Below are 62,690 nucleotides of genomic sequence, written 5' to 3'. Positions count from 1 at the left end.
GTGGGAAACGAGGAAGTGGCGGGGGCTGTGGGAGGCAGCCGGGGCAGGTTTTGAGGGACACTTGCTCTGCTGGCAGGCGCGCAGCCGGGGAAGCTCTCTCTCGTGTTCCTTTGGGGGGCAGTGGCGTAGCGTGGGGGGTGCAGGGGGGGCCGGGCGCAACATCTGGGGGTTAGGGTTAGGGGGCGCAAATCCACGGGTTAGGGGGCGCAAATTACTTGCCTTGCCCCCGGTGCTGACAACCCACGCTACGCCACTGTTGGGGGGGGGGTTGGAATCTGGTATGTTGCACGCCCTCCCAACATTTCTCTGGTGAAAATAGGGATGTCCTATTCCATCATCATCATCATCGTTCTTGTTATGGTTTTTTTTATACCCCCCCCCTATCTGACCAGGTTGGTCTTCTAGACTCTAGACCAGGGGTCAGCAAACTTTTTCAGCAGGGGGCCTGTCCCAATGTCCCTCAGACCTTGTGGGGGAGCCTAACTTTTTTTTGGGGGGGATGAACAAATTCCTATGCTCCACAAATAACCCAGAGATGCATTTTAAATAAAAGGAGACATGAAAACACGCTGATTCCCGGACCAGTCCAGTATTTCCGGACATACACAGTATATTTGATTTAATGACGTATTGGGTATATATATATGCTTTCGTAGATTTTCACGGGTACAGGAATGCAGGTTTTGGTGTCTTCGGGTGTCTTCCCGTGTAAGAGTCGGGGTGTCTGTGCGACGTTTCGACGAGGTCTCACTCGTCATCTTCAGACTGGTGCTTTCGGCTTCTTGTTACTGGAACAGAGCTCATTATTTGGACTCTGTTCCAGTAACAAGAAGCCGAAAGCACTCAGCCTGAAGATGACGAGTGAGACCTCGTCGAAACGTCGCCCAGACACCCCGACTCTTACACGGGAAGACACCCGAAGACACCAAAACCTGCATATATATATATATATATAGGTAAAGGTGCCCCTGCCCGTACGGGCCAGTCATGTCCGACTCTAGGGTTGTGTGCCCATCTTGCTTAAGAGGCCGGGGGCCAGCACTGTCTGGAGACACTTCCGGGTCACGTGGCCAGCGTGATGAAGCTGCTCTGGTGAGCCGGCACCAGCACAGCACACGGAAACGCCATTTACCTTCCCGCTATAAAGCGGTACCTATTTATCTACTTGCACTTAGGGGTGCTTTCGAACTGCTAGGTGGGCAGGAGCTGGGACCGAAAGACGGGAGCTCACCCCGCCGCGGGGATTCGAACTGCCAACCATGCGATCGGCAAGGCCTAGGCACTGAGGTTATACCCACAGCGCCACCTGCGTCCCATATGTGTGTGTGTGTGTGTGTGTGTGTGTGTGTGTATATATTTGCTTTCGTAGATTTTCACGGGTACAGGAATGCAGGTTTTGGTGTCTTCGGGTGTCTTCCCGTGTAAGAGTCGGGGTGTCTGTGCGACGTTTCGACGAGGTCTCACTCGTCATCTTCAGGCTGGTGCTTTCGGCTTCTTGTTACTGGAACAGAGCAGAGTCTGGTGTTTGAGTTCCTATAAATACTGTTGAGGGGTGTGGTGTATAGCCTCCAACGTTCTGGGCAGAGAGGAAGTTCCTAGATTAGTGTGCCTTTTCTTCTTTTGTTCCTTAATTACTTGAGGGATATCTTGGGTGATTTCATGAGTGATATTCTGAATACCACTGGGTGGGTCATTAAGTGTAGATTAGTTGCGAAAGCTTTCGTGTCTTGACCTCTTGAGCTTGTGAAGAGTTTTTCTGAGAAGATGGCTGTGCTGCATTTAGTTGTGCTCTGGCTTGGCTTCGTGTATAGGGGCGAGCTGTGGTTTTGTGCCTTGTGCCAGTCAGATCTGTGTAGGGATTGCAGGGGGGTGCAGCATCCGGAGGTGCCACTATAGTTTGGCTACTGGATGGAGTCTGTAATATGTCTGTGGAGAGGGTCTGGGTTTGGGTCTGGTGTGGTTGATTGGTGACGGCGTTCTGTGTGCCTCTGGTTCTGGTGTCGGTTTTTGTGGGGAGGGCTAATTTCCAGATGTCTGGCAGGCGGGACGTGTCGTCACGCTTGTTCATGTTGTGAGGGTGTTTCTCTATCTCGATGGCTTCCATGATTATTCTCTTGTGGTGATGTTCCATGTTAAAGAGCAATTTGGAATCTGCAAAATTAATTTCGTGTCCTGTTTCTTTCATGTGTTGGAAAAGAGAGGAAGTTTTTTCTTCTTTTTTGACGGCATTCTTGTGTTCTGCGATACGTGCATTTATTCGTCTGTTTGTTTGACCAATGTACGTGGCTGGGCAGACTTTGCAGGGTATTTCATAGACCCCTTGGTTTTCCAGCTGGATTTTGTCTTTTGGGTTTCTGAGGATATTGGCTATTTTTTGGTTGGTGCAGAAGGCTGTTTTGATATTGTGTTTATGGAGGATTTTGCTGATTTTGTCTGTAGTGCCCTTGATATAAGGAAGGAGGGCCATGCCATTGTTTTCTTCTGTGTCTTGGTTTTTGGGGGGTGTTTCTTTTTGGATTAGCTTCGTAACCCTGTTTTTCTGGTATCCATTGGCGATTAACACATTTGAGAGATTCTGTAACTCAGTTGTCAAGTGGTCTTTGTCAGCCAGGCGTTTGGTTCTGGAGATGAGAGTCTTGGCTACGGAGTTTATTTGTGCAGGGTGGTGGTGTGATTGTGCATGTAAGTAGCGGTTGGTGTGTGTTTTTTTCCGGTAGATAGTGTGTCCTAGGGAGCCATCAGGTTTTTTGTAGATTAGGACGTCAAGAAAGGGGAGTTGGTTGTTGTCTTCTATTTCCATAGTGAATTGTATTTTGGGGTGTAGGCTGTTGAGATGTGTGAGGAAGCTATCTAGTTTTTCTTTCCCGTGTGGCCAAATTACAAAGGTGTCGTCAACATATCTGAGCCAAATTTTGGGTTTGTGTTCTGACTTGTCTAAAGCATTGGTTTCAAAGTGTTCCATGTACAAATTTGCGATGACCGGTGAGAGGGGTGATCCCATAGGTGCTCCTTCTATCTGTTTGTATCTTTGTCCATTGTGGATGAAGTACGTGTTGGTTAGGCAGTGGTTGGTCAGGTCCAGGATGTATTTGGGGGGGTTGTATTTGTTTTGAATGGCTGTCAAGGCTTCATTAATGGGCACTTGAGTGAAGAGAGATATATATATATATATATATATATATATATATATATATATATATATGCAGGTTTTGGTGTCTTCGGGTGTCTTCCCGTGTAAGAGTCGGGGTGTCTGGGCGACGTTTCGACGAGGTCTCACTCGTCATCTTCAGGCTGGTGCTTTCGGCTTCTTGTTACTGGAACAGAGCAGAATCTGGTGTTTGAGTTCCTATAAATACTGTTGAGGGGTGTGGTGTATAGCCTCCAACGTTCTGGGCAGAGAGGAAGTTCCTAGATTAGTGTGCCTTTTCTTCTTTTGTTCCTTAATTACTTGAGGGATATCTTGAGTGATTTCATGAGTGATATTCAGAATACCACTGGGTGGGTCATTAAGTGTAGATTAGTTGCTAAAGCTTTCGTGTCTTGACCTCTTGAGCTTGTGAAGAGTTTTTCTGAGAAGATGGCTGTGCTGCATTTAGTTGTGCTCTGGCTTGGCTTCGTGTATAGGGGCGAGCTGTGATTTTGTGCCTTGTATATACTGTATATACTGTATATACTGCTTTCGTAGATTTTCACGGGTACAGGAATGCAGGTTTTGGTGTCTTCGGGTGTCTTCCCGTGTAAGAGTCGGGGTGTCTGTGCGACGTTTCGACGAGGTCTCACTCGTCATCTTCAGGCTGGTGCTTTCGGCTTCTTGTTACTGGAACAGTATACTGTATATACTGTATATACTTGTATATACTGTATATACTGTGTGTGTGTGTGTGTGTGTATATATATATACTGTGTGTGTGTGTGTGTGTATATATATATATATCTACGAAAGCATATATATATATATATATATATATATATATATATAATTAAAAATATTTTAAAACCCAATACAACATCATTAAATATACTGTATAGAAACAAAAAATAGTTTAAAAAATGGTAAAAACAAAAAATAGTAAAAATTATATATATAGTAAAAATAGTAAAAAAAATAGTAAAAAAATAGTAAAAATAGTAAAAAATAGTAAAAATAGTAAAAATTATATATATACATTGTGTGTGTGTGTACACACAGAGAGAGAGTAAAAACCCAACACAACATCATTAAATCATGAATGTTTAATGCTTTATTATGTTTTTATATATGTCAGAAGCCACGCAGAGTGGCTGGTATAAACAGTAAAAACTTCCCTATAAAGGGCTGCGTTCCGATGGTTCAGGGATCCAATAGTAACTCCCTACCCTCCAACATTTCTCCGATGAAAATAGGGACATCCTAAGGAAACGGGGGGCATTCTGGGATCAAATCAGAAACTGGGACAGCTTCTGTAAATCTGGAACTGTGCCTGGAAAACAGGGACGCTTAGAGGATATGCATTCTGTTCACAGAATCACAGAATTGTAGAGCTGGAAGGGACCCTGAGGATCCAACCCCCTGTAGTGCAGGAATATACAGCTACAGGGTTTGAACCTGCAACCTTAGCATTATCAGCACCACACTCTAACCAACTGAACTATGATAGGCCATTCAGTAAATTACTTTGGTTATAGAAATATCCATCATCCTGCCTAGCTTGGGAATCTGAAGCACCTATGTTTTCAAGCCAGATCACTTTGGAGATTCTTTAATATGGTTGGTATCTGGACTGGTTGTTCTGCTTCTGCAGTTGCTTGAAGACTTGTAATAAATTGGCAAAAGTTGTAGGATGATGGAGATTCTGTAGCTGTAAGTTTGGTTGCATTCCTAGTTACCTTTGGAATGCCACAGAGAAAGAAAACAGAACCAGCATTATAAAAAGGTAAAGGACCCCTGGATGGTTAAGTCCAGTCAAAGGTGACTATGGAGTTGTGGCACCGGGAGCCGGTGTTTGTCCACAGACAGCTTTCCAGGTCATGTGGCCAGCATGACTAAATGCTTCTGGCACAATGGGACACTGTGACGAAAGCCAGAGCGTATGGAAACACTGTTTACTTTCCTGCCACAGCGGTACCTATTTATCTACTTGCACTGGTCTGCTTTCAAACTGCTAGGTTGGCAGGAGCTGGGACAGAGCAATGGGAGCTCACTCCGTCGCGGGGATTCGAACCGCCAACCTTCCGATCGGCAAAACCAAGGGGCTCAGTGGTTTAGACCACAGTGCTACCCATGTCCCTACCTGCATTATAAGAAAATATGGAACTAAGCAGTAGTGAGAAGATCCGAACTTCCAGTAATTCCTGGGATTATTTTTTAAAAATACCTGTGTACGTTCTCAGAATGGGGGGGGAGTAGCGGAGGGTGCGGGTGGAGTAATCTAAGATTGCGTGAAAGGCTACTGGAAGAACAAATAAAAAATAATTAGAATTTATGAATGCCCTTTCTGAAAAAGCAAATGCTATCTGTTGAAGTACCACCTTTTGCTTGGGGGGATATGGCTGAGGATCAGGAAATTGACTTAAGAAAAATCTGAGAAGGTGCCAGGAATGTTGCTCCTCCTTGCTTCTGTTCTTCTCCTCCTCTGGGTGTAGCTGGGCAATGAAACTGTGTAGATGAGTCTAGCAATTTACATAGAAAGAGTGGAAATACAAGACCAGGCAGTATCAAAATAACTTCCATAGGAGTGGTGAAATCGAAACACAAAAGGCAGAACAAAATTCAAACCAGTGTCATGAGGAAGCAAGTAGTATTTAAAATCTTACATGGGCTACACCATCCAAGCATCAAAGCCGTTTGCAAGAAACCCTTCATTTAAAGAACAAAACAAATGAAGCCACGGCAAGGAAAAGCAGTCAGTGATCATGATAAAATCAAACAACAACAAAAACAGCTGCCATAGATCATCTATGAAAAACCTTGGAGAAATAAAAAGTCTTAATTTGCCATTTAAATGATAAAAGAGTTGGCCCTTTCTGAACCTGCCTGGGGAGGGTATTCCATAACTGGGTCCACCACTGAAAAGGCTCTCATCCCAGTCATTACCCATCTCGCTTTTGTAAGCCGGAGCAGCCAGAGGAGAACTTCCACATGAGATCTTAGGTTTGGGACAGGTTGTGTATCTTTGAGAAGTTGTTGAATACTTTTTCATTTAGACTTAATCTGGCTGTGTCATAAATTTAAGCCGGTAAAAGATAGCATTCCAGTCATATAGCATTAACTGGTCTGGGTTTGGAAGTTTTAAAGTGTCTTTATTATTTGCTCCCAAGTTTTCATACGATAGAACTTGCAGACTGCATTCTACTCCCAGAGACCCTCTTCCTAACACTCTGAAGTTGTGATCCTGTGCATGCATATTTCTTGGGAGTAAATCCCATTAAAGTCAGAGGGCCTCACTTGTGAACATTATGGTCATCAAACGTCTGAGCAGGGATGGGCGAATCTGTCAAATTCAATTTCTCTCAGTTATTTCGTTTCCTAAAACAACCATTTTAAGTTTCATAATAGCCACCTTAACTTTTTTTAAAGCTACTTCAGTATCTCCCTCATCGCATTTCCCCCTCAGTCTTTCTGCTGGTCACAGCCATGCTCTCCACTCTCAATTGTCATCCCTCAACAGACACTCTTGACATTCTTTTCCACCCACTTACTGTCAATCATAACCCACACACCTGCTTTCAAACAACTGTCTGAATTTCATGGCCATGCCCATGACAGCAGGGGGCGATTTTACTGCAAACCTGAACACTGCAGTTATGACTTCCATAAACACACTAGCAGGGTTTAATATATGAACACCCAATTTACCAGTCATGGGGATGGGCAGAACAGGAGAGCAGATCTTAAGATATTGGTAGGATAGTATGGGTGCAGATGGTTAGATAAAGAGTTTGGGTCCACACACTGCTCAGGTCTCCTGTATGGAGCTGGGGCCTGCCCAGAAGCTCATGGAGGACTGGCCTTAGTCCTCCTTCTTTCCAGCATACCTTTCTTATACTTATAACAGTATTGTTTAGGATGGGGGTGGGGGTTGGTTTGGATGATGCTCATGGATCTAACCAAACATGTAATTTGGTATCTGCAAGATTTGTAATAGAGGGAACCTGTTGAACTGGTTGAGTCAGTTTCTTTGTTAGGCAAATTTATCAAATTTTCAGATGACACCAAACTGGGAGGGGTAGCCTATGCCGCAGAATACAGAATTGGGAGTCAATGTGACCTTAATGGATTGGAGAGCAGGGCCTAAACCAGGGGTGCCCAAACGTTTTTCAAAGAGGGCCAGATTTGATGAAGTGAACATGCATGAGGGCCGACCAAAGTTGTTGAGCTGCCACAGGGACTGGATTGAACCAGCCGGCAGGCCAGATTAGACCCACAAAACGGACTTTGGACATGCCTGGCCTAAACGAACAAAATGAATTTAAATAGGGACAAATGTCAGGTTCTATACTTATGCAAGAATAACTAGCTGCACCAGTATAAGATGGGGCACACCTGCTCTTGAGGGTAGGACTCAAGGCAGTGGCTCCAAGTTACAAGAAAGGAGATTCCGACTAAACATTTGGGGGGAAAACTTTCTGACAGTAAGAACTGTTCAGCAGTGGAACAGACTCCCACGAGAGATGGTGGACTCTCCTTCCTTGGAGGTTTTTAAGCAGAGGTTGGATGGTCATCTGTCATGGATGCTTTAGCTGAGATTCCTGCATTGCAGGAGCTTGGACTAGATGACTCCGGGGTCCCCTCCAACTCTATAATTCTATGATGCTAGTCCATGTTAAGTTGCACCATTGACAGGAACAACTCAGGTTGTGGCCCGAATGTGGAATATGGTATGTGTCCCCCTGTGCTGTCCCTATCCCACTCATGAAACTATCTGATTTTAGCCATTTTGGCATATTTTCACTGGCACGAGCATTGTGCCCATGGGAGGAGTCCATTGACATATCCCAGAAATTATGCAACATATCAGGTGTTGCAGCAGCACAGGGGGCGCTTTTGCTGCATCAGCTCATGCATGGCTCCCTAGCTTTGGAATATGTCGCCTACAAGTGCTTCTAATACAGAAAATAAGGCAGTTTTGGTATTGAATTCAGCCTACAAAGGCAGGAAATGCACAAAAGCAATCTGTGCATAAGGTATGTTGGAAAGGTGACTGAGAAATGGATAAACAAATAAAACACATGTCCCTAGTTAAATAAGCTTGAGTGTCTTGGGGGATAATGAAAGCCAGCCCCTGCAGTGCTGTTGCATAATACAGCTTATAATTTTAATTTTTTGTAAGTTATCTCCTCTTGTCCCCTACAGTAAGATAATAAGAACACATACGTTGCATGCTAACTAGATTTGAAAACCTAAATCTAAAGCCATAGTCATAAATGAAGGCTAGAGCTGTATGCATCTTGACGGCTGGTTTTTAATAAATTATTGCAGTCAGCTACCAGTCACATGCAAAATCTGGAACACACTTTTATAATAACTCTCCTAAAGTCAGAAGAGACGGTCTCATAATCATAGGATTTCATTCCAACATTTCTTTATTTTTTTCTGGTCTTAAATCTTCTGATTTATGCAATGGTTTGCTGGTTTCCATAACTCTATATCATTTCATAGAAAACCCCTATCATTATATTATAATGTTGTATTCACATATAAATGTATGCAAATATAGAGCAGTATTTTCTTTGATGTTGCCAGGTATGTGTTAGGGTTGTTATAATTATGGTTACCTTGTGGTGGTTATTATTATTACAGTGGAAACAGCACTTATGTCAAGATTTAACACTTTGAGGAAAATCTACACCTGTGAGATTTTATTTATTTATTTTTAATTTGCTTTTCACATAAGATTAAAAATGAATAAACGTTTGTTGGTTAATGAAAAATGGCTGCAGGTGATAACAGCAGATGGTATTTATAATAATTTGTTTTTTAATTAAACAAATATAGGATCCTGGAAAATACCACGGGGAGGGAAATCTAACACAGAACAGATTTCTTTTCTTACATACATAGATAGTTCTCACATAGGACTTGATATACTCCCACCAAGGCATCATTGCTAAAACTTGATGTAATAAAGCACCAAAAATTAATAATGTGAGTAGTCTCTTATGCTATAGTCAAAGCAAACTGCTAATGTGTTTGAAGTCAAGTATATGCTTAAGGGCTTTTCCAAATCAGTTTGCATTATGCTTCGCAGGAGAAACATTTGCTCTGATTTTTCATTTTTCAGTTATGCTTTAATTCTTTAGTAATGGATCTCTGAGTAGTATGCTCAAATAACATGCAAAGGTTTCTTTTTTTCAAGGAATAAAACTTCCTGAGGGCCAAACAAAAGTTAAATGAGAGATTCACAACAGAGACTGCAATGTTATACACCACTTACTTGGGAGTAAGCCCACTGAGGTCAATGGAAATTACTTTCAAATAAAAATGTAAACAATCTGACTGCAGATCTCCTAAAAGCAATCATGGAGGGAAATGATTTGGATTGCCCCCCCCCCCAAGTGATTCCCCAAAGGAAATTTCCTCAACCCTACGGAGCTCCTATTAGCAATGGTGGAGAAAACATAGAGGCACTAGTCTCCTTGTTTGGGAGACCCCCATCCCCTTGCTCCCTCAATTTGCACTTGTTTTAATTTTGATGTTTTTGTAACCCACCCTAAGACCATTGGGTGAAAGATGGGCAGTAAGTGCAAAAGAAAGATCAGCCGATGCATAAGAATTTAGTCCACTTAAGCAGCAAAATCTCATGCGATCAGAAGCCATACAGGCATATGTGTGGGACGATTTTTTATTTTATTTTTTTTATTTTTTATTAGCTCAGAGCACACTTTGGGGAATTGGAGGGGGAAGATTACAATGATATAAAAAAAATTGTCACTAATTCAGGTTGTCACAAATTAAAGTTGTCACAAATTAAAGCGACTGTTGTTCAATACAGTGGAACCTCAGGTTAAGTACTTAATTCGTTCTGGAGGTCCGTACTTAACCTGAAACTGTTCTTAACCTGAAGCACCACTTTAGCTAATGGGGCCTCCCGCTGCTGCTGCGCTGCCAGAGCACAATTTCTGTTCTCATCCTGAAGCAAAGTTCTTAACCTGAGGTAATATTTCTGGGTTAGCGGAGTCTGTAACCTGAAGCGTATGTAACCTGAAGAGTATGTAACCTGAAGAGTATGTAACCCGAGGTACCACTGTAACTCATAAGCACTTCCCAAGGGCATCAATCACTGGAATCCACTGGTAGAACTATAAATACAAATAAATGGAGGCTGGTCCATTAGGATGAATGGGACATTGGCCCACCAACATCATCCTGCCCTCCATCAGCCATTTGCCCACCTTCCTGCTTGCAACCAGTTCATCTGTCACTGCCTGCCAGCTTTCTCCTCCTTTGTCTCAGTGTTGCCCTTGTAGAACTCAGCAGGGAAGAGGATGGGGACAAAACTAGCATCAGTTTTCTCTGGTTCCACCTACTGTTCAGCTCCCCGTCTTCTGCTCTATCAGTCCCAAGGGCACCAGCCACCACTGCACAAACTTTTCCACTGGGCTCAAGATGGTCTTTTTCTTCTTCTCTTCAGCGCTGCTACGCTACAACCCAACTCTTATTCCCCAGTAGCATGATGCTCCTCAAAATAGCCACGTCCACCAACTAACCTTTCTAAACATTCAATAAATATTTTGTTCAGTGGGAATTCCATCCACAATGCTGCCCTCCCCTTTCTCTTTCCCTTATGTCTCAGGACTGCAATACCTCTAGGACTGCTTCTCCCCATATAAACCGTCCCAGACTCTGCGTTCTGAGGCCCTTCTTTGTGTGCATCCTCTGTGTGAGATCCATAGCTGTCAACTTACAGATTTGTAGCCTTGAAAATAAGGGATCAGCAAAATAAGGGATTTTAGTCAACCAGCAGCCAAACGAAGCCTCAAGTGGTGGTTCCCATAGCGCAGCAACCCGGCAAAGGGGATGCAGCAAGGAAAACCACCGTCACCTCTCCGCTGGGAAGGACTGAGCAAAGGCGAGTCCCCAGGCAACGCGGCGGATTTGATCGGCACAAGGCATGCAAGCTCCACCCTCCAGTCGTTCTTAGACTGCTTATTGGGTGAGCAACACAGCCAAGCAACACAGTTGGAGCCTCCCTCCTCCCTGGCCGGCAGGGAGAGGAGCTGCTTCCTTTGAAACCCGGGAAATTTAAGGGACATCATCAATAAGGGACAGCAGCGGGACATGGCACTGGGATAAGGGACTGTCCCGCCAAATAAGGGACGCTTGACAGCTATTGTGAGATCAAAAGGGTGACAACACAAGAACGGGATATTTTCTGTAGTGGCTCCCAGTTTGTGGAATGCTCTCGCCAGGGAGGATTGCCTGGTGCCTTCATTATATACTTTTAGGTACCAGGCAAAAGCGTTCCTTTTCAACCAGGCCTTTGGCTGATTATTATCCTGTTGTTGGTTAGTTGTCTCCGACTCTTCGTGACCTCATGGACCACAGCACACCAGGCACTCCTGTCTTCCACTGCCTCCCGCAGTTTGGTCAGACTCATGTTCGTAGCTTTGAGAACACTGTCCAACCATCTCGTCCTCTGTCGTCCCCTTCTCCTTGTGCGCGCCATCTTTCCCAACATCAGGGGCCTTTTCCAGGGAGTCTTCTCTTCTCATGAGGTGGCCAAAGTATTGGAGCCTCAGCTTCACAATCTGTCTTTCCAGTGAGCACTCAGGGCTGATTTCCTTAAGAATGGATAGGTTTGATCTTCTTGCAGTCTGTGGGACTCTCAAGAGTCTCCTCCAGCACCATAATTCAAAAGCATCAATTCTTCTGCGTTCAGCCTTCTTTATGGTCCAGCTCTCACTTCCATACATCACTACTGGGAAAACCATGGCTTTAACTATACAGACCTTTGTCGGCAATGTGATGTCTCTGCTTTTTAAGATGCTAGGTTTGTCATCGCTTTTCTCCCAAGAAGCAGGCGTCTTTTAATTTCATGACTGCTGTCATCATCTGCAGTGATCATGGAGCCCAAGAAAGTAAAATCTCTCGCTGCCTCCATTTCTTGTTTATTATCCTACAGCCTTTTAAATGTGTCTGTGGGAAAGGGGGGTATTGTTTTGCTGTTTTGTTTTACTTATTTACTTGTTTTTATTTTGTATTATATTCTGCGAACCACCCAGAGATCTTGCGATGAAGGGTCGTATATAAATCCAATAAACAGATAAATAAGAGGAACATCCTGCTCCCCAATATTTCAGCGCACGTTTCAACTTTGCATTTTGAAAGGTGTCTGTACACTGTGGTTTGCCAGCCACAAAGAGATATGGAAAACGAGAAAAAGTGTGAGCAGATCTCAGTGTGCGCGGCTGGCTGTGTGTTATTTCATCCGGCAGCCGGGAGAGATTTCTCTCTGCTTGGCACAAAAGGGCTCTGAACCAATCCAGAAGCACTTCCCTGTGGCCAATCGAAAGCCGCCTTACACAAAGGTCTTAGAAAAAGGAAGCTGAATAGAGTACACAAGCTTTCTTTCTCTTTGCCTGCCAGCCTGCCTCTAGCAGACTGACTCTCCTAGGCAGGGTGCCACTGCGTTCAGTGTGAAAGGTTGGAAAAGATCTACGCACCACCACGGAAAGAAAGAGCCATAGGCAAAGAGGCTTTCTTTCCCCACACACACCCCGTTTTCTCCTCCTTTGCTACTACTAGCTTGAAGGCTTCTTTGCCCATGTAATGCACTCGCTCACCCAGGAAATCAAATCTTTCTCCAGGACTAATCTGAAGAAACAATGCACCAGAGTGACTACTCTGAGTGGGAAGAGAATCATAGAGACCTGGAAGGATGCTCGGATGCACGTGGTGGAAGTAGCGGATGGTAACGATGGGGATGGCTGTGGTTATGTGCAAGATCTGAATCTGGATCTTCAAGTTGGTGTTGTGAAGCCCTGGCTGTTGCTTGGTACGTATGTGGAGCCAAGAAACGGATGCATATGGGTATTATTAGGAAACCTGTATTTATATATTGATCTGCCTGCTTTAATAGACTTGCAAGACATTTAAGGGTTTCATCTTTCCTAGCTCTTGTAAAATGTTATGGCCTCTGCCACTCACCTTTTAGTGTTATTTGAAACAAGCCCGTGGCTTCATCCGAAATAGGCTGGATGGTCTTGCGCTCTGTTTCTTACTCCTTGCCCAGGTTACCGAATAAAATGTTGTTCTCTCCTCACAGGGTCACAAGATGCTGCCCATGACCTGGAGACAATGCAAAAATACAGGGTAATGAAGCTGTGTGGGTTTTAAAAACATAATCACCATTATTAAAAAGCTGTCTCGTGTTAAAGAGATCGAACTTTTCAAAGGAGCATCGCCAGCTATGTCGTACTCGGAGTAGAGCCCTTGGAATAAATGGACTTAAGTGACTTACACCCATTGATTTCAATGGCCTTCTGGGGGGGGTGAATGTTGGATATCTGGCAGTAGGGTGTTGTTGTTTTTAGTTTCTTTGAAACTTACGTTGCTCAGCATTTGAAGGAATTGCAAAATGTAAGACTATATACAAGACAGAAGATAACTGAAATGGATCCTACGCACACTTAGATGGCAGTAAGTTCTACTCAAATGTTAAACTGCAATCCTATGTATAGTTAACTCAAAAGTAGGCAGTACTGAACTCACTGGGATTTAGTTCTGATGCTTTAATTGCCCCTATAGTTTTCAACTAATATGTTTAGGATTCAGGTGACTGTGTCTGCATTGGATTAAGTGCGGGTTAAAATGGGCTGCTCTTAGTCTTACATTATTCTTCAGCTCCATTAGGTCACATTCATTAAGCTTTGTAGGGCCTGGTTTAATATTTGTGTATAGCAAAACATTTAATTTCATCGCAGTTTCGAACTTGGGTTCAAGAAATAAAATGGAAGCAAGTTAGCCTTTGTGAAAGATTGCTCAGCTGTTGTTGACTGAGGTCCTCAGCCATGCCAGAATGTAGAGGTTGCAAAGCTGCCTCTGTCTTGATTTCTCTTTTGTATTTTAGGTTACCCACGTTCTCAACGTAGCCTATGGAGTTGCGAATGCCTTCCCCAATGACTACATATATAAGACCATTCCTATTCTTGACCTGCCAGAGACTGACATTGCCTCCTATTTCCCTGAATGTTTTGAATTCATTGAGCAAGTCAAATTAAAGGTAACTTGTTGCTGTGTGTCATTTATGAGTGCTTGGAGGCGGGGTGTGTGTGAGCAAATGTACATATTTTACACTGCACGTATTCTTGAGATAAATTAAAATTCTTTAAGCTTCCACTCTTAAATACTCATATAGAAACATCAAATAGTACTTCATACAAGCTTGCTCCAGATCCCTTTAAGGACTTGTTAATCACTAAATGAATACTGTAATTAACAAAACAGGGTATTTTAAATTTACGTTGCAAAATGTTTTGGATTCTCCAAATGGAACTAGCTGGATGGAACTCCAAAAGGAACTAGATGGAACTAGCTGTTCCATCAAAATGAAGTGATGATGCCGTTACAGAACTTTGAGGATGGAAGGCTCAGAAAGCCTTCAGTCGCTGAAGCTAAGTGATACTGTCCTCCAGGTTGAAATCCAGCATGTAAATCCAGAAGTTTCCCCTTTTTGCTGATGTTGTTGGATCTGCTGACATCTCCATGGCATTTATTGACAAATCTGACCACACTGTGTTGGACATAACAAGCATTACTAGAGATGCCAACACCTGTGAGGTAGTTCCGTTAGCACAAAGACTTCTGGCCATACAGCAGAAATCCCCTTCTTTCTCATCTCCCTGTCCACCACCGCAACTCCCCATAATCTGTCTTAAGTTTTTTCACAACCCTTTGAAGCAGATTTGGAGAGGGCAGGTGGAGAGAGGAGAGGGAGAGGAAGTTTTGGTGTGCAAACAGAAATATAATTTCCCCCACATACTTTTTGATAAGGAAAGGTAGAATTCTATACAGTGGTACCTCAGGTTACAGACGCTTCAGGTTACAGACACTTCAGGTTACAGAATCCACTAACCCAGAAATAGTACCTTGGTTAAGAACTTTGCTTCAAGATGAGAACAGAAATTATGCAGCGGTGGCGCAGCGGCACTGAGAAGGCCCCATTAGCTACCTCAAGTTAAGAACAGTTTCAGGTTAAGAATGGACCTCCAGAACGAATTAAGTTCTTAACCCTAGGTGCCACTGTATTAGAACAATTATTTCTGAAAGGCACTTCTTGTACATAACCACTTGTTCAAGGAAAACAAAGCTTGATCCATTTCCCATAATCAGCATGTTTGATGCTAAAAGCTGACAATATCTTGGCTTTTCAAATCGAACTCCAGGTGATTCCGTGAGATTTTCATTATTTACATAGTCTGGAATTGAGGAAGATAATACTGCTCCATCAAGCTTTGTGTTATTTTAGAAGGAAGGAACACAGCATATTGTTTACAAGTTACCTGAAACGTGTGTTCATTTCATGCCCTCCTTGAGGTTTCAAGTTACGGTTTCCACTTCCCTTCTAAATTAGATTTGCCATTCAAAGTAGCTTAGTGTCACTGTTCTACCTTGGAGGTTTAATTGTTTGATTAGTCCTTTATACTCAAGAATACCCATATAATCTTTTCTAACTATACTAATGCTTCATAATACAAGAAGCTTTTGTTACCGTAGGAAAAATAACATAATTTATTCACTTCTGATTAAAACTCTCCACCAAATAAAGCAGGACAAATTAATAAAGCATTAGATTGTGAACAACTCCACTCTGGTCTCAGAGACAGGCTCTCCCTTCTCATCTGAGGAAGAGACCAGAAGAAGTTGGTTAAAACCAACTGCAGTTTTGTGGATACTTTCCAAAAGGGCAAACTGTGGTTAGTTTAAACTATGATTTATTGATACAGAAACCATGCTTTCTGGTCTTGATTTGTTCCAATGAATCACAGTTGAAACTAACCACAGTTTCCAGTTTGGACATAATGACAAACGGTAGTTAGTTTAAACTTGGAAGTGGGTACTTAATTTAACACAGATGACAGAACGGGAAATTATCCTGTTAGTTTCTATACAATCAGCAAAAGCTGATTAGATATCAGGCACCTATTTGGGAGATAGGATGACTGGAATTGATCCTCCCTTTAACCAACTTCACCCAGCGAGTGATCAGTACAGGCAAGACTGATAGTACTCACTTATCTGTTCAGTGGAAGGATCTTTGAGTGCATGCCGCTTACTAGAAATTCAAGATCAGTATATGAAACAGAAGGCAAATGTGTGTAATATTGTAAGATCTACATTTGATGATGATGATGATATATATATATATATATATATATATATATATATATATATGGGTGGAACAACTTGTTCTTGGATTGGCGCTTAGAATTCTTTGCCAGTAGAGAAAACGGCATGATATCAGTTGTTATTGATAATGGTTTTCTAAATGTGCTCTCTCACTCTCTTTCTCTCTTTGTTTCTCTTGGAGGATGGTGTGGTACTAGTTCACTGTAATGCAGGAGTCTCTCGCGCAGCAGCTATCATCATAGGCTTCCTAATGCACTCAGAAGGACTCAATTTTTCCAGGGCCTTTACTTTGGTGAAAAATGCAAGACCTGCTATCTGTCCAAATCCTGGCTTCATGGAGCAACTCCACAAATACCATCAGTGCAATAATAAAAGCATGGAAACCTAAAACAATATATAATTATGAAAGAGGAAAAAAAATAGCCTTTGTGCTTGCACTGTACTGAGAGAAGCTGTTGGTTTTTCTTTTTTTACTGCGTTGTAATGAGATGCCCTGAATCACACCTCTAAAACTGTTGTTATAAAGTTAGCTTCACTCTATTTGTTGTATAATTTTAAGTTCACAACACCTCAAAATAAATATTCTGTGGTTTTTTTTAATTTTCAAAAAAGGGGATAGAACAATAAAGAATCAAAATGGATTTGCAAAGCCTCATTGGTTTGGTGGTTGTTTCATCCCTTTTTAAAAAGTATTTGTTTAATTAGAACCACGGAAATCTACAAGTAATATAGAACAGTAACAAAAGCACCAGCAAGGTTACATCACTTGTAATGTTTTTCTACTGATAAAAGTTTGCTTAGGATAACAGAATTAAAGCTGTCACATTAGTATTTGTATTATAATGTTCAATAGCTGACCAGCAATAATTATTTTTTGGGCAGGCTATTAGCAAAACAATGCAAAAATCATTTAAAACAATAAAAGAAAAAAGCCTATGTTTAAAACCCAATTAAAAGCTTGGGTGAGTAAACAGGCCTTCACCTGGTGCCATAGAGGAGATACCAAGAGAGACCCTCTGGAAGGCTACTCCACTGCCAATGTGCCACTACCAAAAAGGCCTTCTCTTTCATAGCCACCAGCCTCACTTCACTTTTCTGGGAGCACCTGGATTAAGGCCTCCAAAAAGACTCTTACAGCTCAGGTAGGCAAAGATAGGAGGAGTCAATTTTTCGTGTGACCTGTTCCCAGGCCATTTCACCTTTATTACCTGTTTATAAAATAATTCAGCCTCCTTAGTAAGGCATTCTGTTCAGGACCAGTTTTATCTCAAGAGCCGATTCTTATCAGAATGTGGGTGTGTTAGAACTCAGTGGGATCAGGCAGTAGATTGTTGGGCTCCAGAACCCAAGGTGAGTCTGGCAGTCAGTCAGAGTAAGGTAGAGATGGACCTGTGGTTCAAGAGGCAGGAACCAGATTCCACAGCAGGCAAATAAGGATTTGCGGGACCAGCAGCAAATGCATAGTCAAAAGCAGGGGCCTCAGTGGGAGAGGTAGGAATCAGGGCTTATTTTGTTAGCTTTGCTGGAGGCCAAGCTCCATCAGGCACATCCTGCCCATAAGCTGTATCAGCTGGTCATTATAGGCACAACTGTTTAGAAAGGGATGACTGAATTTTGATTTTGCTCCTCCCTCCCTATTGCTTTTCCCTTGCGCATCATTTTATTTTACAGTCGTACCTCGGAAGTCGAACAGAATCCGTTCCGGAAGTCCATTCGACTTCCAAAACCAAATCACGGCTTCTGATTGGCTGCAGAAAGCTCCTTCAGCCAATCAGAAGCCGCGGAAGCCTCATCAGACATTCAGGTTCCAAAAGAATCTTCAGAAACCGGAACAATCACTTCCGGGTTTGCGGCGTTCAGGAGCCAAAACATCCGAGTTCCAGGGCGTTTGGGATCCAAGATTCGACTATATTGTAAGTGTACAGGTAGGGACTGTCCTGTTTTGATTGTAAGCCGGTCAAGGAGCCTTTTTGGCTGAAGAGCAGGGTCCAATAGCTCTAAAAAAAGAAATACCACTTGTTTTTCAGTATTGTTGCTTTAGCTGCATGGGTATAACTCAGCACATAGGTTTGCTATTAGTACATCTTAAAATGACGACAATCCAGTGAATGATGTATCCGCATCATGATTTGTCCTGCTTAGCATCTTTCCTTGGCCTTCCACAGAACCTCTCTCAGGGCTGCCCACTTGAATAAAATATGGGGCAGGAGGGAGGTAACTGATCACATGACATGACACGCTCACATAGTCGATCTCATGATATGACATGACACCCCCCCCCATTTGAATGGCAATGCCCATCAACTTTGGGCGGGGCCTGGCTCTGTCAAATATTTTATGGGAGAGGGCGAAGGGACCTTGGCCCCTATGACCTCTGTTGTTCATGTTCTATTATACACTAGCTAACCCCTAGTGCAGCTAACAGCAGATCCCCACACAATCAGCAGTCAGATTTGACCAGATTCAACAAAATGATCTTTATTTTTAAACATCCACATCACAGGATTTGTTCAGTGAATTCGTGGGTTGCCCTGGCAACCTGGCCTTTGCTTCTATGTAAGCTAGAAAGAAGACATGAGGGATGTTCTAGAGACAAACTGTTCGATAAGACATTACGAGTGAGACTTGTAACAAAATGCTGCAATGTGCTTCCATTCTACATAAATGCTCTGGTTCAAGCCAGCTTCGAAGTGGAGTTGCATTCAGGTCTTTCGGGAAAAGGCTGGGGAGGAAAAGTGCTAGAAGACTCAGGTCTGGAGCTGGATGCCAGTCTGAAACCTATGCATTTTATTTCCTTCTGGCTGTGAAGAATGGGAATCCAAAAGTGTCATTTCCCTCTTTTTGAATGGTCTCTCCACTGGTTGTTTTACAAACAAACCTATCTAACCTTTGCACCTTTGCATACAAGAACTGCTCCATCTCCTCAATCATTTTGGTTGCCTTTTTAGAGCTGAGGCCACTGGAACACATCATTCCGAACGCAGTCAGACCATTGATTTGTATAACGACACGATGTTGGAAGTTTTATTTTCAGTTCCTTCACCAATGACCCCTAGCATTGAATCTGTCTTTTTCACACACACACACTGAAATCTTGATTGAGCCGTCCACTTGGACCCCAAACCAAGGTCTTGTCCCTGGTCAGTCACCGCCAGTTCAGGCACCTTTACTTGTGAGTAATGCTCCTGTTTCTCAGCATCAGTCTTCCTTTCCTCAACCCGACTCATATTGCATTTGCAATAGGAGGGCGACAACAATTTAATTGCACCATCATTAGCGCAGGAAGCATTCAAGAACTTAAACTGAACATGTTTAAAGACCTGAGTTTGAAAGAACATGGCAAGGCAATTTAGCAAATGTCTAAAGCAGTGTTGGTTTTCCAGCTGCTTTTAGACTACAATTCCCATCATCCCTGTCCACTGATCTTGCCAGCTAGGGATATTTGGAGTTGTGGTCCAAAAACAGCTGGCGACCCAAGCTTGGGAAACACTGGCCCAAATGTTGGTTTCAGTAAGGCTTCCTTCCAAGTGAGGGAGTGCAGAGCTGCATCCTGAGTTCTCTTTTCTTCCTCTTGTGGGGCAGAAGAACACACACAAATCGCAGCCTCGTTAAAAAAAATCAATCTTGTCCCCCTATTAGCACCCCCTTGCTATGCCTTAAAATGTTAAGTGTTTTGACATCGCAGTGAGAATGTGTGTTTCGGAGAGAGAGAGAGGGGGGGGGGTGAACGGACCATAGAGAAGAAATGCGTAGAAAAGACCGCGTCGCTCTCCTCTCTATGGCGGAAGTGAAGACGCTCGCTCGGTCTCGGAAGGGAAGTGACGTTTTCCCAACCACGGCGCTGCGCTTGCGCTGCATTTGAAAGCGGCAAGCTGAGGGCAGGAGTCGGGTGTGTGTAGTGGGTCGCGCGGCTGCTTTCGCCATGGAGCTGTCTCTGCCTTCCTCCTCTTCCGTGGGTGAGTTTACCCTCTGGGCCGAGCCTTGAGGGTGTCTCTCTCGGCGGGTTCGCTTTCCGGCTCCTGCCGCTCCTCTCCCCGCCTGAGAAGTTTGTGACCGTTTAACGGCCGCCCTGAAGCCGTGGCGTGGGAGGGGGCGTGGCTCAGTTCTGCCTCGGGTGGGGAGGGGAGGGGCCTCTTCCTGGCGACCGGTGGCTGTGACGTCACTTTGGCGTCGGAACGCGGGATTCCTTGACTGCTTTGGGGCGAGTGGGGGGCGGGGGGAGATAAGCGCCCTGGTTCTCCAGCCCATCGCCGGGAGCCATGAAACCCCAAGATGTCTTCATGCGTGTTCAGACGACCACCTCGGCCCCTGGTCGGGAAGTTACGTTGACCTTTAGGCCTGTTGGCTCAGGTGCGTCCTGCAGGGGAAGTAATATTTGGACCCTGTGGATTTTTATCTTGTGAACTGCCCTGAGATCTGTAGTTAAAGGGTGGGATACAAATTTAATAATAATAATAATTACTGTTTCCTTGTGAAGCATATGAGTGATGTTGTTTGAAGGGATTCCCCCATTTACACGTGTTCAATTCACGTGTAACCGTGCATATGAGCGGCCCTGGAAATCAATAAGTGTGTGGGGGGAGAGAGGCTTGATGAGCCTCAGCAAAGCCCTGCTGCACCTCTAGCTTGTGAGGAGACCCCAGAGGTTGAAGGGGGCATCATCTTCGGGCTCGGGGAGGGTCTCCTCTTGACCTGAAGGTGCAATGGCACGCATGGGGGTTTGGAATGTAACCCCTGCGTAAATGAGGGTTGCCTGTGTTTATTTCATGAAAATTAAGCATTGCTTGCTGTTAATAGAAACAAACTCTCAAAGTAATAAAAAGCAATATAATTATCGTTAAGAAAAAGTAACAACAATAATCTTGAAACGTCTGAAAAGCTAAAATAAGATCTTCAGGCTAGTTCACTGTTCTGTCAATTACCCTCATATTAATAATAATAATTAATAATAATAATAATAATAATAATAATAATAATAATAATAATAAATTACAGAATAATAACCCATTGTTAGATAAAATGGGGCAGCTACATTGATGCTGCCATTTTGTATTTTGTTAAAGGTATTGCCTGCTCCTTGTTTTTCTTTATGTGTTGACCTCTTTAGATGACTAGACCTTTAAATGAGTTGGTTAGCTAACTGTTTTGGATCACCTTTTACAGTGTTTCTCTAAAGTTGTGTTTGGGGATAGCTAGATCATTCAGTCTGTGGAGACTTAGTAAGCCATGCACACCCTTTCCCAATGCAGGTACTGAGCCAATGACATTGGGTTCCCCTACCTCTCCCAAGCCTGGTGCTGGTGCTCAATTCCTGCCTGGATTTTTGATGGGTGATTTACCAACTCCTGTGACACCACAGCCTCGATCCTTCAGCGGCCCTTCCGTTGGTGTGATGGAAGTGAGGTCACCATTGCATGCTGGTAAGTTGGTTCTGAACTGAAACCTCTAGTATTGGGGTGGTAGGGGAAGAGTGTGCCTATCCATTTTGGTGTGCTACAGTTCAAATATACCGGTACCTCTTGCCTTTAGCTCCAAGGATCAGAGGCTAAATAAAGTGCCATTGTTGCATGTTTGAAGCACAGTGATTGACCTCCTTTATTTGCTGTTAGACCCAAAATCACTTGCAAAGAAGGGAGGCTGCTGTCAAAACCAATTAGATCCCGTTCATTATTTGGATGTACTCCTGCCTTATCAAGAGTCCGTCTATAGTGGTACCTTTGGTTACAAACTTAATTTGTTCTGGAGGTCCGTTCTTAAGCCGAAACCGCTCGTAACATGAGGTGCGCTTTCGCTAATGGCGCCTGCTGCACTGCTGGCGTGCGACTTCCGCTCGCATCCTGGGGCAAAGTTCCGGGTTAGCGGAGCATCCACTTCCAGGTTAGCGGAGCTCGTAACCCAACATGTTCACTAAGAGGATGGTATGTAACACGATGTTCCACTGTATTTGGATTAGATTCATTGTGTTTTACTTGTATTTCATAAGCAAAGCCTTAGAAGTATGTCACATTAAATTCATACGCTGTATAAATATTGCATCCCACCCAATAACCCAAAGTGAGCTACTTGATGGGGGGGATGGGGACGACGCACAGTAAAATGCCCTGAACTTAATTTCAAACTGTTACTGGAAATTATTTCATTGGAATACTTGTGAACATTTTCAGACAGAAGAATTCAATAGTGAATACTTCCTCATTGTTAGAATTTTAATTTTTAAAAATTAAGGCATTGAAAACTAGGGCTTTCCCATTTGCAAGTGCCAGCCATATTTTCCCCCTTGCTGTGTGTGTGTGTGTGTGTGAGAGAGAGAGAGAGAGAGAGAGAAAATTTCCCACCCTTCTCAAAGTGCTCCTCAGGTAATCTGATGGTGCTGCTAGAGATGTTGCATCATATAAACCAGGGGCATCCAACTTCCAAGAGACTGCGATCTACTCCCACTATTAAAAAACTGGCAGTGATCTACCCATCAAAGTTGTTGAGCTTTTTGGGGGACCACTGCTTCCCACTAAACTTTACAGATGTCTTAACACAGGAAAATGGATGCATATTCACTGTCAGTCGAAATTGCAAGCCTGGAAAGCCTTGAGCAAAGATGGAAGAATTATTGGGGGAGGGGCACCGGGGTCCCACGATTGTCCAGGATCGACCAGGGAAACAATTGACTGTTGGACAACAAAATGGATTTGTATTTTAATTCCCAATAAATGGCAGGAATTACCTTAATACTATGCCAGCAGTTGATTACATGACCAAGGTTTCATTCATTTAAATCATAATGCATGTCCGTTCCTAATAAAGCCTAGTTTTGGAAGAATTGTATACCTGGTTTGGGTGTAAAAAGATGTTTAGGATCAGAAAGAAGGACACACCAGCAGCTTGTAATGTTGTGCTGTATTTCATATAGGTGGATCTCCTCCACAGCCAGTAGTTCCAACACACAAAGATAAAGGTGGTGCTCCACCAGTTAGAAGTATATACGATGAAGTAGCCAGCTCAGGTCTTGGATCAACACCTCTGACTTCAAGAAGGCCCGTAAGTGACCATTAATGAGGTTGCAAAGTTAAACCTGTTTGTGGTAACTAATTCTCATTCTTCTCTAGCTTGATAGACATTTCAGCTGTTGGATACATTTGCTGTGGGTGGGAAAAACTAAGTGCTTCCAGTATGCTAAGCAGTTTAGATTTTGTGTCATCTTGTATGTTCAGTGTGGAAAATATTTAAAAACTTGCTTTCATCATTATGTTAATTTTTAGTGGGCTATACATCAGTTCTAAAGGCAAATAAAGGTGCACGAGCAATTGCGCTCTGTGTGTGTGTGTGTGTGTGTGCATGTGCATGTGTGTGTGCACATGCGTATATGTATATGTATATATGGCAATTGGAATGGTACTGTCAACTTGTTACTAGGGTCAGCCTGGTAGATGAGATGTAGAGAGATGAGTTCACACTATAATTGCTATGTTGCTGGAAAATACGTAGGCTGAAATATCCATCTATTAGTTTTGCCTAACTTTACCCTCTGTGGCTGATGATGAACCTTGTCTGCATCTCAATACTGCAGAAGAGTAGTATATCAACTGGGGCTAAATCTGATAGCTGGGATGCAAAATGGGGATTTGGAGGACGTGTGTAAAAGGAATCCCAATACCATGTACCATTTAACTTTATACTTTTAGTAGTCAATTCAGTTTTGTTAGTTCTAAAAAGGACATAGAAGATACCCCCTTTCACAGCAGTTCAGTAGATACATGCATGCCTGTACAAGTTTTTAATCTATAATATTGTATGATTTTTACTGTGGAAATGTTATCTAAGTGGTGCAGAATAGTTAATTTTCTGACTTTCAAAACAGCTTCAAACCAAGTTCTGCACTTTAATGCAGGTCAGCTTTTCGGTGACGCAGAGTCCACTTGTTGGATCTATGCCAGTGACTCCTGGAACAGGTAGGACACCATACTGCTTCATTATAGTGCTCTAGCATGCTAATCATATGCTTTTTCTATAGGCAAACCAGACATCTGCATGTGGCACTGACAAAGGCTGCAATCCTATACCAATCTCCCTGGGAGTAAACCTCATTAAAATCCATAACACTCACCGTATTTTTCGCTCTATAAGACGCACCAGACCATAAGATGCACCTAGTTTTTGGAGGAGGAAAACAAGAAAAAAATATTCTGAATCTCAGAAGCCAGAACGACAAGAGGGATCGCTGCACAGCGAACCCTCTTGCTGTTCTGGCTTCTGGGATAACTGTGCAGCCTGCATTCGCTCCATAAGACGCACACACATTTCCCCTTACTTTTTAGGAGGGGAAAAGTGAGTCTTATAGAGCAAAAAATACGGTACTTATGAGAGAATATGTATAGGTTTGCAGTGTAAAATGTTCCTGTAGGCCTGACAGCTTGGTGCACATTAACTGAGCCTTGGCTTCTGTTATGAAGTAGGCAGAGAGATAGTAGCAAAGTTGTTGTCATGATGTCAGATACAGTTTGTCTTCAGAAGTGAAAATATTGGTCTGAGATTCTGCTACAGTGGTACCTCTGGATGCGAACGGGATCCAGAGTATATATGATCTGCTTAATGGAAGATGGGATAGGTTACTCCTAGAACCGTTCTTGTATAGAACGTTAGTTATAGAGGGAGGTTGAGCTATTCTACTGGCTTTTGAGATACCATTGTCAACACTAGCAGCTTTTTCCTACTATTCTAACATGTGAACAACAGTATGATTCTTGGTACTTGAGTTCTGTGTTAATGCATGGTGTTTGCTCTTTGTTTCAAATTAAAATGCCTAGTTCAGTTTTAACTATAGTGATAGTTGAGGTGCATCTTACCACAATTTGATAGGTGCCAGTGTTTTCAGTCCAGCGACTCTTGCACAACCCAGGAAGAGCACAATGTCACCAGCTCAACTAGATCCATTCTATACTCAAGGAGATGCCCTAACATCCGATGATCATCTAGATGACACTTGGGTAACAGTGTTTGGGTAAGTGAGCTGCAGTTCTGTAAGACTGAGAGGTGGTTATGTTGCCAGGGATGAGCATGTACTCATTTAAACATGGGTCTTAACAGGCTTACCTAAGCTTTTCAGGGGCTGGGATTCAAGTTATGTTGGGGCATAGGATGATGATAAAAAATATAAGAGATGAGACATGTGGATTTCTGCAGTTCATACAACTTGGATGATGTTTGTTCAGATTCCTCTTATATTTGGTGTTTGGTCTTGGCTATTCATGTTTTATTAATTTAGGAGATTCATTGTTTATTAACATAGTAAAGTTTATATAATAGGACAATTGAAACATTCTAAACATCTTAATTCTTCATCGTTACTGTCCTATCTGTACACTGAAACACATCCTGGTCTACAATCAATGCTAAACAGAAGTATTTGGACTTCAGTATTCTAGTACTGTACTTGGGCTAAACTGTGCTGTGTTTTGACCTCTTTCCTTTTCCCATCTTACTCCATGAGACAAACTAAAATGTAGGGATGGGAAATAGGTAGCAGGTTTGGCAGTGTTTGGAGATACAGGTGACACTGATCTGCCCTTCTGGATACACTGCCAGTGGTTTAACATTGACTGAATTTTGAGTGGTTAAATTTTACTTCTGTTTTTTATTTCCTGTCAATATTTCAGGTTTCCTCAAGCATCTGCTTCGTACATCCTACTACAGTTTGCACAGTATGGAAACATTTTAAAGCATGTTGTAAGTCTAGATTAGTACCTCTTTTATACATATAAAAATGAAGCTCAGCCATTATGCTTAGCTTACTGTCTAAATCTTACTGCTTCCTACTAAACTTTACAGATGTCTAACACAGGAAACTGGATGCATATTCACTATCAGTCAAAATTGCAAGCCCGGAAAGCCTTGAGTAAAGATGGAAGAATTTTTGGTGAATCCATCATGATTGGAGTGAAGCCTTGTATAGATAAAGTAAGTTGATTTAATATTCATTCATTTACTTACTTACTTACTTACTTACTTATTTATTTATTTACCCACCACCACCTGTGCAAAGTTGTGATTGTGTAAGTTAAACAAGCATAAAATGACTGTATAAAAATTCTGGACTTTGTCACAAAGTGTGGATAACTCTTAATCCCGTGATCACCATTTTTGTCTTGCACAGATTGGCAATTTCTGTATGTCTTTTTTTAAAATTTATTTTTTATTTGTTTTGCTACATCAAACATTAAAACAAACGGAAAAAAACATACATCACACATACAGACAAAAAGGAAATACATAAAAAAGAAAAAAAATAAAGAAAACAAAAGAAAAAAACATCTCCTAACATAAGATACCAACAAATTAGGTTACATTTACTAAATAACACACAACACTAATTGACTTCCCTTCATCTCCGTTTCAGAATATATTATATGATTTTTTATCTGCAGTTTCTTTTCCTTAAAAAACTCTTTACATCACAAGTGTTACGCCATACCTACTGTAATTTTTAGATTTTTTACCTCTGTTTCCATGTATGTCATAAATTTATTCCATTCTTTGTTAAACTTTATGTCTTTTTGATTTCTTATTTTATGTGTCATTTTTGCCAATTCTAAATAATCAATTAGTTTGGATTGCCACTCGTTTATAGTTGGGATTTTTGATGTCTTCCAATTCTGCGCTATTAGGGTTCTAGCAGCCACTGTCGCGTACTGAAAGAATGTTTGATCTTCCGGCAATTTCTGTATGTCAATACACTTTAGCCGAGCGCCTCAATGCACTTTAGCAGAGTCCCTCGATGATCTTAATTTGAAGTTTGGCCTGATGTGATAACATGAGGAACTACCAATACAGGACATTATAGGAATAACAATGTGGAGAATTGGGTAGATAAGCTGACTACAATGTTTTGGGTACTGTATTTAGTATTTTGCTTCCATTCCAGAATGATAGAGTGGTGAACTAATAGTCATATTGCATATCTTGAGGCCGCTATATTAAAGGAAAATCTTCTTTATAGATTGAGTGCCAAACATAATAGCTAGCTTTTCAATGTCAATAAATATCATATTTCAAAAACGCAAACTCTAACCTTTACCATGTCAGCCTACCTCAAAAGTATCATTAGAATTCTAGCTTCTAATGATCCTGTATTCCTCAGCCATGTCTGTGTTTGGTATCAGGCCCTCATGGCTTGTTAAATCACGGTTGACATATTTCACTAGTACAGTTTGGTAATCAGACAAGTTCCAGTAAGTGAACTCTTCTGTACTGTCTCTTCAGTGAGAAGGGAGACTAGCTCTAGTGATGAAACCTTACTTTCTTAGGCTTCCAAAAATGCTTGGACTCTGATAACTACTTTGTCTGAATGGACTACTTGATCTCTGTTTGCAGAATGTGATGGAAAGCACAGACAGATGCACTGTATCGTCCCCATCTTCAGCCTTTACGCCACCAATGAAAACACTGGGCACACCAGTGCAGCCTTCAAGCGCTCAAAGAATCTCTACTATGAGACCTCTTGCTACAGCTTATAAAGCATCAACCAGTGACTACCAGGTATTTAGGGAATACTGTGAAAAAGTCACCTTTAGCGCTGGATTAAAGGAATTAGTATTTGTTCATTTAGAATATACAGATCTGCTACTTTGTGTGTGTTTCTTTTTTAGGTGGTTTCTGACAGACAGACTCCAAGGAAAGATGAAAGCATTGTCTCCAAAGCTCTGGAATACATGTTTGGCTGGTAGCAGAAGGAACTAAACTTAGCTGGAGCTTGTAATAGGCTGTCAGTGCCTCTGGTTAGTTGTATAACCATTAATGGCAGCATTTCAACATCACCTCTGCCTTCTGAAAAAGAACTTGGCACACATGTAATTTGCACTTTAACCGGCAGCTGGATTTACACTTTATTCTTAAGATGTTAAACTGTTGAAACTAGTGTTTAATAGTCTTACCTTCTATAGTGAATGCATCGTTCAAGTAAAAATGAACTTTTACCTGACAAGCAAGTCTTGGTTTCAGGACGTGGTAACACTGTAATTTCTCATGGTTTTATTTCTCGCCTGGAAATGTGGTATAAACTCTCTAGAGGTTGCTGCATAAAATGCTGGCATAGATTTTGCTAGTTTTAAACCAAATACTTTAATTTGAATGTTGTTCCAAACACAATTGTGTTTATATAAACTTGATTGGACAGGTTGTTTCTTAATCTGCAAGTGTCAAACCTTTTTGTATCTTTCTTAATAAAAAAAATTGTGGTGCTATTGATTTGTGAGCTGCCTCTAGTTTATATAAGTCATTCAATTCAAATAAACATCAGATCTGTACAAATGTCACTACAAAACCTTCTAGGTAACTTGGGGAGCAATCCTAGGTTCACCTAGAGACTTAAGCAGGCTAAATGCCAGCTGAGAGGGGGAGGACTGCTGGCAGGATGCCATGCCACTGTATCCAGAGTGCCTCTGTTCCCCTGGCCGTGGCCATTAACGCTAAAGCAGCCCTCGGGCTATGAACGTAAATTCCCTCACACTGCAGTCAATAAGAGGGGAAAAGGTAGATGCTGCTTCTCTCCTGACTTGGCAGCAGCATAATTGCAGGGCCCAGGACAGATCTTTCTCTCTTACCCTTGTCAGGGAATATAGGTTTGCTCACTAAATCACATACATATTTTTGAGCAGTGTACAACGAAATGAATAACGGCAAGAATACAAAGCAACCTTGTCTAATACTTTGCAGGAATGTGCCAACCAGCAGGGGTGCCTAGAATTTAGTCCTGACAACAAATTCCCCTCCAGATACTGTGACAATATGGCTTAAATGCTGCTGCTTCGTTAATTTATCTGCCTGCAGCCCTGCCATTGGAAAATTGTGCAAATGAAGTAGACTTTATTTTCTCACTTTTCTATCATGGCAGATACCTAAAACTACATTATATGGATTTCTTAACGTGAGCTAGCTACTGGGGCAAAGAGGTTATTCTCTCTGCAATAGCGTGAACACAGATCAGTCCATGAACACCTATAAGGAGTTTATTCATCTTTGAAGTGCAACAAGATTTCCTTTTTTATTTGGCTTCCCTACTTTGTGCTCTCAGCTGGCATACAGGTACCCCTCTGGAATTATTAATCCTCTGGTATCTTGGCATTTTAAGCTAGATGATGTGGGAGCAAAGGTGGAGTCACATAGCTCTGTAATTGCTACTTGACATCTCTAGTTCTTGAGAACAGTGAAAACTGATGTTGCATTTTATCTATGTAGACTTAGGAACTTTACCTGTGTGCCGACTGAAAGGCATCAGATAAGCACTTTAGATGAAGAAAAATCATCAATATTTAAAGCTTTCATAAAGTGTAATAGTAACATACTCTGCATCGTTAATGAACCATTTTGTTGAGTTGTGTCTCATCTGCCCATTTACTGGCAGCCTTTGCAGAGTGTTAGCATGCTGTTTAAAAACCCTTTCACTTCAGAACAAATTGCATGGATCCACAGAGTAGCAATAATTACATGTACTAGATCTTCCGTTCAACTCATTTTTGTCAAAGCTGTGTGTAACCTACAGGCCTAAGATAGCTTTGTGTTAAGACACCTATAAAGCCTAGTATTCTTGAACTGAAACTTAAGATGGTTACAGAAATACTGATTCATTAGTACCAAGAAAGCATGTAAAAATATACCAGCTTTGCACACAGGCTTCATCTGACTTTTTCCACTTAAGTTTTAGCAGTGCTTTTTTTCTTTAAAAAAGTTTGACTCAAAAATATCACCATTTTATAGTTCAATTTGGGGGGAAAATTTCAGCAAATAGACAAAAGTACAAAGATTCACAAAATGTTTAGGGGCATGTGTACCCCCAGAAAAAAAGCACTGAGATCTAGTACCTGTAGGTTTTCATGGCTCACTGGAAGGACAGATCATGAAGCTGAGGCTCCAATACTTTGGCCACCTCATGAGAAGACTCACTGGAAAAGACCCTGATGTTGGGAAAGATTGAGGGTACAAGAAGAAGGGGACGACAGGATGAGATGGCTGGACAGTGTTCTCGAAGCTACCAGCATGAGTCTGACCAAATTGCGGGAGGCAGTGGAAGACAGGAGTACCTGGCGTGCTCTGGTCCATGGGGTCACGAAGAGTCGGACACGACTAAACGACTAAACAAGGTTTTCATGAAAATAACATGCAATACTACAGTGATAACTTAGAAGTGCATTTCAGACAAATGAGCTTGGAAAAATGGCAGATAAATGTAATGTTATTGATGGTACTTGGTATTGCACAGATATTCCAATGAAATAAATTGCATCTGTTAAATTCTCTTTACTTTACAGCCTTGCTTCCAGGGCCAGTAAGCCTGGGCATCCTTGGTACCACCTCAGAGGCCAGCTCAGTAATCCTGTCCAGTACAATAGCATACAGTTAGTAGTGCTCATCTGTTCCATGTTGTGAAAAGTAAGCATGTGTACTTTTCTGCGTTCACTCATTCCTCTTATGGCTTAGTTCTTTTCCTATACAGCTGCCATTTTAATTTGTGCATCCCATTCTATCCCTCTATTCCAGGCTCCCTGTGCAGGCGATGTAAATGTTTCAAGCGCTGTAAATCCTATTTTGACAGAAAGTGCCTCTGAACCTTTTGTGGACGCAGGAGGAGCGGGAAATAAAAACACTGCTCAAAGAAAATCTTCAATTAACACTGTTTTTTAAAAAAATCTGAAAATCGGTTCTTCACATAAATTTGACTTATAGATGACTGCCACCTTGTGGTGTCTAACTGAAGCTGTTCTGCTATGCAAGTAAACTGGTTGGCATCCGTCTGTCTTGGGAGACAATTGAAGAGTGCGCCTTCAGAGGTGAATTGAAACCATTGGAAAGTTGCAGCTTCCACTTTGATTGTAGGGACCAATACAGGAGAGACATGTTTTGCTGCAGCAGAAGCAGGTGAACGTGCCCATGGTATTGTGATGCAGGTGCACCATGGCGTTCCTTCTCTTTGCGTTCCTCCCAGCAGTTATTCTTCCTCTGGTCACTGCTGTGGATGCACGACCTGACGGTCTGTCTCCAGGCACCGCGGTCGTCTTGCAAGGGATTCCCACATGGCGGGGTAAACGTTGCCAGCTTTCATCTCCCGTCTGCAGACATCTTTGTAACGCAGAGCTGGTCTGCCAACAGGCTTGGTGCCCGCTCCCTATAGAGCATATCCTTTGCAAGTTAACGGAAGGCTTGGAAGACCGACCGTGGCAGTTCAAATAAATGGATGTTGCTGTTTAAAAATCTGTAGCAGCCTTGTACAGTGGTACCTCGGGTTAAGAACTTAATTCGTTCTGGAGAAACTGTTCTTAACCTGAAGCACCACTATAGCTAATGGGGCCTCCCACTGCCACCGTGCTGCTGCTGCGCAATTTCTGTTCTCATCCTGAAGCAAAGTTCTTAACCCGAGGTACTATTTCTGGGTTAGCGGAGTATGTAACCTGAAGCGTCTGCAACCCGAGGGACCACTGTATTTAAGCACTAGTCAATGGGTACATGGAATTCTAAGCGGCTGCAGCCTGGCAAAGGGACAGTGTTCTGCCTCTGTGTTGCACCCAGAAGCAGTGGGAAAACAGTATGCTCCAGCACCAGTGGTGGAGAGCAGGTGGGGGCGTGGTGTCCACTGGGGTGAAGCCCGTGGTGCGGGGGTGCGTGGCGCGTGTCCAGGAGGGCAGCTGCGATGGTACCCCGATGGTGCCGGGGGCAGTGCGCTCCCCCCCCCGTTCCTCCGCCAGTGCCCAGGAGTCTAACCATTGCATTCTGCTGGAGTTTCCATATAGGGTACATTGTTGGTAAGTCTCAAGCTTACCAATGCATGGGCTGCAGTGATCAGGCTATCCAGATGGGCACCTCTTAGGCACAAAAGTCACATGGTCCGCTAATGGCAAAGAGGTATCTTGGGGTACCCCCAAGCTCTATAGCTGCTCCTTCAGAAGAAGTGTGATCCCATCCAGAACAGATAATTGGCCTCTATTTTGAGACACAAGGATACTTAGCCACAAGGCCAGGATTCAGACTCAGCACGTGGGTCCTTATCCAGGCCACCGCTCTATTTGGAGGCTGGTCCAGAGGGAAGGGAATCTCCAAAGGACATTTGAGGCTCCAAAGGGGTTTCTTGCCATTGCTCACTGAGGAAAGAACCAGGAAGTAGCAAGGAAAAGGGATCCACTAATCAACAAAAGGTAAAAGAATTGAGGGGGGCAGGGAAATAGAGGGAATCCACAGCAAGGAAAAATAATCTTAAAATCCGAGGAAAAGTAGGTTTAAAAACACGTGGAGCGGCGCTGGACTTTACAGTGACAAGGACCCCATCTGCCCAGCTTGAAAAGCAGGGCTGGTCTGGGGACTGTGGGATGGCTCCTACCCCAGCAAGAATGCTCATGTGACCCTGCCTGTCTAGTTAGTGGGAGAAGCCAAGCTCCGCATAAAGGCTGTCTTCCCAGAGTCTCTGGTAATAGAAATTCACGGTAAGAATTTCCTTTCAATTGTGCAAACCAGAATCTTTGTACAGACAAGACATTCATGAAGTCCTACTTTGGACAACCCTTTGTGCAGATTTCTTTTTTTTTAATTCCCAGATGTATTTCAATGATCAGATTTATGAATGAACCCAATGACCCAGACCAGAAACAGACTGATCCGCCCATTCCTAGTGTGGTCTTACATCTGTGAGTGTTTCCCTAACCAGTTTAAAGTTGATAGCATGGTCACACGACGCAGAAAAGATTTCCCACAGCCTATAGGTTATCTGATAAAGGGATAAACATTATTATTTCTGAATTTCTTGGAAAGCACATAAGCCTTGTGAGCTGGAGTTTGGCTAGCCTTGTTGGTTCCAGCAGTGAGCTGAGTTTTCCCAGTTCTTCCTGTGTTGTTGTTGTTGTTTAGTCGTTTAGTCGTGTCCGACTCTTCGTGACCCCATGGACCAAAGCACGCCAGGCACTCCTGTCTTCCACTGCCTCCCACAGTTTGGTCAAACTCATGCTAGTAGCTTCGAGAACACTATCCAACCATCTCGTCCTCTGTCATCCCCTTCTCCTTGTGCCCTCCATCTTTCCCAACATCAGGGTCTTTTCCAGGGAGTCTTCTCTTCTCATGAGGTGGCCAAAGTATTGTAGCCTCAGCTTCAGGATCTGTCCTTCCAGTGAGCACTCAGGGCTGATTTCCTTAAGAATGGAGAGGTTTGTTCTTCTTGCAGTCCATGGGACTCTCAAGAATCTCCTCCAGCACCATAATTCAAAAGCATCAATTCTTCGGCGATCAGCCTTCTTTATGGTCCAGCTTTCACTTCCATACATCACTACTGGGAAAACCATAGCTTTTACTATACGGACCTTTGTTGGCAAGGTGATGTCTCTACTTTTTAAGATGCTGTCTAGGTTTGTCATTGCTTTTCTTCCAAGAAGCAGGCGTCTTTTAATTTCGTGGCTGCTGTCACCATCTGTAGTGATCATGGAGCCCAAGAAAGTAAAATCTCTCACTGCCTCCATTTCTTCACCCTCTATTTGCTAGGAGGTGATGGGACCAGTGGCCATGATCTTCATTTTTTTGATGTTGAGCTTCAGACCATACATTCTTCCTGTAGTTCTTCCTGTAGGCCCCCAAAATTTAGCATTTCGCAGACTTTGGCGTTAGAAAGCCTAACGGTGAAGTCAACAGGAATTTTCCTTTGGTACTTTGGAACTTCCAAGCACACACAGTGCAGGCTTATATTTCAATAGACTAAACAGAGCTGAAATGACCTATCATTGCAGTACTGTAATAGGCTATTGATTCTAGGTACCATTTTCTATTTCTTTGTAATTGAATTGCACACATAAACATAATAACGCGTTCATTTGCTGGATGGAGACGATAAAGGGAAAGCAGCATGTGGGGTCAGATTTACGATGAGTACCAGAGAACAGTGAAATAAACATTAATTTTCCTATTGTTTTCTGAATGAATGACTATTATTAAAAAGAAAAAGAAAAAAAGAATTTGTGTGCATTTTAAAGGATGCATGATTTCACTTCCCCATCCTAAATTAGATGTCTGACAATTATTTGAACAACCAATTCAGCATTATGATATTCTTGTGTACACATTTATGTTTCTTGCAGATTTTACTGCCTTTTCCTAATGCTGTTTTCATTTAGCTTAAGGAAACATCAACCTCTGAGGCCTGATTCCACCACCACCCGTTTGTTTTTTCTTTCTCCCACAGAAGGTGAATTCTTTGCAATAAAAAGCAAAACAAAACAAGCCTGCAGCATTCTTCTAAAACTGATGCCAAGGTTGGTCATAGAACCTTTATCGTATTTATTTATCTGTCTCCTCAAAATCATGCAGAATTCTGATAGGGTGAAAATCTATTAAAATCATTGAGGTAGGCGATGGCAACCAAGGAAATCTCTGAGAAATAGGTGTGTGTGGGGGTGCCTAAGGACCCCCAAAGGAGTTTGTGGTCGATGTGAGATCTAAGCAAAGGAAAACTCTAAAAATGCCTGCTTTTATGTGAAAATAAACAAACTGGAAGATCTAGGTCATGATCTAGGTCACTATATTTGAATGGAATTCAATCACATTCTTGCAAATTTGGGTTGCACAACTAAAGTCGATTTGGCACTTTTGCACATAAAAACTGCACCCCCCAAAAAAAACCAGCAACCCACCCAGATTTTTTTGCGATTAGCAACGTCACAGGAAAATGCTCTCAAAAGTGTGTTCTTTCCTTTTCACAACAATATATAACCTCCCTGCAAACAAATCAGAACGAATGCTTGGTAAACAACTGATGCCGCCTAACCACCCTGCCAAATTCTGCAAACAAAGCAGGATGGATGTTCAAGAAACAGGTCGCTTGGAGATGACCCTGTTCATGGCTCCTGCATAACATGTAGTTCAACATTGCAGAGTTTGCAAATTGTCTTGATTTGTTCAGGTAACATGGGTTGTACAAGCTCTCAGGAACAGTGCAAATATAAAAATCTGGGTAGAACCACATTGGTTGTTGTTGTTGTTGTTGTTAATAAACTGCCCTATACCAGGGGGTCTCAGGGCGGTTCACAGAATAAAATCAAGATATAAAACCACAAAATACATAATAATAAAAACAACAACCCAATAGTCCCCCCAAAAAATACATTTTAAAAGGACATAGGATGTAAATCAGATGAACCAAAAGCCTGGTTAAAAAGGAGTGTTTTTGCCTGGCACCTAAAGGTGTACAATGAAGGTGCCTGGCGAACTTCCCTGGGGAGAGCATTCCACAGACGGGGAGCCACTGCAGAGAAGGCCCATTTTCATGTTGCCACCATCTGGACATCTCAAGGAGGAGGCACACCAAGAAGAGCCTCAGAAGATGATCTCAGGCTCCAGGTAGGTTCATATGGAAAGAGGCAGTCTTTGAGGTATTGCGGTCCTGAGTCGTTACCCCAGTTTACAGCAATGTTATACTGGCATTGAAGGAATATATATATATGTAAGTCTACAGGTTGGACCCAGTGAGGCCACCCTGCTCATGCAAAGACTTCCACTTGTGCAATCACACTTCTGCACTGTCTCCTTTCTCTGTGATGGCTGAAATGTGCTCCTGAGGGTTGGGGAAACCCCAGAATAAAACTGGGCTGGACTGGTGGAAGGAGAGGGAGGGGATGTTGCATTGTGCAGGCCCTTGCACAAATGGGTTGACTTTGTTGGATTTGTGCTCTAGGAGCACCGGCCCTACCATTAGGCACAATGAGGCAGCTGCCCTATATAACTGCAATGCTGGGAGGGGGGGTGCAGCAGCAAAGTGTCAAAGGACCAAACATTGGAAGACACAAGATTTACCCACGCTGGAAGAATGGCATACGCAATTGATGGACTACATGGAGTTGGCGGAAATGACTGGCAGAATCCGAGACCGGGGAGAAGAGACAACAGAAGAGGACTGGAGGAAATTTAGGGACTATTTACAGAAATATTATAAGTTATATGAATGTTGATAATTTGCTAAGCTCTGGAAAAAACTAGCTTCAGTAAAAAAAAAATGTTTGGAGGAAATTAGGGTAAAACTGTGAAAGTATTAAAGTTTAGGGTAAATTTTGGATTTAGTATATGGTATTAAAATGATTTAATAATTAGGTACTCTAAACTGAAAATACGGTTAGTGGAATATACAAAAAACACATGAAACAAGGGAACAATTTGCTGATATTCCTTTATTGTAAAGAATGCAGGGTCCGGAGGATGTGGGGAAGTCCGATGGTTTTTGAAAATTGTCATAGAAAAATGGAAAATTTCTTTTTCTAATCTTTTTCTTCTTTCTTTTTGTAAAAATACTTTTGACGTATATTTGATTATTCACCTGTACTTGGAAAAAAGCAATAAAAAAATATTATAAAAAAAAACAAAGGACCAAACTTTGCATGCCATGGCGTGGAGGAAGAAGATATCATCTCATAGCCAGAATTGTAGCAGTTCTCAGCTCTGTCAGCTTTTGGGGTGGGGTAGGGCAAGGAATAGCAGTGGCATCTTGTCCTCCGCCTCAGGTAGCAAAATGGCTCAGGCCAACCAAAGCAGCAGCTCTCGTTTGAAACCTTGAGCGAGTTCCCAAATGCTCCTTTCAAGCTCCCCTCAAACTCTTTCCCTCCGAGGCAGTTTAGCATCGCAAAGGTAGAAATGGAGCGAGGCTCCTTTGAAAGAAGCAAAGCTCCGAGGCTCTCTGAGTGCGAGGGCGGCAAGCCCTAAGATGTTCAAAGCAATTGCTTCACTAACCCCTCAGCATTTTCCCTGGCTGGTTTCCTTGGTGCCCTTCCACAAATTGATACGCTGAAATGTAGACTGGGCTGGAATAAAAACGTTCAGGGTAGGATTTTGAATTGCACATTGGAATCAGATTCGCCCGCAGAGGCGGCGGCTGCCCTTTCCATGGCCTTTGTCAAGGCTGTTTCAAAGTGCCTGTAGAGTTTCCCCCTTTGTCTCATGCCAGGGTGCTTGCAGAAACTTCGCTGTTCGGCTGACCTTGGTGGAGCAGAAAAGGGTGACGTGTCGGCAAATGCAGAGGGATCATTTCTTATGCTTACGCTTGTGAACTGTCCACACTCTGTGCTGCTAAGCATTGCCTGATAAAGAACGGGCCCTTTATAAGTGATGGGATCAATATCTGGTCAGGCACTGGCGGAAGCTGCATGATCTTTGTTAAGTTGTGGGCGAACATAGCAGATAACACAGTGATTTCTCCAGAGAAGCTCTTTATTGTAAGCTGGACAGAACTGAACAGCAAACAGCTCAGCCGGCCTGCTTTTATAGGCAGCCGGCTATCAACATTGTAGCAACAGCAACCCAGGTTTTCCCGCCTAAAATAACTGACGTGGACCTGAGTGAAAACTATCTACACTATCCCCCTGCTGGCCCAGGGTGAGAACTTTAGTACATAACAATCTTCAAAACTAGGGTTGCCATATTTCAAAAGTTATAGAGCTTTTTGGGGGGTGGGGCAAAGTTGTGGAGCTTTTTTCTGCAAAATCTCCCAAAGATTTGAAGTTCTTGAGCGAAAACCAACCCTTCCAACATGGGCTGCCATACACCCGGGTTTTCAAGGACATACAGTGGTACCTCGGGTTACAGACGCTTCAGGTTACATATGCTTCAGGTTACAGACTCCGCTAACCCAGAAATATTACCTCAGGTTAAGAACTTTGCTTCAGGATGAGAACAGAAATCACATGGCGGCAGCAGCAGGAGGCCCCATTAGCTAAAGTGGTGCTTCAGGTTAAGAACAGTTTCAGGTTAAGAACGGACCTCCAGAATGAATTAAGTACTTAACCCAAGGTACCACTGTATTTTGGGAAATTCCACCCGGACGCTGTTTTCGATGGACGAATCCCGGATGTATGGCAGCCCTATTCAAAACTAAAACCAAAACTGACCTCCCCCTAAAACCACTTATTTAGAAAGAATCATGGCATAGATTCAGGGGCACAGCAACATTAGCCAGTTCCTGGGGCAAGTGCGCTCTTTACCCTCTGCTTTCCTGAGCAGTTGCTGCTGGAGCTAGGCAGGGTGGGTACGGCAGAGATATTTGCCTGGTTCTCCCCCAATTATGTGCCCAAGGCAACGGACCCGCTGGCACCCCACACACTATGCCGCTGCCTAGATTCTTTGCAATGCTGAAAACAATATGGCAGCTGTGTTTGGCCAATGTGAGGAAAGTGGGAATTTGGCTTTCTTAGAATGCCGTTGCTTTTCAGGGAGACAGGGGCATGGTGTATAATAGTACTACAGTGGTACCTCAGGTTAAGTACTTAATTCGTTCTGGAGGTCTGTTCTTAACCTGAAGCACCACTTTAGCTAATGGGGCCTCCTGCTGCTGCCACACCGTCGGAGCACGATTTCAGTTCTCATCCTGAAGCAAAATTCTTAACCCGAGGTACTATTTCTGGGTTAGCGGAGTCTGTAACCTGAAGTGTATGTAACCCAAGGTATCACTGTACAGTCAAACCTCGGTTCTCAAACGAGACTGTTTTCGAATGTTTCAGCTCCCGAATGCCGAAAACCCCGGAAGTAACTGTTCCCGTTATCAAACGATTTTTGGAAGCTGAACGTGCTGTGCGGCTTCTGTTTTTGAGTTTCCCCATTGTATTGAGGCTTCAGCTTTCAGTTTTTGGTTGTCAAACATTTTGGAAGTCAAATGGTCTTCCGGAACGGATTACGTTTGACAGCCGAGGTTTGACTGTAGCATTTGTTTCACATAAATGACCTCAATACGCACAACAACCCTGTAGGGTTGGACAGTCATTATGCCACATTGCAGATGGGTTCTGAGGCTGCAAAAATGGTGCCTTCTCTAAGAGTTAAGAGTTGAACCAGAGGCTTCCTGGGTTTCTGTTCACACTCTTAGCCATCTTGCCACACCAGCTCCCCTCTAGATATGCCTTCAGACATAGTGTATGGTGAGGGGCTATAGATCAGTGATGGAGCACATGGGGAAGGTTCCAGGTTTGATCCCTGGCAACTCTAGGTATGGCTAAGAAACTATTTCTCCCTGAGACTGTGGATAGCTGCTGCCAGACAGTATTGACACTACAGTGGTACCTCAGGTTAAGTACTTAATTCGTTCTGGAGGTCCGTACTTAACCTGAAACTGAAGCACCACTTTAAATGGTGCGTCCTGCTGGCGCTGCGTCACCAGAGCACGATTTCTGTTCTTATCCTGAAGCAAAGTACTTAACCCGAGGTAATATTTCTGGGTTAGCGGAGTCTGTAACCTGAAGCATATGTAACCTGAAGCATATGTAACCTGAGGTACCACTGTACTGAGGTAGGTGGACCAATGAAATGACCTGGTATAAGGTGATTTCCGATGTTATTTTGCTCTTGTGGCTTCTCCCACTCAAGATAGTATTAGTGAAGCAACCTTGTGAAGCTGTCATTTCCCTTCTTTCCAGGCTTCCTAGAATTAGAGATGTCAGAGAATTCTGACAGAAACAGAAACAAGAGCAGAAACCGGCGAGGCTCACTTATTCTTCACATCTCCAGAACTGAAATCAATCCAGCAGATGTGATTGGCATGAGCTGTTGTTGCTGTTTTCGGTCTGCAAATGGCACATAACAATATGTGATTGATTGATGACAGGTCCTTCCCCCTCCATTGTTACTGCATTTCCTTTGCCTTGAAGTGAATGGCGTGGGATAACGTGATTCATTTTGTAGAATGTCTCCGTAGCAGGAAGTGAGACAAACGGTGAGGTTTTTGTCAGAAGCCGAACTGGAGCAGAAGGGAAGCAGCACTGCTTGCATTTAATATGGGGTGAAACAGAAATCTGCGCCTTCTTACTAAGGCTCTGCAACAGAGGCTGCTGAGGCCTGAATACTGATCCCAATCAGGCATATTCGGGAGGTCTTGGACCTTGGACTAATAAGATACCCACAGCCACATATCCTTGCAAATTGGGTTGGATGGACTGATGGTCAGGGGTGGAGCGTCAGTCAGAAAGGAGAGGCAGGCAGGGCAGGAAAACTGGGGGAAGGTCCTGACCAGCAGTTGCATCTTTCTGGGAGAAGATAGGCCCAACGTAGCAGCTCTCCTTCCAGCCCAACACTCTGCCCTTGAGGAAGAGAGGAAATTATGAGACCTGGGACTCAGTTTTAAGTGTGTTGTAAAGTGCATTATACAAATGTGACACTAGATGGCGATGGTGAGGTATGGCAAATTCAATATATTTTTCAAAACTTTTTTTAAAAAGCATTTTCACGTTTTTTATATGTGTCTAGATTCAACCCTATTATAGAGTCAGTTAATATATCTGACCAATCCATTTTTACTTATAATGTAAATGATAGACAACCCCCCACTCTTGGAAAAAACAGCATAGTGGTATGCTAGGAACTAGTCTCTTTTTAGTCTACCAACAGTCCCCCACAATTAATTGACTTCTGTATTCTCCCTTCCACTCAAGTTTTAAACAAGACATATCTGCTGAAAGGAAAGTTGCTTTTTACATTCTGTCTTCCCCCAAGGAGAGCTCTTTACGTCCGGAAGGAGACTTCTATTCTGCATGTCTGGCACAGGGGATTGCATGAGCTCATGGCCTGAATGTTTGGAAGCTGTGCAGAGAGCTCTCTTGGCTATTGAGCAAACATTAGAGTAAATTGAGCCTTCAAGTGACTACTGCAAATGGGAAGGTCAAGAGTGTCAATCCCCCTAAGCAAGTGTATGCCTTTGCAGTCTTCTGGGACTGCTTTTTGCCAGCTTGCTCCAAAACAAACAAAAAACAACTCAGATTTCTCTTTGCTTCTCTTTCACCTCTCAAGCCCATGCTTGGACTTCTGGTCCCAGCTGAATAGAAAGGTGTGAGATCCTTAGATCACCTTTTTATCCAAATGACAGTTTGATATCCCGTCACAGTTCACGCCACAATGAGACAAAAGGAAAAAGCCACTTACGCAGAGAAGTGTCAAGAAGAAGGGAGCTGACTGTGGACTGTGTGCCCCACTAAAGTGTGTCATTGGGAGGGGCGGTTCACATATTTACATTCAATGAATGTACAACCTCCCTTGTGGTATATACAAATAGTCTAGCCAGTTACACTGAGTGTACAGTCTGTATATCTATGTACACAGTAACTGAACTGCAGAAATCATAGAACCGCAGAACTGGAAGAGGTCATCTAGTTCTGCAATGCAGGAAATCAGCAAGTGCACACTCTTTCGCACAAGCACTTCTACATGTGCAGAGACAACATCAGCGGAATAAGCCTTTTTGACAATTATGAAAACCCAACTGGTCACACAATTGACTTTTTGGTTCTGCAGGGTGCCTCTCTCAGGTCCTAAATTCTTGAGTGGACTTGTAAAAGGGTAAAAGAGTATTGGGAAATGATACATAATGAATTGGGAAAAAAAATGTTTAAAAGTTCCTTTCCAAAAAAACCCAGAGTCCTTTTTGTTGGGGATAATTCAGACGGAAATTCCCAACCCCAAAAGAGGTTATTTAGGTATGCCACTACTGCGGCCCGTGTTTTGTTAGCCCCAAAATGGAAAACGAGTGAGGTCCCAACTAAAGAAGAATGGCAACTTAAGCTGATGGTATATGTACAGCTTGCGGGCCTAACATATAGAAGAAGAGAACAAGAAGCACATATGTTTAGAGAAGATTGGAAAATGTTTATTGACTATATGGGGGGAAATTATGTACACTTGAAAACACTGGCAGCATTCAGATAAATTCAACAGTGTAAATAAGTTTTGATGGATGCAATAATAGAATACTGTAAACAGTTTATGTAAAATATGCAGGGATTTATGATATGCAAAATGAACCATAGAAAGAGAAGAAGGGAAGTCATTGATATTTTAAGGATGTTTAAATGAGTATTCAAAATTGTAAAACAGAAAATCAAATAAAAATTATATCTATATCTATATGACAATGAGAGGGAGTTTCCTGAGCACAGCTTTCTTTCTGTTTCCTTTGTTTCCCTTTGCATCTGGGCTTCATTAGTTGCATTGCATTTATATTTCACCTTTTCTCCAAGGAGCTCATGGTATGCATGGTTCTCCCCTTGCTCACTTAATTCCCACAACAATCCTGTGAGGTAGGTCAGGTTGAGAAGTAGTCAGTGGCCCAAGACCACCATGGCTGAGGGGAAATTTGAACCCTGCTCTACTAGGCAAAGCTGTCAACCGTCCCTTATTTGGCGGGAAACTCCCTTATCCCAGCGCCATGTCCTGCTGCTGTCCCTTATTGATGATGTCCCTTAAATTTCCCGGGTTTCAAGGGAAGCAGCTCCCCTCCCTCCCTCCCTGCTGGCCAGGGAGGAGGGAGGCTCCAACTGTGTTGCTTGGCTGCCCGGCCCGCCCCCCTCCAGCCTCCTCTCACCAGCCTCGGCCCCCGGGAGCCCCTCCCTGCCGGGACTGAGGAGCCTTGAGGGGAGAGTGAGTGCAACCATAGAGAAAGCAGTTCAGAGAGAGGAGGAGGAGGCAGAGGCGGAGGTGTGGGCAGGTATTCCAAGAGCTAACCATAGAGGGGGAAAGCAGAGGAAGGACCGCAAGCGCTTCTCCCATAGATTTGTAGTGGTAGACTAGCATAGATGGTATGATCTGCAGGCTTACTTCGGGCGCTATTTCCCCCCCCCTTCCTCCCGCCCCGCCTGATGGAACTGAGAGCTACAGATGGAGCACGAGAGAAAAGATACAGAACTGCAGCAGCATCCTCGTAGCTTGGACTTCGTTTTGCATGAAAAGTGGTTGCTGCTTGTAGTAATTTAATTGCAGTGTTTCATCAGCTGGTGTCTTGAGCAGCAACCTCTGGAAATGAAGGGCTAAAAACCAGCGCTGCTCTCCCAAATTATCTGGTCCCTTTTAACTTTGTATTTCAGCAGGTTGACTAAAATCCCTGATTTTGGCCGCTGATCCCTTATTTTCGAGGCTGCTGGTCCCTTATTTTCAAATCTGTAAGTTGACAGCTATGATCTAGTGTAGTGGCTTGAGTGTTGACCAGTGACCATAGAGAATTATCTGCTCTGTAAGTTGACAGCTATGTCTACTAGGATGCACTCTGACACTGTAACCACTACAGATAATCTGCTCTACCTTAACCCTCATAATTTTTAGGAAGATGTGGAGGAGGTTTGGGGTTTGTTATTCTTCTTCTTTTAAAAGTCATATCTCTCTCATCATATCTGAGGCTCCCTGTTCTAGCTTGTCTTGGTTCATCAGTTCTAACGTTTGGAAGTTGAATGCCACCTGCATACGAATGCATTAGCAGATTTTCTGCAGTGCTGTCTGTCCTGATACAATGCTGACTCTGTTATTCTTGCAACTAATGTATTCCACTTGGCATGGATGAGGAAGGCATAATTTTCATTACATGTGCTAAGCCAGGCAGCAAGGGAAACAACCCTGACTAAATCCTTGGATTTCACCCAATGGTGCAGCAAAAACTAATGTTGGTATTGAAAATGAAAGCCATCCCTGTCTTCCTCAGTCCGAAGCGTTTTGGGGTTAAGCAAACATAAAATTGCCCAAATAAAGAAGAGTGTCTTTTATATATATATATATATATATATACCTTTAACCTTACTTCAGAATTTTTGAAATAATAATAATAAAAAACCCCTTTAAATTGAAATCCTTGCCAACGACAGGGAAGGCTGCTCGTTACTTGTATCGTCAGGTAAGTTGGGAAAACGTAAGCTGAAGGATGCCGTTGTGTGTGACAGTTTTATTTGGAGCTGATGCATAGCTTGGCAGGCAGCGAACAATAAAAGCAAGTGGAAGTTTTCTCTAACTAAAAGTTGTCCAGAGAACCTGAGTAGGTCGGTTTTGCAGAATAAGCTTCGGAGCAAAGAAAGTTCTTGTCAGCAGAGTTTGGGCTGTCCTTGAGAGAGCAATGCAGACTTGGAATGCCTCCTGTGCCCATGTTACGCTCTCTTTCTCAGTTGCTGTACAAAGAGGGGATGAACATCATTATAATTATATGATGTTTAGGAAACATTTGAAGGCAGCCCTGTATAGGGAAGCTTTTAAAGTTTTAATGTTTTACTGCGTTTTTATATATGCTGGAAGCTGCCCAGAATGGCTGGGGCAACTCAGTGAGATGGGCAGAATGCAAATAATAATAATAATAATAATAATAATAATAATAATAATAATAATAATAATTCTCTACTAAAGGGAAAGGGACCCCTGACCATTAAGTCCAGTTAAGGATGACTCTGGGGTTGTAGTGCTCATCTTGGTTTACTGGCTGAGGGAGCCGGAGTTTGTCCGCAGACAGCTTCCGGGTCATGTGGCCAGCATGACTAAGCCGCTTCTGGAAAACCAGAGCAGCGCGTGGAAATGCCGTTTGCCTTCCTGCCGGAGCAGGATTTACTTGCACTTTGATGTGCTTTCAAACTGCTAGGTTGGCAGGAGCAGGGTCCGAGCAATGGGAGCTCACCCCGTTGCGGGGATTCGAACTGCTGACCTTCTGATCGGCAAGCCCTAGGCTCTGTGGTTTAGACCACAGCGCCACCTACGTCCCTAGGCATATCTTTGTTGTTGTTTAGTCGTTTAGTCATGTCTGACTCTTCATGACCCCATGGACCAGAGCACGCCAGGCACTCCTGTCTTCCTCTGCTTTCCGCAGTTTGGTCAAACTCATGTTGGTAGCTTCGAGAACACTCTCCAACCATCTCGTCCTCTGTCGTCCCCTTCTCCTTGTGCCCTCAATCTTTCCCAACATCAGGGTCTTTTCCAAGGAGTCTTCTCTTCTCATGAGGTGGCCAAAGTATTGGAGCCTCAGCTTCAGGATCTGTCCTTCCAGTGAGCACTAAGAGCTGATTTCCTTCAGAATGGATAGGTTTGATCTTCTTGCAGTCCACGGGACTCTCAAGAGTCTCCTTCATCACCATAATTCAAAAGCATCAATATTTCGGCGATCAGCCTTCTTGATAGCCCAGCTCTCACTTCCATACATCACTACTGGGAAAACCATAGCTTTAACTATATGAACCTTTGTTGACAAGGTGATGTCTCTGCTTTTTAAGATCCTGTTTAGGTTTGTCATTGCTTTTCTCCCAAGAAGCACTGCCTTGCTGTGGCGAAGGGGCTTGAATAACTCAGAGAAGCTATGATCTATGCTGTGCAGCGCCACCCAAGATGGACAGGTCATAGTGGAGAGTTTTGACCAAACGTGATCCACCTGGAGCACGAACCAGCAAGCCACTCCAGTATCCCTGCCAAGAAAACTCCATGGACAAAGGCATCTCTAGGCAGCTGTAAATCCGGGAGCCTTTTGACACTTGCACAGAATGGAGTGGTGGTGCTTGCCCAAAGGGACAGAAATCTAGGCTGAACCACTTCTCACCTCACCTGTAGGCCTGCCTTTTTCTTTTCTTTTTTGAATGCTTGACCATGACAGAAGCTCCATGCAATTATGGAACAAGTGTGCCAAAGGTTATGAGCAATCTCTTCTCCCTAATGTGCTAGATTTTAACATGCAGTGAGGTTTTGTGTGGAGAGGGGAAAATCAAATATCCCCTCCCACTCTGCACTCTCAGCTGGTGCAGTCCAGAATACTGCCATTGGGGTTTTTTTTTTGTCAATGGCGTCTATTCAGCATAACGAATAGATGAAAGGTAGTTCTGATTGATTGAATAAGAATATACCAAGGATCAATTTTAGACTGTTTCCGATATATGCTGGGGAAAGACAAGAATTACCTGGGGCAGTGGGGAAAATCTACCTCAGAAGAAACGGTGCATAAACCCTATTGAAATATATGAGACTGAGTGGGTTCAATGGGTGCCAGAGCTGGTTCATAGTGCTAAATTTCTTCACGGTTTCAGTGATGCAGGCACCAGCCAATTCAGAGAAAGAATGGAGCGAACCATGCTATACATGTGAGAAAGTGACAGCTATTCCCCCCCCATCAAGACTGTATCACTTTACACATCACTTTTTTTGAATGCTTGACTGTTTTAAGAGCAACCTGAAAGTACAAAATTAGCCTTTCTCTTCAACGTGAATTTTTTTTGGTGACATTTAAGGAGATTTTATTAAAAATAAATAAATCTAGAGAGTGTGAGACACTGGATAGACTCCTTAGTAGGTTAATTTTGTACTTGTGGGGAGCTTTATATATGGGCAAACGTTCCAAAAAAGATATATGGAGCAGGGATCTATCACAACATGGGCCACTAAGAGACTGATATAAACTGCTCAGCTGCAATGCCCAAGGCCTGCCAGCGCATAAGTGTGGCAGTGCAGCGCTGTTGCTGGTTCAGAACCCCTGGTCAACCCCTGCACTTTGCGATGGTTGCTGCTCCTGTCACTGCTGCTGTGTTTCTGGGCTGGCGTTCTACTTTATAACATCTGTCCCGCTGCTTCCCCAAAGCTACACCTGGTAATATACCTCAGGTTCTTCTATGTAACGTACCTCAGCTTCTTCTATATCTTAAAGGGCTTAAAAATAAATAAATCTCCCTGCCTCCCCTCCCCTTCTCCTTGCTATTTTCTGCGAGCCTGTGGACTGAATAGCTATTTATTAGAACGTACGACAGCTTAAATGGTTCTTGTCAACAATTGCCCACTTAGGAAAGTGGCAGGCTTCGTTTACGATGCCATAATGAAAACTGATCTTCAAGGAAAAGCCTTTTAAAAATATGGAGTAATATCTCTAATGTGTGGTAGGTGAAAGGTTGAAAACCATTCGAATAATAAATTATATTATGTAACAGGCCAGTATAGAATATAACACAGAGGTTTTCTTCCACTTAGCCATTGAACAACGCCTCCTCCTCCCCCTTCCTTTAAACTTCACAGATTAATTTATGAGTAATATAGCTAAATCTTGCAAGTTCTTCTTCTCAAAACATCAACTGATGTGCTTTTCTGTAGTATAATTCAAGATGGACACGGGGTAGGGGAATGAACTTTTTGTCCTGCCCCACACAAGTTTGTTGATTTCTGTTTTGGAAAAAAATCCAGAACAACAAAATGAAAAGGCAGTGGATTCTTTTTTTTTTTTGGGGGGGGGGGAGAGTTAAAGCAATGATTCTCATCATTAATATCCAGCACAGAGTTAGGGTTGCTTAATCTGCTTGATTTAAGTGGTTTTAAACACACCACAATGCTGATTAATCTGCTATCTATATCTTGGCTGATGGTTATGCAACCTGGCTAAGCAAAGCCCATTCAGAAACAACACAGGACCATTGAGGGCCATTGGCAATGCAAGAGGCAATGTCCTTCCCTTCTGGTTGCAAGAGGTTCTGGGAAGTAGAACGAAGAATAAGGGATGGGGTCCATTTTGGGCAGGCTGGCTGCAGGCTGGCTGCAGGCTGGCTGCAATGCTGTGGAGGACAAATCCCTCTTGAACTGACCATGCTGTAAGATCTGGACCCCCTCTATGCAGATTGAAGGTGTACATAGGTGAAAAAACTGTATTTCTTAAAGCTATGACAGTCTCCACCGTGTCTCCATTTTCCAAAGGACCACAGACCCTGGGTGAGTGCTTGGAACCCCATGGGCTTTTGCCACCGCTCAGCAGAAAGAGGGTGAGGCACACAGCTTTTGTAACAATTCACATTTTGGTAGGCATTTCTTGGCTTGAGAACTCTACTGCAAAATTCAGAGAAGTGTGAATTTTGAAGGATATCTGCATTTTTTGTTTGAGTATTGTTTGGGAAAGAACAAATTAGCTAGGTTCACATTAAAATGTGAACCCAAAATGAATTTATCCTTCTTCCCTAATCTGAAAATTCTGAGCCTTAATGACGTGAGTTGTGCTGCATTTTTGTAAAATAAAAAACCTCCCCTTTCTGCTAGTTATTTATATAGTGCTTATATTAGGCATAGGCAAACTCGGCCCTCCAGATACTTTGGGACTACAACTCTCATCATCCCTAGCTAACAGGACCAGTGGTCAGGGATGATGGGAATTGTAGTCTCAAAACATCTGGAGGGCCGAGTTTGCCTATGCCTGGCTTATATAGTATTTATGTGGTACTGTCACCCATCAGGGGAACTGAAGGAGGCAGTGGTGCGTCCGCTCTTAAAGAAAACATCATTAGATCCTTTAGATCTATCCAATTACCGCCCGGTTTCGAATCTTCCATTCCTGGGTAAGGTGATTGAGAGAGCGGTTGCTGAACAGCTTGGTAGGTTTCTGGATGAAACATCTGCTCTCGATCCATTCCAGTCCGGCTTCCGCGCTGGTCATGGGACCGAGACGGCTCTGGTCACCCTAACAGATGATCTCCGCAGGCAGCTGGATCGAGGCGGGTCGGGGCTGCTGATTCTTCTAGACCTGTCAGCAGCCTTCGACATGGTCGATCACGAACTCCTGGACCGCCGCCTTGCCGACGTGGGGATCCAGGGCACAGTCCTTCAATGGCTGCGCTCGTTTCTCTCCGGTCGGGGACAGAGGGTGGCGCTTGGGGGGGAATTGTCATCGCGCCACTCCTTGGTGTGTGGAGTGCCTCAGGGTGCGATTCTCTCCCCGATGCTTTTTAACATCTTTATGCGCCCCCTCGCCCAGCTTGTCCGAAGTTTTGGGCTGGGTTGCCATCAGTATGCCGATGACACCCAACTCTATATGTTGATGGATGGCCATCCTGACTCGGCCCCAGACACACTGATCAGATGCTTGGAAGCTGTGGCTGGATGGTTACGTGGGAGCCGGTTGAAGTTAAATCCTTCGAAGACAGAGGTCCTCTGGCTGGGACGGAGCGATATGGGATTGAGGGGGCAACTCCCGTCTCTTGCGGGGGTGCAATTAGTGCCAGCATCATCCGTGAAGAGCTTGGGTGTAATCTTCGATACCTCCCTCTCTATGGAGGCGCAGAATACAGCTATAACAAAGGCGGCATTTTTTCATCTCCGCCAAGCTAAGCAGTTGGCTCCTTATCTCTCTCGCCCTGACCTAGCCACTGTGATCCATGCGACGGTCACCTCCAGACTGGATTATTGTAACTCGCTTTACGTGGGGCTGCCCTTGAGACTGACCCAGAAACTCCAGCGGGTGCAGAATGCCGCGGCAAGACTCCTTACGGGGTCTTCGCTGCGAGATCATATCCATCCGGTGCTGTACCAGCTGCACTGGCTCCCGGTGGAGTACAGGATCAGGTTTAAGGTGCTGGTTTTAACCTTTAAAGCCCTATATGGCCTAGGACCCTCGTACCTACGGGACCGCCTCTCCTGGTATGTCCCACAGAGAAATTTACGGTCTGCAAATAAAAACACCCTAAAGATCCCAGGCCTCAGAGAGGTTAGGCTGGCCTCAACTAGAGCCAGGGCTTTCTCAGCCGCGGCTCCAATCTGGTGGAACGCTCTGTCACAAGAGACTAGGGCCCTGCAGGACCTGACATCCTTCCGCAGGGCCTGCAAGACAGAGCTGTTCCACCAGGCCTTTTGTCAGGGCGCAGCCTGACCCCCTCCTCTGGCAATCTGCACAAAATTTTGCTTGATGGTTGCCATTAATTTGATTTTAATTTGATTTAATTAATTTTATAATGAATGTTTTAGAATGTTGAACTATTTTGATTGTTGTTAGCCGCCCTGAGCCCAGCTTCGGCTGGGGAGGGCGGGATATAAATAAAACTTCTTCTTCTTCTTCTTCTTCTTCTTCTTCTTCTTCTTATTATTATTATTATTATTATTAGCCCGTATACATGCAAAGTAATAATGAAAGCTGACCCTCTGAGCATGTATCTGAACAGACATCTATGAAGTTGAAGGCACCATTTAGAAAAGAAATCTATAATTTAAAAGCATGCCTTTTTGCCTGTGGATCAAAATTTAGTAGCTGTCTCAGTTACTCCCACTGCCCCCCAACCAAGAAGTAATGCTAAGATGAGACAATAAGTCTTTCCTGACTGACTAATCTTTAAAACACGGGGTGTAAATGTTTGGATGCTTCTTTGGATGAGATCCTCAAGCAGAAAGCAAACAGAAAAAGAAGAAGCTGCTGACTCAAGTCATGACATATAGTTGCTCTCCTACACCTGAACGATGAAATAAATGGTCTGGAGCGAACATTTAATTCAGTGTCAGAGACACCCATCATTCGATTCAAGAGCCTCACAGCCGTAAGCTGGAACACAGCCTTATGAGATACCAGAGTCTCTGTGTGCTCAAGCCTCAAAGCTTTCCCCTTTTGAAATCACCCAGTTGACTTGATTGGCCAAAGATTCAGTATATTTAAGAGAAGGACTTATTGGTACCAAGAACTATTAATCCATAGAATTTGCTTCTTGCATGCTGTGGTGGTGGCCACAATTTTAGATGTCCAAAAATTGGGATTAGGTTGCTTCATGAACGATAGGTCTTTTGGTGACAAATATTGGCCATAATAATTCCAAGATGATCTAGGCTGTTTGAATAGTGGGAGAGTATGGGGACAACCAGGGATCTGCTGTGGTGTCCCTTTTGATGATAATGAAACTGTCTCCCCCTGTCCTCTACAATTCTGATGGCTGCTCCCAGGGTCTCAACATCGCCTCCCCTCCTTTGGAGACACATCTCATCTACCTTCACCAGTACCAGGAACAATTAAGTGCAGATTTGATCTCAGGTGCAGGTAGTCCTCCTCCGTTCTCTTGAGCATGGGGACAGGCCCTTCCCCTTATGTCACTTGTGAAGTGTAGGTGGGTTCCCACAAAGCAAGGCACAGTAATAACAGCAATAACTTTATTGAACTAGCAGAACTGGACAACAGGGGCAAAGCAACTGCTTATATACGCTTATGAAGGCCTGGGCCACTCCCACTCCTAAAGTGATTGGCTGTCTAAATTTCCAAGCTGCAAATCATAACTCAGAATTTAAGGGCCAATGGCAGTGGCCCAAGTCCTGAAATGTTCTGTAATTGGATATCATGTACTGGGTCAGAACACAGGGGCTCAGAATCCTTAGTCCAGACTCAAGCTCAGGCAAACACAGACTACTGAATACATAACAACTTGAATGTGGCAAATTCCTTTAGTGTCATTCCCTTCCACAGCTAGCTAGATGACCCAGTTCAGAGGGGGGTAAAACAGCAGGCACTGCTGGTTTCTGCTCAGTCAGGGCTTCAGTCCTGCAAGAAGCAGTCGAAGAGTCCCAATAGGAAGCAGGCAACCGCAGACAGCTAGCTCCTCTTCTGCTGTTTATGGGTTCTCCATCTCTCACACAGATAACAATCAATTAGCTATTTGTACTAATGATAGTACAAAGGTAAAATCTACAAACATTGCTCAGCCCAGTTTTGTATCTGGACCTGCCTATTATCAGCATGTGGCCCCCAAAAAGTTTCCCAGAAGGAAATGTGGCCCACAGACTGAAAAAGGTTCCCCAACCCCGATGTACAGGTCTGATACCAGCCATTGCACATAAACAGTTTGGGGCATAAAATGTGTTTGCATGCACCAGAATAGTTACAACTATTTCAATGCACTTTCTGATGAAGAGCAGTATACTTATAGTATTCAGTTTATTTATTTATTTTGAAATTAAAAAATTCCTTCCAGTAGCACCTAAAGTGCTATATATAAATATAAGTGCTATATATATATATATATATATATATATATATATATATATATATTTGCTTTCGTAGATTTTCACGGGTACAGGAATGCAGGTTTTGGTGTCTTCGGGTGTCTTCCCGTGTAAGAGTCGGGGTGTCTGTGCGACGTTTCGACGAGGTCTCACTCATCATCTTCAGGCTGGTGCTTTCGGCTTCTTGTTACTGGAACAGAGCCAGTAACAAGATGATGAGTGAGACCTCGTCGAAACGTCGCACAGACACCCCGACTCTTACACGGGAAGACACCCGAAGACACCAAAACCTGCATATATATATATATATATATATATATATATATATATATATATATATATAAAGTGCTATAAGTGAGAGAGGATTCCTCCCCCATTCCAACTCTTCAGTTCTATCAGCAACCTGGAGAGACATTTAATGTCATAAATGCAAAGTTAAGGCAAAAGTTCTCCTGCAATAGAACATTTCAAAGGCAGGAAATGCAAAGTTAAGCCATTTCTTCCAGAGCGAGCATCCGTAGCATCTCAATCTCATCACCCCTACCTTGTCTTGTCCATAGGAAAAAATAATAATTTTTTAAATTTTTTTATTTTGACTATGGCAGACCAACACGGCTACCTATCTATTATTTATTTTGGTTAGCTTTGTAAAAATCCAACTTTTTCATTCTCTTGGTGTCACAGTTAAAACCTAATTGAACCATATACTAAAAATTAAACAGAGCAGTTGGGTTTTTCTTCTCACATATGGCTTTCACTCATATTGTCTACAGATCCTCAGCAGAATAAAATATTCATGCCTTTGTGACTATGAACCTCTAATGATGGCACAAAAATGCTGAATTATTGCAGCGAGTACTTCTGCGCAACAATCTTATTATACTTTTGACTGTGGCTTGAAACTAACGTGATTTTTGTGGGATGAGGAGAAGCAAATGTCCATGCCAATTTCATTTTTTTGTCACATTGTGAGCTGAATTTTTACAGCATATTAGTTCATAAGATAATTTCTTCCTCCTTTTTTGGGGGGGGGGGGAAGCAGGAGTGCCAATTTCAAGCTAAGGGTGTGTGTCAGTACTGTGAACCATTTTAACAATAGACTGAATTGGCAACACATTTCCTAAGCGTTTCAGATTTCCTGTGGAAAGAAAGAAAGATCTTTAATCTGCAGTGTAAAGTGACAAAGAAGACAGGACCATTTCAAGGACAAGAAACTGAGCAAAAGTACAAAAAAAATATGAATATTTTGGCCAAGAAAATCCAATTTGCCATTTGAGCAGGAAAGAATAGTGCCAGCATGCAAAAAGAGACGCTCACTGTTGGCACAATGAAGGGAAGATAAAATTGCTACACACAAAAGGGACATCGGGTGTGTTGTTAGGCATTATAAAGATTTAAGGGTCAGATTGCTTGGAACTAGAATTATGATTTCTGATGGATATAAGTGAGAGAGGATTCCTCCCCCATTCCAACTCTTCAGTTCTATCAGCAACCTGGAGAGACATTTAATGTCATAAATGCAAAGTTAAGGCAAAAGTTCTCCTGCAACAGAACATTTCAAAGGCAGGAAATGCAAAGTTAAGCCATTTCTTCCAGAGCGAGCATCCGTAGCATCTCAATCTCATCACCCCTACCTTGTCTTGTCCATAGGAAAAAATAATAATAGATGGCTTCCTTTACTGATTCCAGATGACAGGAAACTTGCAGTTTTCCAGGCCAATGGCCTTGCCTCAAAGTCATGCACAGTGCTATTTTTCTAGAAAAAAGGGCGCCAGAACTAACCACGAAAACCTCCCTTGTTCTCTTAGAATGGCAATGGCACCTACTCAAGAGGTGCCAGAACTGAGTTCTGCTGAAAAAAAAGACCTGGTCATGCATCTGTTAGAATTCCTGCTCCATGATTGCAGTCATGTGATTTTTGTCTATCACATGACGGTGTATGTTTTGACTCCACAAAGTGGGAAGTGATGGAGACAGGATGTTTGTGTTACTGTGTTCTGTGAAGTGGGACTATTGTCCTTTGCTCTTTCTCTTTGCTGTCTGATGCTAGAGAGAGAGGGAGCCATGTTGCAGTGCTCCATGTGTGTTTATATGTAAATAAAGTAGATTAGCCAAAATGCTGAGTTGCTGGGGTTTTGTTATGCAAACTACGAACACTCTGCAGATCCCCAAGTGTGCTGATGTCTGTTGTCATCGGTCGCTGTGATGTTCGGGCAGAAGAAAGCTTTTGAAGCTCCCAAATGATTGACCAGGAGGGAGGGAACATGCCAGTCAGGCATGTGTCTCTGCCAGGGTCCTACTCGAGAGTAGGAGGAGCTCCTGACATGAACCTGGGCCCTTTTGCATGCAAAACATGAGCCCTGACACTGAATTTCAACTGTTCCCCATTGACTAGCTTCATGGGCACCATCTTTCATAGGCATACCTGGTTTGGGCTTTCTAAACTGAAATATGAGGTTTCTTCCTTTGCAGGTTCCACTTGTTTGATGTATAAAATATGTCTTCAGAACTGCAGGACTTGAGAGCAGTCTTGTATGGAAGAGACTTTCAGGTCACACAAAGCCATCTAGTCATTATTAGGATCCCCAGATGCAAAAGGAGGGTGGGCTCCCTATACCTTCAGAGTGTATAAATCAGGTGTGGGGGTACTTTTGGTCCTCCAGATGTTGCTGAACTACAACTCCCATCACCCCTGGCCCTCCATCAGTCTTGCTAGGGGTGATGGGAGTTGTAGTTCAGCAACATCTGGAGGGCCAAAGGCTCCCCAAACCCTATCTTAGAACTGGCCTTACACCAGAGGTGGATTTAGGGGAGCACAACCAGTCTGCCCACACTGGGCACCAAGCCGACAATGGGCCCCCACAACAATGGCTTAGAATGGAAAGCAAGAAATGGGAAAGGGGGGAGCACCAAATTTTGGCATAGCACAGGACACTCCTGAAATTTTAAATTCCAAAGCCCCCCACTACTTTTGCTCTCCTTTTGTGTCCCGATCGCTATAAGTCTATACACAAAACACAGGTACATACTGTCTCTACACATGTGCAACTGTCTGTGTGAAAAGGTGACATCCTTGCTGTTTACGTAGTTCAGTTATTGTGGTCCAGTTTGGAACCCTGCACAATCAAGGAAGCTTTCCGGGCAAACATTTGCCCTCTGACACATGGAGGGTGGCAGGCCCAGGCAAAGGGGTGCAGCAAAGGGGGCAGAGTTATTGAGTGCCTCCTGCCTCTCCCTCAGACAGTTTTAATCTTTTGCGGGGAAGTGAATTTCTGAACAGGACTATTTCTGATTAAATGTCATGGCAGGTGTAGCCATGATGGTCCCACACAGGAAAGTAACAACAAGGCACGGGAAGTGGTCTTCATCACACACAGACACACACACAGCAGTGTGAGGCAAAACTTGACCTCTTCAGCTCCAAGTGTGGTTTTGTTTTGGGACTTTAAATCCTTGGAGAACCATAAGTCTGTATGTTGTTTTCAACACAATGGCCAGGATCCAAAGAACTGTGAACATAAGAAGTACCTGCTGGATCAGGCCAATGGCCCATCTAACCCAGTTACTTAACTGGATGCTTGTGGGAAACCAGCGTTGTAAACAAAATCTGCCCTTCTTCCCTTATGGGGTATCCAAGAGCCTGCAGAGAGTCCTTACGTGGGTTCCCTATTGGTAGGAGAAAATAACACAGGCCAACCAGAGAATATTGAGAAGCAAAGCAGCTAGTAAGCCTGATCTTTATTAAAGCTGTAGCAACAGGGTGCTCCCCTCACACGCAGGAGGACGGAGGAGGACCCAGAACCAAGGTGTGCCTGCCCTTATATAGACATTTTAAATTGCCTTCCCTGGAGCTCAAGACCACGCCTCCATACATCATACATACATTACAGAAGGGCTGTAACCCAAGACCACCCCCCACAAACATCATACCTACATCACAGAAAAGGTGGTCTACAGCAGAAATTTGAATGTTGTTGTTTTTCCTGTCTGCCAGGTTATCTGATAATGCTTTATCTGACTGCCTTTCCTGGTAGCCTGCCCATTCCTTTGAAATGGCGATTACCCAATTCCTGAGACAATGGGAAGGTTCCCTCTCTCCTTGCAGAGAAAACATTTGGTCAGTTTGGGGGTCAAAGTGATTTCAGGGCAGTCTTCCTGGGCTGCTCCAGACATGTGGTTTATATATTATGTACGTGTTTGCTTGGTACATTTATGAACATCTATTTAATATCTACGACCTTATGATTCTTATAACACCAGCAAGCAGGATTCGAGCACAAGAGCACTCTCCCCTCCTGGGGTTTCCACCATCATAAGTATTGCTGCCTCCAACTGTGGAGGTAGAAGATAGCCATCATAGCCAATAGCCATTGATAGCCGTCTCCTCCATGAATTCATCTAATTCATCTATGAATTGAGTTCTGTGAGCCCAAGCAGGGCCCTGCACTTGCTTTCCTCAGTCCTTGACCCCCATGTTGCATTGCAACCTGTGCTTGAAGCTGGGGGGGTGGTATGAGAAGTTCCAGAAGCAATTTGTGCTATGGGATGGGGATCAGATGTTCAAAGGAACCAGATGTTCAAAGCGGGAGGAAGTTGTGTGTGTGTGTGTGTGTGTGTGAGAGAGAGAGAGAGAGAGAGCGAGAGAGAGAGAGAGAGAGAATACCGTTGGACTATCTGAAGGCCTTTGTGAAAGCAGCTCTGTGGATCCAGTCCAACGTTTCAAAGAGTTTCAAACTCTTTGAACGTTTCAAACTTAAAACCATGGAGAGACCTGGTCTGAACAAAGACATTGGATTCTTATCTCATTATACATAACTAAGCCATTTTTCACCTTCTCACCCCTTGCCTTTTCCTGTAAGACCTATTGCAGTCATTAAGAGTCATAGAATCATAGTCGTCAACAGGCTCATCTCAGCTACCTGCCAATCTCCCATTCCCACCACCCTTCTGAGTAATACCCCTCCCCACCTTCTCACTATATAGAAGGATCTGGCAACTTCTGTTTCAGTGTATCTGAAGAAGTGTGCATGCACACGAAAGCTCATACCAAGAACTAACTTAGTTGGTCTTTAAGGTGCTACTGGAAGGATTTTTTTTGTTTCAAAGAGTGATTATTCATAGCACTTATTATACTTGCGGTGATCTGGACAAATAAAGAGAGCTTTGGAAAATGTTCCGAGAGCTGTGGATTTATTATGGGGCAGCCATCCTGTAGCCCGAGGCCTCTGTCAAATTAGAGAGAGACAGAGAGAGGAGCACCCTGGAGCAGTATGAGGTGTTCTGGCAAGAATAATTATTTTCCAGCAGCAACGTCTGAGCTCCTTCAGAGGTGGAGGGTGGGGAGGCGGCGGCGGCAGAGAGACTGAAAGCAGGCGTTTGAAAATATCTACTCGAAGCAATGCGAATTAGCATGAAAAATACTTAAAGTCGGAGTGGGTATGAGGCGGAAGGTCACCCTCTCACACAGCATGTGCAATAATTATTAGAAACGCGTGGAAAAGACGGAAAGAGAGAGAGACACTTCTTGCCGACAGGCCACTATGGGCTGTATAGTCTGTTAAAACAAAGAGAAGGGAGCTTTCCAGAGAAGGGCCCTTTTGGGCAAACGGGGGCATTTTCACACCATTTCTTTTTTGTTTAAAGAAGATCTTGGGATAGAGTGTTTTCTCTTTTTTTGAAGTTGGGGGAAAATACTATATAAACACCTCCCTCTCTTCCTCAGCTAGTAGAGATAATCAGTAGCCAATGATTTACTTTCAAGAGTGCTTACAATGAGAAGACATAAATGGAGAAAGTCTTGTTAGCCTGGTAGCTGAATCCCGGGGAAACAACAGCAACTGGGATCGTGTTTTGTTGTTTGATGGGAGAGGGGCCTGCAGCTTCTGTCTGTTCTTGCGAATGTGACATAGTACTTGCTGAGAGTTCTTTAGGAGAGAGGACAATTACTGGCCAAGGGGGCCATTTATTATTCTGTCTGAGTGTATTTAAGGAGAAAGATACATAATAAAGCTATTGTTTTGGTCAGAGCCTATTTATTGCAGAGACAAGTGGCTGCTCTCTATTGTCATGTGAGTTCCTTCCGAGTGGGGAATAAATTCCAATTATAAGGCAGGTGGCCCAAGACATTTTGATGCCCGAAGCAGAAAAATCCCAAATGGTACTCCCAAGGTAGAGTACCATTTGGGATGGACAATGGACAATTTGCTGCCCTGTAATGGTCCCCGAAGTCTGCCACCTGCGACTTGATCTCTTCACTTTGTAGGGAGAACTAACTAGCTCTGGATGTGAAATATAAATGAATAAATGAGATTCGTGCAGGTCTGTTATTCTGTTTTACTTTGTGTACATCCTGTAGTGTGGAAGGATCAATCTTGTGCCTCAACACTTATGAGGAAAGCCCCTGAGTTAGCGATGCAGCCCGCATGCCCTCCAACATTTCTCTGATGAAAATAGGGACATCCTATTCCATTATTATTATTATTATTATTATTATTATTATTATTATTATTATTACCCTACCCATCTGACTGGATTGCTTCCAACATATAAAAACATAATAAAAACATAATAAAATATTAAACATTAAAAAAACTTCTATACAGGGCTGCCTTCAGATGTCTTCTAAACATTGCATGGTTACTTATCTCCTTGGCTCGGGAGGAGCATAACTCCATACCCTCCAACATTCCTCCAATAAAAATAGGGATGTTCTAAGGAAAACAGGAACATTCTGAGATCAAATCAGAAAGTGGGACGGCTTCTTGTATATACCGGACCATTCTTGGAAAATAGGGACACTTGGAGGTCTTAGCACATAAAAGGTCTCAGGTTCAGTCAGTCAGAACCCTAAGAATGGAATCCCAAAAGGAGAAAGGAGAAAGACATAAAAAACCAGAAGTGACTATTTCCTAACCTGTTATAGTAATATTTCTCTAACTTGAACTGTAGAGCAGCGGGTGGAGGACCTTCCTCAACCCAAGGACTGTATTCCTCTCATGACTAACCTTTGAAGGGGTGCCTGTCAGTGGTAGGTGGGGGTAATTCAAAAAGTGGTGAGGCCATCCCTTTCTCTCATGCACACCCTCAAAAAAAAAAAAAAACCCCACGTGTACATCCATACCTACAAACACCCAAAAGTGCAAGGGAGAGGCAAATGTTCTCCCCCTGCCCTCTCCCCCAAACCCACGAAACTTCCATACTTGTTCACGTGGCTTTGATATCAAGAATTGTGAGGTGATTTTTAAACACACAGCCACTGTTCGATCTGGTCCTCAGTGTGAAGCTTTTACAGGCCCTTTAGTGGGATGAGCTACGGCTGAAGGCACGAGTGAAATAAGCCAGGAAGGAGAGGCCCAGAGATCAGAGGAGCCGCAAAGAACTCTGTACCCCACCAAATAAACTCCCATAGCTGCAGTTTTGAGTGTAAGCTATTTTAGGGCAAGAGAAGGGGGAAAGCACTGGTGCAGCAGTATCAATGTTAGCCTGGTGCCCATACTGAGAGCCCAACGCCCACTTCCGTGAGCTGCCATGTTTGTGAGGCAACTCTCAAACTTTGTTTTCCTGTGGGTGTGCACGAGAGAATGTCAGCGATGTAGTGATATGTTGCTTGCTTGTTCTTTCATTTGAACTGCCCTTGTCCTTAAATTATGCGAGTATCTGGAAATATGCACGCAGCATACCTATTTTTATTTCCACCTCCAGGTAACCTGTAGGTCTTCTCAGTGTAAACTGGGTCACCTTGATCATTATGGTACAGTATAACTTTTGGGACACTTGTTCAGTCTTTATCGCTTGTTCAGCTTTCTTCCTTAGTTGGTTTTTTGTTGAAAAAACGTAGGACAAGAATAATCTCAGGCTGGGAAATTATAGGTCTGGCTGATATGGGGGCCCTAACCAGGTGCACCAACTCCAGGGGGCCAAGGTGTCTTCGGTCCCCTCAATATCTGTTGGCAGTGGACCCAGCCACCTCAACATTGAGGGGTCCTTCATCCTGGCTTGTCCCTTTGACGATCGCCAGGGTCTTGCCAAGGTGACCTCAGCCTGGCAGCAGCAGCACCAAACAAAGGTAAGGTGGCGGGCAGTGGGTGGGAGAAGGTAGACCGAGTTGTCCTGGGTGGGTTAGGGGGTGGTGGCACGCACATTGTGCAGCATGCATGTGACATCACACATGCATTATGGCTCCCCAGTGTTGGGCGAAACTCGGTGCCTCTGACCCTAACTCATCCCTCAACCCCCTGCCTTAGAGGGCACTAATCCTGCTCCACATCTGCTCCTGTTGCTGAAGGCCTGTGTACTCAGTTCACAGCAGCACCAGGGGCTCACCTTACCACTAGTGGCTTGGCCCATTCCAGATGTTCTACACCAGGATGCCTCTGAGCAGTCTTGGTGGAGGGTGTTAATCTGCCTCTCCTTGTGTCGCTGTACCATGGCTGTATCTCAGTGGAAGAGCACCTGGTTTGCATGCAGAAGGTCACAAGTTCAATTCCCACCATCTCTAAGTCGGGCTGGTAGACAGCTGAAATCCTGGAGAGCAGCTCCCAGTCAATGTAGACCAGGGTTTCCCAAGCTCGGGTCTCAAGCTGACTACAATTCCCATCATACCTACATGCTCAAATGTATGCTGGAAATGTAAGGAAAAAGAAGGTATCTTTTATCATACGTGATGGAATTGTAAGGTAGAAAAAGGACTTTGGGAAATGATATATAATGAGTTGAAAAAACCCTGAAGCCTTCCTTTTAGGAATTCTAGGTGCCGAAATCCCAAATGGCTGCATGGATGTTATTGCCCTAGAGAAGAATGGTGGATGAAGTTGATGGACTATGCTGAAATGGCTAAAATGACCAGAAGAATCAGAAATCAGGAAGACCAAAATTTTAATAAGGAATGGGGAAAATTTATAACATATCTTAAAGACCATTGTAAACAGTTAAAATCCTCAGTAGGACTGCAATATCACTTGTAGCTGAAGGGTTAATTCTGGACACAATGGAGATGTAGAAGATTTGGATTATCAGAAAAGATGCTGGAAGAAATGATTAATAATAGGACCCACAAATGGGAGGATGGAAATCCAGGAGATTCCTTGGAATCTTGTTTTTATGATTTAGGTCTGATATATTTCTGTAAAATTTTAATTTGAAAAATTAATTTATTTATTTTAATTTTAAAAGAAACCTAAAAAACACACAATTCCCATCATACCTGACCACTGGGTCCTGCTAGCTAGGGATGATGGGAGTTGTAGTCCAAAAAAGCTGGAGATCTACGTTTGGGAAACCCTGGTGTAGACCATACCCACCTCAATGGACCTGTGGCTTGACTCAGTATATGGCAGCTTCCTATGTTACAGCCCAGCTGCATTTGCTTCGAATGAGTTGCTGCCAGGCAGCCTAGAATGGAGCAGCCAGGAAAATAGCAGTGCAACACCTTGCATGTAAGTATCGCTGCTATTGTCCATTCCGTCAGTTGATGTGTGGTTCACAGTGGGATTGTACTGCGAGGCAATGTGGAAACAGCTCCTTGCCATTGCTTTCTTGAAGCTGTTTCCCAACAGCAGGTCACAGTGCTACTGTGAGAAACAACACAATGTTGCCTTAGTAGAACTGAAGCGCAGTTTTATCTCAACAGCTTCCCGTTTAGCAAAACACAATAGCATTATCAGGGAGTTTATATGCTCTTCCACTTGCAATAGCAGTGATTCTGGCATTTAAACTGCATCCCACATTATCTGCTCAACTAGACATGCAATGCTCGTTCCTCAAAGTAAACAATAAGCTTCCCATTGGTGTTTAATGGTTCTGGATCTCCCCCCTGCAGTCTCCTTTTAAAACACCTACGTGGAAACAGATTTTGTATCTTCCTTGGGTAATGTGTGCTTGTCATCCATTTGTTTTTAAAGTACAAGAGGGCTTCCTCCCCTCGCTCTGTGTCCAAACTAATGATGCATGTTTATTTGGAATTAAGTTCTACTGTGTTCAGTGTAAAGATAGGGAAGAAATTAAATTCACTTTGCATTTAAAGGTGGGCTTTTCCACACTCCCCCCCTTCTTCTCCACTTTTCCAGGTGCAGATGCATGCTTAAAAGCTCTGCATCCAGGCATTTGTTTGTTTGTTTTTCTGCCCTGGAGCTTCCCTGTGAAAAATCTGCTCTTTAGCACTCAGTCAGAGCAAACAGCAATTCAAGTCTTCCATGGATTGTTGTTTGCTCTGATTGAGATTTAGAGAGTGAGTTTTCTTGGGGAAAGCTCGGGGTGTGTGTGCTCAGACATGGAGCTTTAAAGCACAGACAGTTTCTGGAAAAAGTGGAGGAAATGTAAGTGTGGCTAAATCCTAACTTACCCCACACTTTCTGGAACCATCTATGAACTGTCCTTTGAAATTTGCACTTTTCCAAATTTAGCAATATACTAATGTGTACAAACATGCACATTCCAAGGTAAAGTGTGGATAAAATGCATATATGAGGAAAAAGTAACTTGCAAACATGCACTATATTAGGGGGTGGGAGAATGTCTACATTAGGGGAGACTGAATGCAAAAATGTGTACATTAGGAGAAATTCACACGAAAAATGTGGCTGAATATTCACAAGGACTCATAATAATTGCAAACCGATGTGCAAATGGGGAGAACTGAATTTTAAGATTTGGAAAATGAGTCACTGAGAGAAACTGAAATTAACAGACCACCACCATTTATTCAGTGTGGCTTTGTTGTTGTTTAGTTGTTTAGTTGTGTCTGACTCTTTGTGACCCCATGGACCAGAGCATGCCAGGCACTCCTGTCTTCCACTGCTTCTCGCAGTTTGGTCAAACTCATGCTGGTAGCTTCGAGAACACTATCCAACCATCTCGTCCTCTGTTGTCCGCTTCTCCTTGTGCCCTCCAT

General features: G+C 43.3%; 2 protein-coding genes across 3 annotated transcripts; both read left to right on the top strand.

The window, feature by feature from the left end:
• The first annotated feature begins 12,508 nt into the window (after positions 1–12,508).
• On the top strand, positions 12,509–16,979 carry DUSP19 (dual specificity phosphatase 19). Its single transcript, XM_082201190.1, has 4 exons — positions 12,509–12,974; positions 13,245–13,291; positions 14,049–14,201; positions 16,509–16,979. Exons 1-4 carry the CDS (start codon positions 12,749–12,751, stop codon positions 16,713–16,715), a joined length of 633 nt encoding a protein of 210 aa, XP_082057316.1. The 5' UTR covers positions 12,509–12,748; the 3' UTR covers positions 16,716–16,979.
• Positions 16,980–20,126: 3,147 nt separating this feature from the next.
• Positions 20,127–28,531, top strand: NUP35 (nucleoporin 35). Of its 2 annotated transcripts, none has more exons than XM_082201122.1 (9): positions 20,127–20,283; positions 21,577–21,747; positions 23,232–23,359; positions 24,210–24,270; positions 25,178–25,319; positions 25,975–26,044; positions 26,147–26,275; positions 27,689–27,853; positions 27,964–28,531. In XM_082201122.1, the coding sequence occupies exons 1-9, from the start codon at positions 20,250–20,252 to the stop codon at positions 28,039–28,041; spliced, it is 978 nt and encodes a 325-aa protein (XP_082057248.1). In that variant the 5' UTR covers positions 20,127–20,249; the 3' UTR covers positions 28,042–28,531. The 2 variants fall into 2 exon arrangements, with proteins under 2 accessions (XP_082057248.1, XP_082057247.1); XM_082201121.1 differs by lacking the exon at positions 20,127–20,283 and adding an exon at positions 20,521–20,677.
• The last annotated feature ends 34,159 nt before the right edge of the window (positions 28,532–62,690 follow it).

Source organism: Podarcis vaucheri, assembly GCF_965113315.1.
Source record: "Podarcis vaucheri genome assembly, chromosome: 1".
In the NCBI taxonomy this organism is placed as follows: Eukaryota; Metazoa; Chordata; class Lepidosauria; order Squamata; family Lacertidae; genus Podarcis; species Podarcis vaucheri.
Note: the sequence above shows the minus strand (reverse complement) of the source record. Positions and strands in the feature narration are given on the sequence as shown.

Excerpts from the sequence above, each read along its gene's own strand:
- NUP35 (XM_082201121.1), top strand. The coding sequence starts at position 20,587 with ATGAAACCCCAAGATGTCTTCATGCGTGTTCAGACGACCACCTCGGCC. Across the intron at positions 20,678-21,576 it reads CTTTAGGCCTGTTGGCTCAG|GTACTGAGCCAATGACATTG; the intron begins GTGCGTCCTGCA and ends TTCCCAATGCAG. Across the intron at positions 27,854-27,963 it reads CATCAACCAGTGACTACCAG|GTGGTTTCTGACAGACAGAC; the intron begins GTATTTAGGGAA and ends TTTCTTTTTTAG.
- DUSP19 (XM_082201190.1), top strand. The coding sequence starts at position 12,749 with ATGCACTCGCTCACCCAGGAAATCAAATCTTTCTCCAGGACTAATCTG. Across the intron at positions 12,975-13,244 it reads GAAGCCCTGGCTGTTGCTTG|GGTCACAAGATGCTGCCCAT; the intron begins GTACGTATGTGG and ends CTCTCCTCACAG. Across the intron at positions 14,202-16,508 it reads TTGAGCAAGTCAAATTAAAG|GATGGTGTGGTACTAGTTCA; the intron begins GTAACTTGTTGC and ends TTTCTCTTGGAG.